At 32.6% G+C, this 72,089-nt stretch overlaps 1 protein-coding gene across 1 annotated transcript; it reads right to left on the bottom strand.

The window, feature by feature from the left end:
* Positions 1-23,447: 23,447 nt before the first annotated feature.
* On the bottom strand, positions 23,448-59,750 carry LOC103570699 (uncharacterized). The gene is made up of 2 exons (XM_053740637.1): positions 59,111-59,750; positions 23,448-23,650 (listed from the first exon to the last, which is right to left on the bottom strand). The coding sequence occupies exons 1-2, from the start codon at positions 59,748-59,750 to the stop codon at positions 23,448-23,450; spliced, it is 843 nt and encodes a 280-aa protein (XP_053596612.1).
* Between the last annotated feature and the right edge of the window lie 12,339 nt (positions 59,751-72,089).

Below are 72,089 nucleotides of genomic sequence, written 5' to 3'. Positions count from 1 at the left end.
ATTCTAAGTCCCTGGGCGACAAAAATCAAAGGAAACAGAAAAACGATGAAATATTATTCATGAGATTGAATTTCTTTTAAGTTTTGTGCTTTCATATCAGTGAAAATTGAAAAATATAATTTAACGAGATATAAAGAATGATTCGGAAAGGAAAAGAATGTGTTTAAGACTTTGAGTAAACATCTAAATACGGAGAAGCTTAGCCGTACGGCTCACACACTCGTGAGCGAACGGAGAGAGAATGAAAGAATACGTGATTAAAATACTAAGTTAAATTAAACTCTCTCACATTATTTTTTCATATTTTGTCTTATTTTGTATTTCTTTCAATCTCTTAAATCTTTTAAGAGATTCATATGGAATCATTTTTCACCCTTTTTTCTTCTCCTTTAATTTTACTGGCTCGGGACTTAGAATAATTTTCACTCGGCGCGCATTCATATTATCATTCTATACACTCGTACCAATGTAATATCATACAAAATCTTAGTAATAATATAACACAGCCATAGTAAATAAATTAACAATAGTTATAGTAATAGTTTAAGTATATTAAAAAGAAACCACAGTAGTAGTTAATAGAAATAATAGTAATTAAGTAATAGTTATAATACCAATATTTATAAGTAGATCACAATGAACATGTAGTAATTAAGTAACGTAGTTATCTAGTCATAGTTAATAAAAAAAAATAGTTTTTAAGTACGAATAGTAAGTAGAATAAACACCATAGTTTAGGTTGAGTCATAAGTAATAATAATAATAATAATAATACTAGTTATAAATCACATAGAAATAAGTCATAGATATAAGAATGAACTGTAGCTTTAATACTAGTCATATTTAAATAATAATAATATTAACTCGTAGGAAATAGTAAAAAATAATGGTTATACGAAAAAAATAGTAATAAGTAAATCACACAAAAAAAACTTGGTCCGAACGAACTGGTCTACCATCACAATCTTGATTAGTTCGTTACTGTTTAATCAAAAACAACGTTTGTTCGAACTCCTTTATATTAACGATCCCTAAATCGCATATTATAATAATAATAATAATAATAATTATAATAATAATAATAATAATAATAAGAATAATAGTAATAGTAATAGTAGTAGTAATAATAATAGTAATAGTAATAGTAATAATAATAATAGTAATAGTAATAGTAATAGTAATAGTAATAGTAATAGTAATAGTAATAGTAATAGTAATAGTAATAGTAATAATAATAATAGTAATTGTAATAGTCTCAGGGGAGAAACCTAACTCCTACTGGGCGCGTCCCCGGGTGGCGGATAGGGGAACGTCCTCACTGGTCGACATACCAGCGGACAGGGGTGAAATGAAATAGCCCCCGCGGACCAAACGTGGTGCGAGGAGAAGGGAAATCTCCATAATCACCTAGGGGTTGTGACCCGAATAAACACTAATATGAAGAGTCTTGTAGGAGTAAGCCTCGGAAAAACGCCGCTTCCTGGGGACCGCCAGACGCGTGCACTTGGAGCTGATGCTGAGTGCCGTGAATTGCAAGCCATCAGCGGTGAGTCGCCGAACAGGCGGGCGCTCACCGGGACACCCGAATCAGTTACAGCCGACACGGTAGGGAACCAGGCCGCTAATGCTACTGGAACGGGCATGGAAGTGCCCTCAAAAGAGAACGCTACCAAGACTACAGCTGATCTTGTTACGCTTCGCGATGCAGAAATTAGCGGTGAAGATGTTAAGTTAAGCGAGATGCAGGAGACTGAAGGAAACCCTCTCTACGATACGCTTGAAAAGGACTGTGCCCACGGAAGTCACGCGGGGGGTCAAAGAGGTGGTGGATCTCCTTCACGGGATTCTTACCCACCGTAAGGCGTGGAAAGATGCACAGCGGAAGCTCTCTTGCGCTGAAACCAAGGAACGCCATTTCTTGGAGACGGAGCTGAAACAACAACAGCTGAAGACTAAAGAGCTCTTAGCTTACCATGAACTGGAGACGCCGACCGTGGGCAGCAGCAAAAAAAGGCCTGCACTCAGCCCTCCCCTGGGGCCTGAAGAGTGTATCGCTACCAAAAAGGACGGATTCGTTAAGGTCTCCGGCAGGAAAAGGAAAAAACCTTCTGCTCTTTCACCGAGAACCCCCCCAGTGATTCCTTCGGCCGATGAGAGTCAGGTTCCCCCACGAACCGATACTCCACTTCACCGTAAGACTGAGAGGAAAAAGCGTGTACTCGCAAGCAGGACTTGTGCCGTGCTTGTTAAACCGGCACAGGGTGAAACCTACGCTGAGCTTCTTAAGAGTATAAAAAATAGCGTGGACCCTCATGAACACAAGGTGGAATTTAAAAGCATTCGGAAGACCCGAGACGGCGGCGTTCTACTAGAGCTGGACCGTAACTCAGGCCACTGCCCTAAATTTACCGCCGCTGTTAAGGCTGCTGTCGGTACCAATGGCGCCGTAAAAGATCTCACACCCACGGTCACGGTTGACATTCGCGACGTGGATGAGACCTCCACGGTGGAAGATGTTCGGACCGCACTAGTTGGCGCCTTAGGAAAAGCTATAAACCTAAGAAGAGTCGGCATGTCAAAACCATCCGATCGCGGGCAAAGCACAGCTTTCGCCGACATGGATGGGACAGATGCAGAGAAGCTCCTGGCTAGTGGGCGCATCAAGATTGGATGGATGAACTGCCGAATCCGACTGAGCAAGCAGGTTACTCGCTGCTACCGGTGCCTTAACTTTGGGCACGTATCAAGATCCTGCAGTGGACCCGACCGAAGTAAGCTCTGCTACAGGTGTGGGACGCCAGGCCACACTGTAGCCTCCTGTAGTGAGCTTCCTCATTGCGTTCTGTGCACTGCTTTAAATGAAGAGGTGTGCAATACCGATCATGTACTCGGCACTGGAGCATGTGCTGTCTTTTGAAGAGCACTAGCAAGTTTAGCGGACAGCACGAAATGACTTGTTTTGTGCAATGTAACCTGAGAAGAGGGTGAACCGCGCAACACCTCTTACACCAGCATGTCGTTGAGCATAAGACCGATATATGTGTTATATCGGAGCAGCACAGCAACATTTCGACGACGAGATGGCTTTCAGACTCCTCGGGTACTGCAGCCATCTGGATCGCTAATCCAAGCCTTCGCGTTCTTGACAGTGGGCAGGGTGATGGCTTCGTCTGGGCGAGAATCATGCAGCTTACTCTTGTGAGTTGCTACCTTACTCCTAATGAGCCCATTTAACGCCAAGTCGGTGGCCTGGGACATGTCCTGGGGTGATACGCGCGGATCTGAGGTCATGGATATGATCGCTCGATTAGACCTCACAGTCCTCAACCGTGGCAGCACATCCACATTCAGAAGGTCAGGGTATCGCGAAACTATCATTGACATCACACTCGCTACTGCTGATGTCGCAGCCACTATTACAGGCTGGAAAGTCCTTGAGGACTTCAACGCGAGTGACCATCAGTATATACAGTTTACGGTTACTGGTGCTAAAAACGTCTCCTGCGAGCAGACCAGGGACCTACCGGAAAAGCGCTGGAATGCTTCAAAACTCGACGAAGCCAAGCTTTTAAGATTCCTTAATGAAAGTTGGCCAACCATTGCCACTACGCTTCCGACTTCTGAAACTAAGGCGAACGCAGAAATACGGGTCGATCAAATCATGAGGCTCATCACTGCTGGATGTGATGTTTCAATGCCCATCACCACGCGTCAAGGTCGCCGCAAGCCAAATTACTGGTGGACCCCAGAAATTGCAGAACTCAGGCGAAAGTGTCTTACACTTAGGCGAAAAGTCGTCAGACTAAACCGCAGGCGGGATCCGGGTATTCTTGCAGACACTCTGAACTCCACATTCTCAACGGCGAAAAAGACTCTAAAAAAGGCCATCAAAAACAGCAAACGCAGATGCTGGAAAGCAATTTGCAATGACCTCGAAAACGACCCGTGGGGCAAAGCCTATCAAATAGTCTGTAAGGGTATAGGGAAACAAGGCCCAACACCACCGATGGAACCGAAGATGATAGAGAAGGTCATTGCTGATCTATTTCTGCGACATATTCCAAGAGAGCCCCGAGAATTCCGACAGCCAAGCTAGATCCCACTCTTTACCATCCAAGAGCTCCAAAGCGCTGCAAAGTCGCTTAAATCGGGAAAAGCTCCAGGTCCGGACGGAATATCCACGTGCGTCATCAAACTAGTAGCTGAAAAACTTCTTGACTTACTACTAGGGATGTATAATGCTTGCCTACGCACAGGGACATTCAGCAGAAGGTGGAAGCATCAAAGGCTGGTATTGCTTGACAAGGGCAAGGGCCCACCAGTAACATCATCATCCTATCGGCCTTTATGTATGTTAGACGTGGCAGGCAAACTCTTCGAGAAACTTCTGAAAGCGCGACTACAGGTTTCTATTGAAAACGCAGGGGGGCTTTCAAGCAACCAACATGGCTTCAGAAAACGCCACTCTACAATAACCGCCGTTGAGCAAGCTCTCAAGATTGTCGAAAAAGCCTGGAAGGGCCCTCACCGTTCCCGCAAACTCTGCGTTTTCGTCACCTATGACGTTCGAAATGTGTTTAACTCGGTTTCTTGGAAAGACATCCTTGTCGCTGTCGAAGAAGAGTTTAACGTAGATGCATATTTATGGAATATGGCAGATGATTACTTCAGGGGCAGGACGCCTGAATATTATACGACTGAGGGACCACGGATCTTGAAGGTAAACGCTAGCGTGCCGCAGGGTGCCGTACTTGGACCGGACTTCTGGTCAATTAGATACAATGAATTGCTGGAAACTGAGTTCCCTGATGGTATCAACCTTGTAGGTTACGCGGATGACGTCGCATGCGTAGTGTATGCTAGTAGCACTGAAGAGGCGCACAGGTGGATCGGCATTAATAGCACTGGCAATGCTGGGCACACTTTCTTCGAGTGTCAGCGATGGTCAGCTGAAAGGCAAGCTGCATAAAAGGCCTTTGGTCAAACGCCCAGTCCAGACAGTGTCGTCGAAATGATGCTAGGGTCGGAAAAAGTGTCGAATGCTATGATGGGCTACACAAAGACCGTCATAATGGCTAAGAAAAGCGAGGAGAATACCTGCAACCGATAGTGAGCCGAGCGCTTAACAGCGCATCAAGGGGCGGGCTGAAGTAATGCTAAAGCGGTTTCCGGTCCGTCCCCCTTTCCCTCCAGGGAAAGGATGAGCGAGGGAGGTTTTTGAGTCAGTAAGAATGTGACACTACCAACAACACCATCTTCAATTTTCATCTTCGTTGGTGTCTTTTGAAGATTTTTCCTCCCTCCCCCCCCCCAAAGAACAAAAAAAGTAATAGTAATAGTAATAGTAATATTAATAGTAAGTAGTAGTAGTAGTAGTAGTAGTAATAATAATAATAATAACAATAATAATAATAATAATAATAATAATAATAATTATAATAATAATAATAATAATAATAATAATAATAATAATAATAATAATAATAATAATAATAATAATAATAATAATAATAATAATAATAATAATAATAATAATAATAATAATAATAACAATAATAATAATAATAATAATAATAATAATAATAATAATAATAATAATAATAATAATAATAATAATAATAATAATAATAATAATAATAATAATAATAATAATAATAATAATAATAATAATAATAATAATAATAATAATAATAATAATAATAATAATAATAATAATAATAATAATAATAATAATAATAATAATAATAATAATAATAATAATAATAATAATAATAATAATAATAATAATAATAATAATAATAATAATAATAATAATAATAATAATAATAATAATAATAATAATAATAATAATAATAATAATAATAATAATAATAATAATAATAATAATAATAATAATAATAATAATAATAATAATAATAATAATAATAATAATAATAATAATAATAATAATAATAATAATAATAATAATAATAATAATAATAATAATAATAATAATAATAATAATAATAATAATAATAATAATAATAATAATAATAATAATAATAATAATAATAATAATAATAATAATAATAATAATAATAATAATAATAATAATAATAATAATAATAATAATAATAATAATAATAATAATAATAATAATAATAATAATAATAATAATAATAATAATAATAATAATAATAATAATAATAATAATAATAATAATAATAATAATAATAATAATAATAATAATAATAATAATAATAATAATAATAATAATAATAATAATAATAATAATAATAATAATAATAATAATAGTAATAGTAATTATTATAAGAATGACATTGACTTTCAAACGAAGCGAGTACTTTCTACAACACCTCTTGAGCATCTTTTGGGCAATAATTCCGAGTCCAATGAGTTTTTCCGCTCACATACTGATGCTATTCATAGAGAGTGCGGATTTATAGATAAACAAAAATGTTATAAATATCATGATCCTAATATCAGAAGCTCCACCGAAAGTCGTCTTTTATCTAAATCAAGCGACTTAGTGTCACATAATGATACGATAGATACTGCAAATAAAAAGCTTGGTGAACGTAATGAATTAGGTTAGGAAGTACCTGTTAACCAAATTTTATTATCTGTCGTAAAGTGTGATAAATCTGTTCCAGCTCCATTAACAAGAATTAGTGAACGAAGTTTGCAAGCATTAGAAATAATAGATCGTACAAATAATATGCATGAAATTAAAAGCTTTATTTCTATTAAATCTGAACAGCATGTTAATATGATAATCGATGACATTCAATTATCTAATAAATGGCTTTCACCAAATAAACTACAAGTCAATAACATGCATGGTAATTCTAGTTGTTTTTATAATGTAGATGACACTAAACATACTAAAGATAAATCTTTGAATGATTTCTATACAATAAATCGAGATTTTTCGGAAGATAATGCAAAAATCTGTGTGGAAAAAGTATTAGTTTATAAAACTCAACAAAAAATAAATCAACGTAGCCAAATTAATTGTAATTCTGTAAGCCATTATCATGATAAACATGTGCATATGTTTAATGAAGTTAATTACGATGTTTATCCTGAACAAGTGTATCCGAATGTTTATGTATCTAATTGTATGGTTGACAACAGTATTACCATACCTATTAAAACATGTAGTAAACTATGTAAAAATGGTGTAAAAAGCTAGCAACCAAATCCACAAATTTGTCAAATGAAAACAGATTCTCGATTAGGTTATTAGAAGTACCGTCTGAAGATTTTGATCATGAGCGTTAAGTTAGGAAATCAGACGACAATTATAATTTTTTGGGTGCAACATTTTTACCGGGAAAAGCGATAAATTTTAGCCTTGATTCAAGTATAAAATCTCAGTGTGTAGAATCAAGAGATGATTTTAGTGATCGTAGTGCCAGGCTTCAATCAGAAGTATCAAAAAATACTTTTGATAAAGCTAGTACTAGACTTCAATTAGAAGAATCAGAAAACATTTCAGATGAACGTAGTGATTGGCTTCAATCAGAAGATTCAGAAAATACTTCCGATGATTTCAATGCTGATGAACCAATTGATTCCAGCGACGAGTTTATGCATAAGCCATATTACGAAAAATCAAATATTCAGGGTCGGCGCATAACTGACGATTCTTGGGTTTTTGAACAGTTACACATAGCATTTGATTCCCATCATGAATCTTGTGAAGGTTGTTTTAAAGATCTTCGAATACGCCAAGTTTTTAATAAGGGTTTAAGAATACTTATGACCTGGGGGTGTAAGAAATGCGAAAAAGTAGCTAGAATTTGGACTGATCCTGAGGAATCTTCAGATAAAATAAATCTTAATGATGCTGCTGTTCTTGGTATACTGATTACTGGCCGTAGATTCTCAGCGATGGAAGAACATTTTGCAGCAATGGATATATCTTGCATGTCTCATGCCACGTATCGAGAATGTAGGGACAGAATTGGTAAAACAATTTATAAAGTATCAATGAAAGAAATGAAAAAAGCTGGTTAGTTAGAATTAGAATTAGCTAGGCAAGCTGGTGATATTATCAAAGGCAGAAACGGCAAGCCTGATAGACCTTTTATCACTGTCATTGTAGATGGTGCTTGGTCGAAACGATCATATAGAGGAGAAAGATACGATGCTTTATCAGGTACCGCGGTAATTATTGGTCAGCGTACTAATCTCATACTTTGGTGTGGAATCAGAAATAAATGCTGTACTGAATGTGAGCGTGGTTCGGACCATAGTAATTGTGTCAAAAATTGGGGACACGACCAGACTTCAACAAATATGGAAACTGATATAATCGTAGAAGGTTTCAGAAATAGAATTAAAATGCATGGATTAATATACAAATCTGTTATTGGTGACGGTGATAGTAGTGTATATAAATCTATTGTGGACAATGATCCATATGCAGAATACAGCGTTCAAGTTGATAAACTCGAATGTAAAAATCATTTATTTCGATACTTCTGTAATCATATGGAAGAAGTATCAAAAATAACCAAATTTGTTTGCAAAGTCAATAGAAGATCAGCTGCAAGCATACGGGAAGAGGTAAAAATTAGTGCTCTCAAAATACGTGTACATATAAAACAAGCGATGGTACATCGTAAAAACGATAACTGTGCTGTTGACGAAAAAAGACATCGTTTGTTAAATGACATAGTCAATTCACCGTACCATATCTTTGGAGAACACAGGAATTGTGAAAAAAGCGAGAACGGTGAATTAAAAGAAGCTTGTAGAAACATCTCTAAAAATAAAGTTGCATTTTTCGACGAATTGGCATGTTTACAGAAATCGAGAGACAAGTTTCTCGGTTAGCCATCAATATAAGCAGTTTGTTAGAGAATGAAACTAGTAATTCCGCCAAATTATAAAATTCGTTAGCTAACAAAGTCCGCGGTAGTCGACGTTTCAACAACAGTATGAGCAATTCTTTTGAGTTGAGAGCACTGTGTGCAGCGATACAGTTTAACAATGCTGCTATATTATCGCTAATTATCACTAAATTAAATAAACCAGTTTCTGGAATTATTATAAAAATGGAACAAAGCAGACGCAAACAAAATGAACGTACTAAAAAGTACCGTGAAAATGGTGGACGAAAACGTCGGCGGCACTATGGTACGGACAAAGATTATGGGCCTTTCGCTAATACAGCGGATGTTTCATTATTTATTTACAATACACGAAAAGACGACCATCTAAAAAAGTTAAAAGAACGTCAACTCAGACGTAAAGCTATTCAAATAGAAACTATTGGTCAAAGTACATGTGGTGACTGGTCTACGTATCGAGCTGATATCATTACTGCATCACATTTTGGTGAAATTTGTAACGAAAGAAAAACAACCTCTTGCGCTGATATTGTTAAAAAAATTCGATTTTCACCACAGTTACATACTGAGAGTATTTTGTTTGGAAAAGAAAATGAAAAAAATGCAATTGAAAAATTAAAAAGAATAATAAATAAAAAAATAGAGCCATGTGGTCTTTCTATTGATAGAGACTTAGAATATTTAGGAGCATCACCAGACAGTCTTATTGATGACAATGGTATAGCTGAAATAAAATGCTTAGCATCCCCTAAAAATCTTACTCCAAGTGAGGCAGTCGATAGTCGACTAGCTAGGAAAATGCAAGTTAGATACCCTGAATATGTCTTCCAAGCTCGAGAAGCAGCAGAAAAAAAAAAAAGTTGTTAGAAAAAAGAAAGCAGAAAAAAAATACAATTGATGGCCGATCCCCTCCAAAACGCAGAAGACGTAAGACTACAAAGGATACAAGTACAAGAGTTTTAACTGAAATTAGTAGTGATTATAATCAATCATTTAATAACTGGGTTCCTACAATAGATGATGCTTTTATTTTATTAGAGAATAAACAGATAGAGTCTTTAGATATTATAAGGGCTAATATATCGACTGAAGAAGTCAAACGTAACATTGAAACTCCGAATATGATGCTGAATGATGAATCAATTGGATATTTTCTACAAATATTAGCTAGCAACTCTTATTATAACACATTTCCTGTCTTATATTCTGTTATACCCAGTCTCATAATACCATCAGAGATAGACCAAGATTTACAAATAATTGGTGGAATTAAATCAGGTCACTGGACTTGCTTGTATCATAATGAGGATAACATATACATATACGATAGTTTGTCGGGAAATAAAAAAACAGGATTATCGCTCGATGAACGTATATATATACACAATCGATACCCTTGGATACCTACTAACGAAGTTATTTTTAAAAATGTTATTCTCCAAGGAAATGACTTAACAATTTGTGGAGTATATGCAACCGCATTCACTACGTCATTAGCATTAGAAGATCCTTCAACAGTCAATTATTCATTAAATGGTGAAGATATGCGTAATCATTTGATTAGAATCATTGAAAACAAAAAATCAATTCTGTTTCGCAAGAAATAATTAAAAAATCTAAAGTTTTGAATTTAACGGACGACATATTGTAAAGTAATCATGAAAAAAAAGAAATCATAAATTTCATACGCTTCACAAGCTTACTTAAATTTCCAGTAGTATTCGGATGACGTTATAGTGACGTTATTTTTCGTATGGAGGTCAAATCAAAGTGAAAGTCACAAACACCAAATGATTTTACTGTATTTACGAGCATGGTAATTCAAGACTTAGAATTTAGCGTACAGGTATTAACGATTTTGATACAGATTTTTGATTTAAATTATAGTTTAAGAATTAAATATGGAGTAACGTTTAACTACAGTTATGGGTTTTGTTAAGAAAAATTATAGTAAAGATTTAGAATCAGAATTATGGAAATTGAATATGGAATATGGTTTGAGATTTAAAGTTTGAGATAATGATAAAGTTTGAGTTTTAGTTTACAGTTTTGGAATTTTGAGTATGTGGAGAAGTCAGTGTTACCGTAGAGCGGGACTTGAATTAGTCACCCGGTATCATCTGATGATAGAACCTAGTTCTACCCCTATGAGACTTCTTGGTAGATTGCAGAGGTCTAGCTGAAATGCAAGCACTCCACTATATAAGGAATCTGATGGATGCAGATTGGGATCAATTTTTGAATTTTGGATTGGCAGGCCTCAACAGTAATATTGTGACCGTTGCTGTTGTGGAAGCCGTTTGGTCATTTTTAATTGTTTTTGTCTGACAGTCCTTAGAGGACAAGCCATGAACACTTGTACCGCTGAGGAAGTCATAGGTCACTTAGTTTAAGTTTTACGATCCCAGCTGAAGTCTGCTCCAGAAGCGCAACTACCAAGGATATCCATACTCAAAGTCAGGTTTAGTGAGTACGTTTGGTGAGGTATAAGCCTCCAGTAACCAACATAGTAGAGTTTGGAAATTGATTTATGGATTTAGAATATAGAGGTCAGTTATTGATATTGATAAGATTTAGTTTGAGGTTTTGGATTGTGGTAATTGAGAAAAGAGAAGTCGAAGGGAGACCTTCGAAAAGGACGGACGTGAGCATTCAGCTCTGGTCGCTCGAAGTGAGCAGACGTGTCCAGAAATGGCGTTACAGTTCATGGCATTGCGGAAAGCTACAGATTAAGATTATTGTTACAGAAGTATTAATTAAAACAGTGTGAGACGTTACTTGATACTTTATTCAGCAGTAATCAGGTATGAAATAATTATTATAAATATCAATAATTAACTAAATTCGAGTCAGAGTCTTGAGATATTATGCTGCTTTGATTAAAGAAAATATTTAAGAACTGAGAGAATTATGAGAATATTGTTACAGTTAGAGTCGCGTTCCCGATTAATTGTTAATATTATTTTATAAAATAATTATATGAAATATGTTTAATTATTAAACCAATTGTCGTCTGAGTGACGTCAATATTAGACCCATATACGTTAGTTTTACTAGTTTTGTTAAAGAGATTGTTCTAAAATATCGGTTTTTTATAATTTATTGTTCTAGGTTACTAAATATTAGTTGATTATTAATTAGTTCTAGTAATTTATTTATTTATTTTTAATGTATCGATACATATCCTTTAGATGTCAATTTACCTTTTTGTTAAGATTAACTTCATTATTATTAGATTCAGTATTTTGTTATAAAGAAGAATTGTTTGTACGATGCTATAGTATTTTGTTAATTGTAAAATAAAGATTTGAGGTTATTTGTTGTTTAATAAAAATTGCAAATTCACTGATAATCTACATGAATTTGGAATGATGTAACCCGGACCACTCCCTCTCTCCATAAACCTACACACTGAGTGACACCATGGTATACCGTAACTCTGTTTTCAGTTTTCCAATCTCTGTTTTTGTTTTTGCTTATAAGTTCTGAGCACTTTGTTAAGTTTTAGTTATAGTTTTTTTTTATTTATGCGTAGTTTTGGTGATCATTCCACAGATCAAAAATTATCCAGTTTTATTTATGCGTGGTTTCAAGATAGTTCCACACATCAAAAATTTATCTAATTATTAAGATTTATTGGTTTGGTGATTCGAGTGATAAAAATTACCTGTCGCCCTATTCGTATTGAAACTGGAGGCTAAGGACAGAGAACGAAGTTGTACCGCAAAATTTAGCGTATTAACGTATGCTTGGATTTTGTGTTATAATATATATATATATATATATATATATATATATATATATATATATATATATATATATGTGTTTATATAATTAACATACATCACAAATAGTATGGCAAATTTACCTAAAAGCAACAGATATCAGGTTTATTATTGTTCGAAGATTAATAGGGGACAGGTGGAGGGTCCTTCAAGTGCATTCTTAAATGATTTATGAATATTTATTTGCATGATTCAATTGGTTGTTATTACATCAGATCGTTATTATTTAATTTTTCGTTGAAAGTACGTAGCTAGCATCAGTTCAAGTTAACCCAAGAATGGTAACTTTATGTAGACAGTAAAAAAGGATTCGTCAAAATCAACACTCATCATGTGTCAAACGTATAAATAAAATTTTTGTGTGTTAAAAAATCAAACGATTGCGAAAGTTCAAACAAGATAAATATTGTGTGTTAAATTGACACACAAAAGTGATGAAACTTCAACACTCAGGTCTTTAACACACGCTTTTTTTCTACTTTAACGATTCGTTTTTAATTGTATATCTAATCAATACCCTAATAACACGTGTATGAGTAAGATTCTGGAGAAATCTTCTGAATTTTCTTCACTTTCATGTGGAAATATTTCTTATGGTGGTATAGTAACTTTCATATCATCTTCATAAGCGTTTATTACGTATACATAGCAAGTTCTGTTATAATTAGTAACTAGATTTTCACCTATGTATATGTGTTCATTATCAGTTTGAATACGCGGTAAGTATCCTGTAATTAGATCTGTTTTCTTTTATTTCAGGGGTACGACGGCTTGAGTGCAAGCTTGTATAGTAAATGTAGCTGGCTCGTCGTCCCATTGTGGAATATCTCCAGGTATAAAGTTTTCTCATTTTCGAGGCTTGGACAATGCAGGCTTCTCGAAAGGTATAGGTGTTATGGGTTTAGACATGGTGACAATTTTATTATAATGAAATGAAATTTGTCCTCTTTCGTCTCCAAAAAAGTCTACTCCCAGGATTCCGTTAGTTGGAATGGGTAATGGATCTCGAAGTATTTGGAATTTTTGTGATTTTCCAAAGAAGGTAAGCTCAGTAGAGCCCACAGTGTCTACTTTATCAAAAGTTATACCAGTTACAGTTAATGATTCATGAGCAGCTATGATGCTGCGTGGTTTCAAGACCGATAATTTTACAACATTAATATCGGCGCCCGTATCGACCAAAAAGCGTGCTTGGCCGTTTTTAATTCTGGTGCGCGTATTCTTAAAGTACATATCAGAGTGGTAATGACTCTGCTATGGCATAGGTTGAGGATAATATCCCGGCATATATGGGGGATATTGATAAGGTGGTGCATATGGCATTGGTGGTGGAAGATATTGTGGATAATATCTCCCTGGAGATCGGTTTCTGTCGTAATTGTTTCTATCGTAGTTAGATCTTTCATAGTTATTTTTATCATGATTATTCCTGTCATAATTGTTTCTGTTGTCGTAATTATTTCTGTTAAGTGAATTTTGTCTTTCACGAGGTCTAGAGAATTCTCGATTAGGATTGAATTTATTTTTATCATTGTTAATGGGATGCGATGCGTCGTCTCTTTTTATTTTAAACGGTATAGTACCTCTTCTTTCTTCGTCTTGAAAGCTAACAATACGAGGTGTACGAGGGATTATGTTTGTCTCATTTCCTTCGGCTCAAGCGAGCCTCAGGTAGTTAGAATTTCGGGCAATGCTGCCTTTTGAATCTTTTTCTATGCGTAACGCGATCTTATACGCATCTTCTAAATTTTGAGGGTTTTGGACGGAAACCCCATAGATTAGATCGTCCGGTAACCCGCGTTTAAATGCTCCTAGAGCTAACCCGTTTAATAATTTTTCCATACCAGTAACTTCAGCATCAATGTTAAAATTATCTTTTAAAATTGCTAAAGCGTTAGGGAAAAAGGGAATAACTTTTCTTACTAGAAAAATATTTTTTCAAAGCAGCTTTTAATTGATCAAAGTTTTCAAACTCTTTCCCGGCAACGGCATCTCAAGCTAAATCTTTAAGCTTTGAAATTATTCCTTTAATAAAGGGAGCTAAAAGGTCCGCAGGTATAACGTCCGCACCGTTTTGGACATCTTCTAAAAATGTTTTTAACGGCATATTTTTACCGTCAAACTGGGAAATTTGTAACAATGCTTGCTGTAGCATCATTGTCTCTCCCATGGTAGTTAATATAGCATCAGTTATATTCTGGTGTGTGGTGAGGTTACGGAGAGCTTCCTCCGCCATATTTAAGAATTTATTGAAGTATTTATCACAGGAGCAATGAACTGAATTAAATTAATTATATATATATATATATATATATATATATATATATATATATATATATATATATATATATATATATATATATATATATATATATATATATATATATATATATATATATATATATATATATATATATATGTATGTATCCCTTTTTTTTCAATAGTGTTTTTATCTTTATCAAAATAAGACAAGTCGAATTTTTATAAAATTTCGAAGTTATAATTGTATAAATCTTTTACAAAAGATAATTATCTTGTATGAAAGTTAAAAGTTCCCTTTTTTTTATTTTTATTCTTTTCAAATATAAGACAATTTTGAATTTAACAATAAAATGATCAGCGGTATCCCACTTCTGACACCAAAGTTGTCACGATTGCAGATCGTGATGGGCGTAGGTACGATATTCGTATAAAATGTAGTGAATAAAAGGGTACTTACATTGATCAAGTACCGATCCTATGACCTGGGCTCACGTGACCAAATGCTCAGTTTATTCTATTTTATATTTAATTCGCGCCCACCATATTGTTGAAGACAAAATTGATAAAACCCAAAACGATTTCCAATTTATTATGTGACCGGTCTAATTTCACAATCAAAAGTCGAGCGGTAAACGTAAAATTGTGTACCCCCTACTGTGAACTATCGGTCTGAGCGGCTAGACAGGTAGAAAAATAAGGGATAAAGGAAGGTAGGTTGCCGAAAAGCCTCGTGAAGCTAGTATCTCATTGTTAAAGTAAAATTGTCTGATAAATAATGTTTTTCAAATGTTTTATGTTAACGAGTATTTATTTATTAAGGACTCAATATTCTCAAAATACAAAAGGGTTACAAATGGCAAAATATAAAGGTAAATGTTTCATGCATATGGTTTACAAATATTTCAGAGTATATTAAAATAAAAATAGCAAACAATGGTTACAATGCTAAAAACTTACTCTAAACAGGTTTTGGTGAGGTGTTAGGACTCTCAGCAGTTACACAGGACACTTATTCACAACGCGTTCTCGCGGTCAATTAATGTGATTCTAATTTGTCGAATTATTTATTTTTTTAGTATACTTTGTTGTATCAATTTCAATGTTTATGCGTTTTAAATCTCTGTAGGTTAAATAAAAATGAAGGTCTTCGCGCTTTTCGCGGTAAAATAATTTCAATGTATTCAAATTCTTCGCATCTTCGCGGTAATATAGAATATAAATTTATAAAATCTTAGCGTATTTTCGCGGTAGAAGTATTTCAAAATATTATTCAAATTCTTCGCTTTTTCACGGCAAAATATTATTCAAAATCTTCTCATTTATCGCGATAAAATAATCTTTGATTTTTCACGTTTCTCATGGTATATTTCAATATAAAAATAATAAAAATGAATGAAATTAAATGGATTAAAATAAGATTAAGATGATCAATGCTGTACCGGATCAAGGACCAATCGTACGATCTGGGCTCACGTGATCGGATGCTATACGCTAATATCGCGTTGATTATGCTTCTCAAGCTAGTAGAAAATAATATACCGATTATACGAGTGCTTACGACGATCAAGGACCGATCCAATGATCTGGGCTCACGTGACCGAATGCTTAATCGGGATACCAATCCTCTAGCCACGAACACCGTTAAGTGTCCGGAGTTCAGTAAGGTTCAGAGTTTGATTCCCAAAAGAACTGATGAGCTAAAGTCCATGGTCTTTTTATATGATCCTCGCATATGAAAAGTGGTGGTAACCAGTTTCCCATACGAGAGTACTCGGACTCGCCCGAAAGTTCTAGCCCCATGCACACGTGTGATCTCTGGGAAACAGATTTTGACTATTAAGTAGGCTGATGACCTGGCGCCACTCTGTCAACGAGCATGCCCGTGTAGGAAACCATAAATTTGGAGGTTTCCATTAGCTTTCTCGAATTTCCAAGAATCACATGCAGGTGCGCAGGAGTTGGGTGGTCTATAGTTTTAAGATAAAAAATCAAAGAAGACTACCGCTTCTATGTTTAGATTAGTTAAATGGGAACGGATACATAAATTCTGGCCTCAGTAAGTCGGCTTCATAAAAAAAAGGGTCTAAGTGCATGAGGTTTTGGGTTCTCACGTATTGGGTGGACCGTTATGCGATCTACACTACTGATGGTCACTCTGTTAATTATTATATATAAAAAAAAAACTGAAGGTCTATTCGGAACGCATCGTTTTGTGTTGCCGCCTGTGTCTTACTGTTTCTGACTATGTCGTCATAGTTCTTGAGAAAAATAGTTTTCTGATGTACTTTTTCCTCCCAAAAGAAAAAATAATATATAAAAAAAAATTCTTTTATATTTTTACGACTAGTAAGGATACGAGTTGAACGTATCAGCCGTGACACCCAAAATAATGTGAAGACTAGGGTGTCCGTTATTTATCAAATTAGACTTTTTTACTTGGCCATGATATAAATCATTTATTTGTAATCCAAAAATAATAAAAAAAAAAATAAAAATGAGAAAAATGTTATTACTCACTAACAAATGAGTGCACAGTAATGACTAATACATATTTATGTAGGAAATTTCCCACTGTTGGAAAAAGGTCTTTGTTTTTCTTTTTCGAACTACAAATTAATGGAGTGAGGGTATTTGTAAATAAATTGATTTTTAATTTTACTTAATAATTACTATTATATTTTTACTTGATAAAAAACACACTTATTTGAATTATATAATTATAAATTGTTGCATTGCACTTATTGACACACGTTAATAGACTTAACTAATTGATATACTCGTTATTGATATATAGATAGAGATTCTATATTTTAAATATTATTTAAAATTAAGAAAGTTCGAAGTGGAAATATCTAAATTGTTTTATTGGGGATTAAAAAACAGATGCATTTTAAGTGAGAAAAATCCCAAGGGTTTTTCTAATCTTAGTCAAAAATGCCAAAAATAGAAATATAAGCACGGTAAAAGGTCGTTTTATGACCATAAATCACCATAGAAAGGTTGGAAGTACATGAAAAAATATTTATAAATAAAGTTTAAAATAATATTAAACGCTACACTCTTATATGTTCTTTTCGTGAATCCAACTGTTTGAGAGATATTGAAGGTCAAAGTTTGGTTTGTTTAAAAAAATTAGCGTTTTTGTTTGAAATTTGATAACTCCCTATCACCTAGAAATAAAATTAGAATTTTGAGACCCGGTCAGCGAATCTTCATTTATCACCACGCAGGTGAAAAGGTCCTTAAACGATTCCCATTCGTCATAAGAACCCTGGAAGGTGGGCAGTTTAATTTGAGGCAGGTTAGCTTTATGCGCGCCTCCAAAGTTATCGGTTTGATCATGATTAGCGGGCTGGGCTTCATGAACAGGTTCTGGAACGGGTCTAGCAGCGCTGAGTCTCACTCTGAGCTCAGTGTATACAAGGTTAGCGGTACCATATAAATTACCTGTGTGGTATTCATTTTCGATGATCTCAGGCACATCATTAAATAATCTCTCATGAGTTGTGTTGAAGCGATTCCACAAATCATTAAGGATAGCGAGTTCTGCGTCAATAGCGGCGGCACCTTGGTTAGCGAGTACTTCATTAGTTAAGCGAGCGGACATATTACGCATCGTGTCGATGCGGTTCATTTGAAGAGCGACTTGGGCTTGGGTGGCCATCTTGATGGTACGTGGCATAAAATGGACGCAAGACGTGAAACCGACGCTAAGTTTTAGATCAGTTTTTGCTAAACAGTCTTTTTACACCGGTGTGTAAAATAAGTCACCCCGGGCAGCACTCTAGCAGTGCTCAGCAATGCCCACGGCACTTAGGGATTTTCACGCCACAAGCACTAACACCACACTTTTTCTCACAATTTTTTTGTTTTTAAAATAATTTTTAATTGTTTAAAACACGCCAGATCCGGCTCGAAGGACAAAAATGTAAAGTGAGCGAATAAACTAAAATGAATCTGGTGTAGGCGTGAGGAATTAAACAATTAGAAATTACACAGTTTTTATCAATAAATAAATGAGCGATTTATTTACACTTATTTACACCTTAAATTGTAAGAAATTATGATTAAAAGCGAATGCGACAAAACAGACACGCGATAGCGAATGCAACTTTAGTGATAAGATTCACGTATATAATTGACACGTGGGTCAGAGTGATTATCTAAGTGACAATTATTTATAATTTAATTATAAATCACAATCAATTAATTTACTCTTAGTAAATAGCAGCCTTAGTATACCAACTAAATAAAGAGAAAAATTAGCGTAGCGGATTGATATAATATCACAAAAGAATTAATAATCGAAGTGGTTTCAAGAGCCCGAGGTAACAAGTAGCAAAGCACGTTGTAGAATAATAAAATATGGTAGCGTCGTTGAGTCGTCGAGAAGCTTGGTGTCGACGTGACAGCCTTGCTGCATATAACAAATTTTCCCATTGGCTTAAAAGCGCGCCAACAGGTAGCAGTTGATAGTGAACTCTCTCATTGGCTGACCAATATAAAACGAATTATGTGATTAGCCAGTTTGTAGCGGGTTCTCAAGGCATCTTGACACGGTCCTGTATCAGAAATTGTATGTACCGGGCCCAAATAGCGAGTGACCCGGCACTCTTCTGACCTTCAGTCAGTAGCGAGTTCGGCAACTCCCGGACTTGGCGGAAATGCACAAAGCTTGATTCAAATTAGTCAAGCTCGTGACTGAACTTTCTCCCCAGCGCTGGCGACGGTGTCAACTGGATTGTCTTCTGGAGAATGAACTGGTAGTTCACACAGCTTAGCAATTGGTCGGACTAGTTCCGTGTTAGCGGTCTTCAGCGTAACTACTCGAGTCAGGCCATCTCTGCCTGGATGTAATGCGAATACTCGAGCAAGCGGCCATTTAGATGGTGGAAATCTTTCATCCGTCAACAAGACGAATGAACCAACTTTGATGTTGGTTTGAGGATTATGCCACTTGGATATCGATTGATGCCATTATAGATATTCCGATGACCACCGATGACAACGTAGCTGAATTGTTTTCCAGTAGCGAGGGCCAAGGTACAGCGATTAGCGGTTCACCGATGAGAAAATGTCCAGGAGTTAGAGCGGTTAAATCTGCAGGATCTTTAGATAGCGGAGCGATGGGTCTTGAATTTAACACAGCCTCAATCTGTGTTAAGACTGTAGCGAGTTGGTCGTAAGTAAATAGTGATTCACCAATAGTTCGTATGAGATGGAACTTGATTGACTTTACGGCTGCTTCCCACTAGTGACAAAAGTGGGGAGCGGTTGGCGGGTTGAACTTCCAGTCTGTGCCATATTCAATTCAGTGAAGCAGCTGTACCATTACGTGGAATTGGTAATGTGTCAGCTGGGCATTCACTTGGATCATGCAAGATGACGCTGCATTTGCTACACAACAACGCATCTATTACTATCCAAGCCCATGGGCTTGCTCTCTTGATGGTAAACTTACCGTCATTTACGCTAACTAAGAACTGGGCTACAACTCGTTGATCCAGACTTCTTGACATCACGACCTGTTGACATTATTCTGGGTGCAGCACCAGCTGCACATATAATCAACGCTAAAATACGAAAAGGAAGTGACAATGATCCAATCGCTCAGTCATCGTCGCTTGGCTGGATCATATATGGATCTGTGGACTCCACTACATCGAAATTGACCGCTTATGGTCATCATGTCACTGTTGATGATCAACTACAAGGCTTGTTAAACAAGTTTTGGTATCAAGAAGAGCCACAGACAGAATTCGCTACACGCTCTACCGAAGAAGAAGAAGAGTGTGAACAACACTTTGTCAATACACACTACAGACAGTCTGATGGCCGATATGTCGTTCGCTTGCCGCTTAAATCTTCGCCAAGTCAACTGGCTGATTCGCTCAGAGCTGCACAATACGCTTTGCTACGTCTCCGCAAACGATTGGAAGCTGATCCAGTCTACAAGAAGTTGTACTTCGACTTCCTAAAGGAATATGAAAACTTGGGACACATGAAACGCATTAAACTAAAGGATTTACCACCTAACAGCTACCTGTTGCCGCATCATGGGGTTTCAAAAGAGCAGAGCACTACCACCAACCTCAGGGTGATATTCAGTGGGTCCTGAAAAACAACATCTGGCGTATCTGTCAACGAGATACTTCATGTGGGCCACAAGATTCAAGTTGAAATCAGTGACGTACTTATTCACATCCGCTGCCATCGCTATTTATTCGCTACTGACGTAACTAAAATGTTTCGTCAGATTGCAGTTGACAAGGAAGATCATGATCTACAGTGCATACTCTGGTTTGACGAAGATGACATCCCAATAGTATTTGCACTCGCTACTGTTACATATGGAACAACTTCAGCACCATATCTCGCTGGGAGAGCACTTTTACAACTCGCTGAAGACGAAGGAAATAAATTTCCGAAGACTGTCGAACCGCTAACTAATACACGTTACGTTAATGACATCTATGGAGGTGCAGATGAACTCGCTGAGACAATCCAAGTTGCTCTCGACATAAAAAATATGTGTGCCGCAGGATGTTTTCCGCTTGCCAAGTGGGCAAGTAATTCGACTAAATTACTCTCTCAAGTCGCTTCAGTTGAAACCCAAGAAGATACACCAAGAGAGCTTGGGGATACTACAGTAAAAGTGCTCGGATTAACTTAAAATTCAACACAGGATAAATTCCAGTTCGGCTATTCGCTTCCAGAAGCATCGCCAACTACTAAACGCACAATTTTATCTGAAATTGCTCGCTTGTTTGACCCACTGGGGTTTTTGGCACCGATCATCGTGAGAGCCAAGGTGTTCATGCAGAAGCTCTGGCTGCAGAACTTCGACTGGGATGCTACGCTATCACCGTCGCTTCTTCAAGAATGGAATTTGTTTCGAGATGAACTACATCAGATCTCAAAGATTCTGATACCTCGCTGGAATCATGTAAAAAATGGTGTATCGATCGAATTACATGAATTCTCTGACACTTCATGACTCGCTATGGCTGCTGTAGTGTATCTAAAAGTAACTGAGGCTACTGGAATCTCCAATATTTTGCTAGTGTGTGCCAAAACACAAGTTGGACCACTGAAGCCCATAACTATACCAAGAATGGAGCTCCATGCCGCTATCTTAATCGCTCAACTGGTACTCTACGTCAAGAAAGTCTTGAAACTGGAAAACATACCAGTTTTCTTGTGGACAGACTCCGCTGCATCCTTAACGTGGATACGGAACAACCCAGCAAGATGAAAAGTCTACATTCGCAACAGAGTTACCAAGATTCAAGAATCGCTACCAAGTCTCAACTGGGATTTTGTTCCTGGGAAACTTAACCCAGCTGACTGCGCTTCAAGGTTTAACAGCAGCCAAACTAGAATAGCATTCGCTATGGTGGACGGTACCAAAGTGACTCAGTCAATCAAAAGATAACTGGCCATCCTTTGATATTCCTACGCAGACGGTATCACATCTTGAAGAACGTCCAGGTCTGGTTTTTACCATCTTCGAAGCAGATTCACACCCGCTATACACGCTACTGCATAATTTCTTTATGTTGTCACCGTTACTTCGCACTCTTGCAATCTGTCTTCATACGATCGCTAAATTTAAAAAGGTGCCACAGTCCACGCTGGCCACACCACTTCCTACAGTTGACCTGGAACTCGCTAAGACTTTGTTGATAAAGTATGCTCAAAGTCAGTACTATTCGCAAGAGCTTAAGATATTAAAGGATGGTGATTTTCTACGTATAAATCATCGTCTCGCTAAATTGATTTCCTACGTCGACTACAACGGAGTACTCAGAGTCGGCAGTCGCTTGAAGAATTCGCTGCTGGATGAGGAACAGAAAAATCCAGCTGTTTTACCAAAGTCATCACGCTTAAGTACGCTATTAATAGATCATTCGCATCAGAGAACATTCCATGGGGGAACTCAATTGACTTTCGCTGATCTACGGAGATTTGTCTGGATAGAAGGTGGTCAAGTTCCAGTCAGATCACACATTCTTCGCTGCGTCGTGTGCACGAGACATAGAGGTGTTCGCGCACAACAGTTAATGGGACAATTGCCATCCGCTTGTGTAAGACCATCTAAAGCATTCTTACACACTGGAATAGATTACGCTGGGCCAGGAACGCTGAAGACTTTCCAAGGTCGAGGTTCCAAAACCTATAGAGGATGGGTCGCTGTCTTTGCATGTCTCGCTACGTCCGTTATACATATTAAAATTATCACCGATTACTCTACTGACACTTTCATTGCAGTATTTCGAAGATTCACTAGTCGACGAGGCGCCTGCAGTATGCTATACTCGGACTGTGGTACAAATTTTGTAGGAGCAGATGCCACGCAAAAGAACGAATTCGCAGCAGGATCGAGACAGCTAAAGGAACTTTAGTATTTACTCGCTACGGATGGCACAGACTGGAAGTTCAACCCGCCAACCGCTCCCCACTTTTGTCACTAGTGGGAAGCAGCCGTAAAGTCAATCAAGTTCCATCTCATACGAACTATTGGTGAATCACTATTTACTTACGACCAACTCGCTACAGTCTTAACACAGATTGAGGCTGTGTTAAATTCAAGACCCATCGCTCCGCTATCTAAAGATCCTGCAGATTTAACCGCTCTAACTCCTGGACATTTTCTCATCGGTGAACCGCTAATCGCTGTACCTTGGCCCTCGCTACTGGAAAACAATTCAGCTACGTTGTCATCGGTGGTCATCGGAATATCTATAATGGCATCAATCGATATCCAAGTGGCATAATCCTCAAACCAACATCAAAGTTGGTTCATTCGTCTTGTTGACGGATGAAAGATTTCCACCATCTAAATGGCCGCTTGCTCGAGTATTCGCATTACATCCAGGCAGAGATGGCCTGACTCGAGTAGTTACGCTGAAGACCGCTAACACGGAACTAGTCCGACCAATTGCTAAGCTGTGTGAACTACCAGTTCATTCTCCAGAAGACAATCCAGTTGACACCGTCGCCAGCGCTGGGGAGAAAGTTCAGTCACGAGCTTGACTAATTTGAATCAAGCTTTGTGCATTTCCGCCAAGTCCGGGAGTTGCCGAACTCGCTACTGACTGAAGGTCAGAAGAGTGCCGGGTCACTCGCTATTTGGGCCCGGTACATACAATTTCTGATACAGGACCGTGTCAAGATGCCTTGAGAACCCGCTACAAACTGGCTAATCACATAATTCGTTTTATATTGGTCAGCCAATGAGAGAGTTCACTATCAACTGCTACCTGTTGGCGCGCTTTTAAGCCAATGGGAAAATTTGTTATATGCAGCAAGGCTGTCACGTCGACACCAAGCTTCTCGACGACTCAACGACGCTACCATATTTTATTATTCTACAACGTGCTTTGCTACTTGTTACCTCGGGCTCTTGAAACCACTTCGATTATTAATTCTTTTGTGATATTATATCAATCCGCTACGCTAATTTTTCTCTTTATTTAGTTGGTATACTAAGGCTGCTATTTACTAAGAGTAAATTAATTGATTGTGATTTATAATTAAATTATAAATAATTGTCACTTAGATAATCACTCTGACCCACGTGTCAATTATATACGTGAATCTTATCACTAAAGTTGCATTCGCTATCGCGTGTCTGTTTTGTCGCATTCGCTTTTAATCATAATTTCTTACAATTTAAGGTGTAAATAAGTGTAAATAAATCGCTCATTTATTTATTGATAAAAACTGTGTAATTTCTAATTGTTTAATTCCTCACGCCTAAACCAGATTCATTTTAGTTGATTCGCTCACTTTACACCGACAAAGAACTGTCTAGAACCTTAGTAAATATCCATTTGCTAAAGAGTTATAGAATTTTAATCGGAAAACATTATTTTTTAAATCTATTAACTTTGAGCTTCGATATCACTCAAATGGATGAATATAAAGAAAATATGTAAGAAACCTTTTTTGAAGAGCGATAAATATCCTAAAGGAAATTTCATAGTGCTCAATTTTATGTCGAGGTGTTAGAGAGTTCTTAAATTTCAAACAAAAACGCCAATTTTTTTAAGCAAACAAAACTTTGACCTTTAATATTTCTTAAACAGTTAGATTCATGAAAAAAATATAAGAGACCTTTTTTTAAGAGCAAGAAATTCCCTACAAAAATATGTATTATTCATTGCTATGCACTTATTTTTAAGTAAATAATAATTTTTTTCTCATCGTACTAAAATAAAAATGTATCATTACTTAGGCAGGGTTTAACGTCATTATAATAAACTTTTTTATTTTTTTTATCATTTTTGGATCACAAATAAATGATTTATATCATGGCCAAGTGAAAAAATCTAATTTGGTAAATAACGGACACTCTACTGGAGACAGATTGAAATTCATACGAGGAATTTTAATACACACGTTTTCTACTCCAAAGCGAGGAAAATATTTATTTCGAGTCATGCCAAATGATTGACCTTTCAGAATCATACCTATCGTACCTTTCACGTATAATTGTCAACTTGTAACGTAAATTAGACGCTACAGGCCTTATTCAGGTCAAGCCTCTGGCATGATCCGAAATGATCGTTTTCCATCCTTCGGGGAGAAAAACGTGTATATTTCAGGTCCCTATCTTTGGCTTGATCTTTCAGAGAGGTATTTGGAATCTGCAGGTACCTTATAGCGTACTGTGACCAAGAAAACCTAAAAAAATCTATGCTATGAAGGAAAAGGGCCCTAGAAATTTGTATTTTTTTTTTCATTTATACGCGAAGGAAAACAATCTAACTTAAACTAGATGAATAGTATCAATTATTAATTGAAATTTAAACATCATAGCGGCTTAAATAAATGAAATAGAGTATTTTTCTCGATTGAGTTTTCCAGCCAATCTTCTTCCCGATGTTAACAATAACAATATCGCAACGTGTTTGGACACTTGAAAAATACTATATGCATTAGGATCATTTTGTTTAATTCAGTTGATGAGAATTTCGATACTCCATATTTTTTTACATGGAATTTTCGCTTCATCCTTCTTAGTCCTGATAGTTTTCAACATCGATTTCACTAGTGGATGACAGTTTAAACTTCTTTGCTCTTCGAGATTTATAAAAATGCTACTTACTGATTTTCTGATTGAAATCGTCTTACAAGCTAACTTCTTCACTCTAAACAAGAACCGTTTGACTTCTCCTATCTCTTTCAGAGAGGGGGACGATGAGAAATCGATTTTAAAATTTTTAAAGTGGCAATTTAGATTTTTAAATAAAATCGCAGGAAAAAATTCAAAGATTGAGCAATCGTTATTTCTAAACTTCGAATTTATTAAAAGATCCGTTGGCTCTAGTGATTCTCTTAGTTATGGTTGGTTTGTAAGTCCAAAATTTTCAAATGTCGAAATTCTATACACCATTTAGGGAAGAGAAAATTGCAAAAAGAAAATTTAAAATCATTCTTCGGCCTTGGTTCGATTATTTGCTTAAAATAACTCTGAATCTTAAAATTCACCTTGTTCTTTTGTAAAGCTCCTGATTTATCATCGCAATTAAAAATTACTCTAATAGAAATCTTTACTTTCAAAACTCTCTTTTCTTTTCTGTTCAAAATTGTCAAAACAAAAAATTTTGCTGCTAAACAAATTTTTATCGATTTGAAGATGCTTATGATAAATGAGGCCTAGAAATTTTACTAATCCTAAGATACTAACAATTAGAATCTTGAACACTCTTGACCGGTATTCTTTTTACCTACTAACCACTATCCCTTCAGTAATTCGCTTTGAGATTTGGTTATAGAATCCAGGAAAAATATTATCAGATGTATGTTCATATTTTGGGGCTTTTGAACTTCATACTATCAACGACTGAGTGCAGAAGCAAAATATTCTACGAACTAATCAACCAATCAAAAAGAAGGATCCGATAAGGACACCATAATTTCACTACAAAAAAAAATATATCATTAAGGCCTCACTCAAGAATCATCTCAGGCAGATAGGCAGATGCCTAGCGAATCAACTCAACATGTTCCATCTTTTCAAAAGATTTCATCAATAAGAGAAGATCAGAAGAATAATCTGTTGCGGAATCATCTCGAAAATAAATTGTACGCAGCAGGAGAATAACTTTCGTGAGTTAGAATAATTTGAATATTAGATTAATACTATATACTTTAAATTTTATGAAAATTTTAGAAAAATTCCATACAACCTATAGACTTTATTATATCTATAATACAATGAGGAAACATTTCATATATATATATATATATATATATATATATATATATATATATATATATATATATATATATAAAACAAAATTTTTATCCAAATGATACAATAATCTAAATTTTAAAAAGACAAAAGATTACAATCTTAACTTAGTGAGTTCATTTGAAAATAGCACATAAGACTTTATCCTACAACCCTAGCTGCGTCCATTCCACCAAATCCATCTGGAGGTGGCCGAGTGAGCTGCAAAGTTCTGGAGGGATGAAAGCCTGCCGTGTTAGAAGAAAGAACCAGCTTAAGGTAAGTGAGAGACAATATTAATATCTTTGCTCTCTGTTGATCGAGTAATAAATGCAACGTAACCAAGCTCGAAGGCGTTTGGGTTCACACTCTTCGAAAAACCCACATTAAATAATAAATATAGGAAGTCAAAATCTTCCTCGTATTCTTTATTGTTGTCCGCAACCTCCATATCGCTCGTTAAATTTTTCTATCGCTATCAAAGGGAGAAATCCCGGATAATTAATTTAAATCAAAGCGGCGGACATAACAACTACTACAAGATAGAAAAAATCAGATACTATAGAGTAAATTATACAAGTTGTGTTAATAAAAATTACAATGCAACTATCGTAAAATGAATGAGTCAGTAATGTAGAATTTCTTTAAATGTAAAGGTATAATTAAAAGTCAACGGAGTGAAATTTATTTTATTAAAAAAGTAGAACTTACAATGAAAAAAAAAGAAAATTTATCATTTTGTATTTTTTTTTTTAATAATTAAATTGAGAAGGTAAATACAATGTCGAAATAAAAATAAAACATGTTGAAGTAATAATAATAAAACATTCATTTAATATTTTTTGGTATATAAAATTTATTAATTATTCATTAATTTAACTCATAAGTTATAATATCACATCAGGTTCAAAAAGTATTATACTTGTTTCTTTTTGAATAAAAATAACTCATTTCTTTATATCCAAAATATGCACATGTAGGAAATTAAAAAAAACATAGGTGCAATTTTTTCGAAAATTTTTTTTTCATAATTTATCATTTTTAAACAAATTCAAAAATTATTAGGCGTTGGCAAACTTCAGAAAGAAACATTAAATGTCCATTATTCGAGGTTATTGAAATGTTTACCTTATCGCCAAGTCGGATAAAATTATTCATTGTCGACAAATAAATAATATTCTGTAACAAAATCAGGAGAATTGAATATATTAAAAAAAAAAATTATTCTTTTAGAATCATTCATTCTATGACAATGATACCACTAGTTTATAAAAATAAACTTCATGTCCAGATAACTAATTTTAAAACGAACGAAATACCCACAGAATATTTAGTTTAACAAGAAATGAATAGTAATAAATATACTTACACCACCAAATTATTATATTTCTTAATATATGTAGGTTTGTTATAAAGAAAGCACAGTGTTTTTTTAAATTTTGTATTTATCATTGTCCGAAGCAGTGCTGCCAGAACGTGCGATATTTTTAACCCCTCTTGAGGTGAAATAGCATTGACTGTAATGGCAGGAGGGGGTAAAAATATCGCACGTTCTGGCAGCACTGGTCCGGCGAATGTCATGAAAAATAACCTCTATTTCTGCACTAAAGTAGAGGTAAAGATGCACTGATTTATAAATATTTATGGTTGAACCACACATAATACGAACGAAATAGATGTTATCATTTGTATATACATATATACTCTCACACAAGCATCACATCATAGTATTGTGGCAACATTTGTCTTTCATACGTAAACGCTTCAGATGGCATATACTATACCATTTCAGAAAATTTACAATCCAACTATCGCAATTTTTGTGGCTTGTATTGTAAAAACATAGAGGCAGCACTGTAAATTAAGAGGAGGAATAAAGGAATAAATATTATAATTAAATCTTATTTTTTATTCTTTTACTATTTACGATAGTAAGATTGTAATATTTCTTATTGAATTTTATACAACAAACTCTTAATGAAATTACGATAGTGAATAGTAAAAAATTTTTTAAAAACTGTAAATTTTCGTATCATATATTTGAAAGTTACAGATAATAAAAGTATAGTCTAGGATTACGATAGAAATATTGGAATTTTTCGTCGAATTTTTTTTCCGTGTAGTACAAGTAAACTGAAGCAGGTGATCAGAAATTTCTTTAAATTGATTCTCCTGAGAATCCATCCTTGATATCTTTATAGGCCCCAGAATGTTTAGAGGCTCCTAATTTTGAACCTCCTATTAGCTTTTGCCGTTGCCTTAATAAGCCATGAGTCATAATCCCAACCACCTCATCCATATATTTCATTAGCGTCTGACTAAATGATTTGTAAAACAAGCACTGTAATTGGGTATTTTCCTTTAGTGGATCAAAAACTGAAGATGCATGAAGCTTTTTCTGGACCTCGTATCAAATCTTGCAACTTACTAAGCCCAGTTTTTGGTAAGATATTCCTTGAACTTTGATATCCGGTAATGGCCGAGGTATTGACGGATCTTCCTCTTTTACAGGGGGAGCAAATAACAAGACCTCGAAACTGATCATCTTCAAGTAAATATTCTACGTCAATTTCTGATTCTTTCCTCACTTGAATCATCAACTTCCCTTTTTCCGTTTCTTAGCTTCTTTTGATTCAATTTTTCCCGATATGATTTCAAGCTTGTGGTTCATGTGATTTTTCCAGCGTAGCCACTTTTGATCTCTTAACTGCTGGACCCTTATTACCCGAGCGATCGTCAGGATTTTTGTTATTACAAATTTGAACACCCAAAAAATTTTTGAAAATATTAATCTTCGATCACAATTTAAAATGAAGCTTTACATGAACGTCACAAAGCGTTTATTGATGCATACACACTAATCAGTAAACGACAGTGTACTGGGGACCAGATCGGCAAACCGACCGTACTAGTCGGCACAACGTCTAGAAGGGGCGAGAGAGAAAAAGTAAAATACTCTCTTCAAACCCCTCTAGTGTCTAATTTATGTCAAAAGTGGATAATAACACATGAAAGGTACGGTAGGCAATCTCTGAAACGTCTAGCTACAGGCATAGACCTGAAAAAAGTTAGTTTTTGCGAAATTAAATAACAAAAATACTTCTTTTGTTGTATTTCGATGATGATGTAGCAAAATACTTCAAAAGTAAATAAATATATACTACTGAAAAAAATAAGATACAATTTTATATTATGTGCACAAATTTTTAGATTTTTTATTCGAACAGATCATTTCACGGAATGGTCTATGCAATCGGCAGAGTTTATCAGATTTACAATTACAGATTTTTGAAGTGGAATTTTTTTTTTTTTGAAGCAAAAGGAATTTTTTCTCTAACTGTGTTTGAAATACATCACACAAATAAAAATGGAGTGCGCGTATATATTGTAACCATAAGTAATTGGTGCTTTATACTTAGAAAATGTGCCTTTTGGTTTTTGATACTTTAATAACTCAAAAACTATTATGTTTTATGGTTGCTGACTCGAAGTTGCATCTGTTATGTCCAAGTAATTTTTTTTTTATAATAATAATTATTTAAAATAATTATTACAGAGCTCTTCTTTTCAAAAGCGCGCGAAAACGCAGCGTCAGCTTTGTCCACCTTTTTATGCGACAAAGAATAGTGGGAGGATAACTGCAATAAGTTTAACGAACAATTAATAAACTGTCGTTACCTTCCACCAATGACAATAATTAAAAATTCCCCATCAATCACCACATCAAAGTTTATAAAAAGCCTGAGCACCAATAGCTCTGGGCTAGTCGGTTCTTCTAACTTACAGTCCGCGAATATTCGAACGTCGAACTTTCGTGCACTCCTATTGCAGGATTCCGCCCCAGGCGTCGAAAAGTCAATAAGAGGATCTATAATATTTTTCTATTTAAACCTTATTGCAGGAATCCGCTTCGGCGTTGAATAATCAATAAGGCATTCTAAAATTGACATCTTTTTGCAGTCAATTATTGCAGGATTCCGCTTAGGCGTTGAAAAAGCAATAATCGACTTCTTTATCTATTAAAAATCCTCACAGATTAATAGAAACTTCCGGTCCGATTGAAAGAGTGACGTAAATCACGTGTATTTGCGATCCCATCTCGGTCTGAGTTATTTTGCGCATAAAATCACTTTTAGGGTGTGTAAAAAGGACGCATTAAATATAAAATAAAAGTCTTATATAAATATCCGCGAATAATTAATATTCTAAAAATATCAATTATTTGAAAATTGTGTAAAGGATTCAGTGTACAAGTGAATTGTAGCTAAATCAGAAATAAAAAGCAGAAAAACCATAAGTCCAGCCTTCCGAGTTTCATTCGAGAGTAGCACATAAGTTTACATCCTACAACCCCAGCCGCGCCCATCCAACCAAAGCCTACAGGAGGAAGCTGAGTGAGCTGCAACGTTCTGGAGGGATCTAACCTGCCGTGACTTGTTACGTCCTCGTCACCCTTCAACACTTTACCATAACGCACCTATCCAAAAATATCATTATTATTCTGGGAAATGCCCAGCATGAACAACTCATATGGACCGTTCCCGTATGATACCTTCATAAAATTTATACTTTAAAGGAAAATGTAAATTTAGCTTGATTACTATGTATATGTATATGATTCGAAGAGTGTACACATATATATATATATATATATATATATATATATATATATATATATATATATATATATATATATAATTATATAATTTATATATAACTTTTATTATCAAGAAAATGCAGTAAGAATAAGGCAAATATTTGTAGCTGCACATATACAAATGATTCATGTGCGCATACATACATATTACAATGTTGTGTATATGCGCATATGGAAGTATATGTGTAGGTATAAATGTGATTTAAATATTAGATTCCAAAAATAATTATTTACAATAAATTAATTTAAACACAGATACTAAATTTAAGAAATAATATGTGCATGTATAACATACACTAAACTTTGCATGTATGAAAACATACAAACATTCTTCTCTATATACAATTAAATATATAAAAATATTTTATTTTATATATATATATATTTAATACATAAATATTGCATGTATGACATACATACATAAAATATTTAGATGCAGCATGCATAAACATAATTTAATTAATTTGTAATACACCATCTTTGTACGAAAGAGAGCATACGAGTAGGTGAAGCAAAACATGAGTGGGTGTTAGGAATACCATGCGGTAACCTGAGTACCGGGCGGAGTAAAACAATAAGAGCAAGGCCCAAGAATAAAGAAAAGAAACGCCCGCAGCCAGAGTAAGCGACCAACTTACTCTTGCTGCTATCCTGATACTAAAAATCGAGAAAAGACAGTCCAGAAGGGCTGTAAAACCCTCAAATTTAAAAGCAAAATTACCAAAATAGTAAATTTGATTATTATCTAGTATCTATCATATTTTGGCTTTGTAATATTTAAAAAGTATCTATAATTTTTAATAATTTATTCGTTAATAAATTTATCAGATGACGACAGCATCTCAGATTTGTTTAAATAAATATGATTGCTTATAAAGCATATCGTATTTATTTAAATAAATAAAGATTCCCGGTATTTTATCTCCGATAACGCCGGAAGAGCTGGATCATCGATAAATTTTTGATGATTAAAAAAATAACTATGGGAGAGTGTTTCTGCGTCTTTTCTCATAGCCCCTACCATAGGGGTCCATCTAATGTTACAATGTAAATAAAAGTCACTGCAGCCGCTAATTAATCAGTTCGTTTTTACGCTTCGTTACTGCCGGGTGTGACCCCGTTTTGAGTTTTTACAAGTACAGTTTAGTGTGATTTCATTTTTATACGAGAATTTTCATTCTCATTTACGAATTCCAATCTTTATACGAGAATTTTTCATTCTCATTTACGAATTCCATTGTTATACGAGAATTTTCATTCTCAGTCATAGATTTCAATTTTATACGAGGAATTTTCCAGGATTTCAATTTTATTTCGATGATTTTCATCTCATCTACGGATTCCAAGGATTTCATTTACCTTCACGGATTCTTAACACATTAAAATTTTACTCACGGATCATCTCAAGGATACATCTAAAATTCAGTTAAATAAAATTCATTGTTTCCCCTTCGTTAAAACATTAAAAGATAGTGCAGTGATTTTTCTTTACTTGTGTTATATGGGCAATTAAAACAAATAAATTAAAATATTAGTCGTGGAAGATTTATAAAATTTGGTGAAATTAAAACAAGTGTGTGAAATTTAAAATTTAGAATTTCTTTTCAGTTTTCTTTTTTCCTCACAATAACAGGTAACGATTTTATTTGGTTTACGAAAGTATGCTCTCTTTCCCTTTATCTAATACAGAATTTGTGAACAATTTGTGAACAATTGTTTTCCTAATAACACTAAATAATTTTACAAATAAATTTGGTAAACAGACATTGCATGTCAACTTTTTTTTTAACAAACCTTTCACACAAACAATAACTACTAATACAAACAAATGGAACTAGCATTAATTTTAAATAAGAGAATCTAATAAAATTTGAGGTTTCGCTAATTAACTCAACTTAGTTGAGTTATCCGACGGACAGAATCAAAGGTTATTAGATGGAGAGAGAAATCATGATACACATTTAACTTAGAATCATCAAAACAGAAATTAACGAATATTCTTTACATTAAAAGAATTTATTTGTCATACATAATCAACCTTCCATATATAGCTTTGCTTTATATGAAGGAGTGTTATTATTTTCGATCATCTAAATATTTCAATGAATTAATATTTTGTTTTCTTTATAATTCAATTCATTTTACAAGAAAAATTCACGATAGAAAATTTTGTTTTACTACAATTCTAAAAATTGTTTTCTTAATTCTATTAAATTTTATTTTTTTTCAACCTACTAATAAATAAAATCTTTTTATTATTTATTCGAATCAATCCAAGATACATTAAACAAAATTTGCTTTTTTTTTCTTTTGAATTTTCTTCAAAGGTTTCGATTTAAATAAAGACAGGAATATATTTATAATTTAATTCTTATCCATTATATAAATTTTTAAACTCATTTTGATGTTTCAATCGTAGTCCGTTTGCAAGGTCGAACAATGACTTTTTCCATGACCATTGACATGTTTTATAAGATTTCATAAAAAGTGGATTTTACCCCTTTTTGGTAGACTTGTCATTCAGTCTATGGTAGGAAAATTATTGTTTCCAAATCCTGCTGGAAATCAGCTATTCACTGCCTGACTCAGTAAATTAGAATCTTGATAGAACTAAGATTTTCTACTAAGCCTTTTTGTATAATTTAAATTCAATTTACTTCCACGAAAATTTGTTTTATTATTTTAAGTAAATCCACTCAACTCAATGAACCCGTACCTAACATCCAAACCTTTTTGCCATCCATACTCTCCTACTATCAAGGAAAATAGCTATCTCAAACTTTCCAAAAAAAAAAATACACAATGATGAGTGATAGCAACTGAGAGATCGACCTGGGTTGGTCAATGATCCCTTCATTGATTCACTGAGTGTATTAAAAATTTTCCTATCAATTCATTATTTCCGTTCTACCAATTTAATGCTGGTAAAACAATAAATAAATAAGAAGAATCCCAATCACTCAAGTCAAGTAAAACATCTAATTGTGAGTCAGTAAGTGAATTCTGCATTGCTAAGTCAGGAGCAAATTGATTACTTTATCTTTCTCTTCTAATTACTATTATTATTTCTGAGAGCGTCTTTCGGGACAAATATCGTTATAAAAATGTTTTCGAACAGAGTCAATGGCGCCGAAGGTACGCCGGCCTAGGGGCTCTGATCCAAAACCTAAATATTGTGATTGTGAATCCTGTACAAATTGTGTTCTGGTGAACGTTATCACCAACCACTAATCAGACCTAATTTGCCCTTCGTAAGGAAAGTCACTGTCCTTCCAAATAACTTTAGGGTTAAGAAACTCAAGTACAAACTGATCCCGATCACTGAGGTCGAGAGGCCCATACCTCTCATTTACATCGGCGACGCGGATCCAAGGTTCCATTTTTATGCCGATAAATTCCTGTCCAGACCTTCTCTGCTGGAGCCGTACACGGGGGTTCCTGACGACCACATAGAACTAATAGCCTTGGAGTAATTTTCAAAAGGAAAAGGTACCCTTTTTAAAATCGGTCCCCTTTTCCCACCAACGTAAGTAGAAATAAAATTTTTAACTTATTTTTCTTTTGAGATCAGGGATCATTCCTAGGAATCAGTAGATTTCTAAAATATAAAATCTCTTTTCCCCATTATCCCAATTAACATCGGGACGTAACAGACTAGAAAGAAAGAAACATCGAAAGGTAGGTGAAAGATTTTAAATTCTATTCCTTCATAAGATAACTGGTTCAACACAAGATCACCAGTCTCTTCGGAGACGTTTGGGTTCTTACTTCGAAGTAAAAGATCCACCATAAATAATAAATTATAGGAAGATACCTCTTCCTCGTATTATTTAACGTTGTCCGCAACCTCCAAATCGCTCGTCTAAATTTTTCTATCGCTACCAAAGGGAAAAATCCCGGATAATTAAATTAAATTTAAGCGGCGGACATAACACATCACTCTGAGTGATTTGTGGCTAAATATTATCATTAAGACGTAGCCAATACAACGATTGTCACCACAAGTGTTTCAGATTTGCCAAAGAAGAGCCATATAACTATCCTAGTCACTTGAACCCTATATTTAATTCCAAAATATATATAACTATACATCACGTTTCTAATTCCACAATAGCTTATATTTTTATACGCCCTTTTGGTTTTAGTCACTAAGTTCAAAATCAAAAAGGCGTACCTTTTTTTTTTTAATTCCTACACAGTGAACACATGACCATATTTTGACGTCATACGTAGGTCATAGAAATGTCACGGCATCTTATGTAAATTTGATGTCAATCTGACGTTCTACATGATTTTAATATGATGTAAAAAGTTAACATCATATTGATGTAAGCATGACTCTTGTATGACGTCACAGTTATAACTTACGTTTTACGTACGCTTGACATCATATTGATGTAAGCATGACTCTTGTACGACGTCACAGTTATGACTTATATGTGACGTACGCTTGACATAAAATCTACATCACATTGTTACGTAGTAATAAATTCATTATCGTATGTCATAATGACGTAATTTAAAAATCATACATTTATGTCAGTAGCAAAGTTACGGTTATTCATAATATGGATGTCACTCTTAAATCATATCTTTACATCAGTGACAAGTTACTATTTAACGCAATGCTGATGTGATTTCCGAGTCATAGTTTTTTTATCATCAATTTATTAAAATAAAACAATCATAAAATAAATTCTTAAAAATGTGTAAAAATAACAACTAAGTGTTGACCATTTTTGGGGCCAAAGTAATCAATAAACTCAATAATAGATTTCAGACATTTTAGATTAAAAGATTAGCGTAAGCATAAAAGAATTAATTTTATTTTTTAAATAATATACCGAAAATATTATTGCGGATGACAAAGAAAATGTAACGACAGTTTGAACTCTTTTGATATTAAGATTGTAAAGTTTAGCATTGCAATTTTTCAATCGATTAAATTTCATACAATTTTGTGGAATTATTTGATGTTTCGTAAAATTTTATATAAGATTTTTTAAATTTCACATCACAACAGAAAATTAAAAAATTTAAAGAAACTTAATAAAATTTTATATAATTTTAAAAAATTATCATTTATAAGTTCATGGAGTTATTTTAAATTTTATAAAAATCCATCACGAAAACTAATGAACGCTGTCTTTACCGGCATTTCACTCTAAATACATCAATTAAGCATAAGACTTGAACTTTCCTGATGTGACCAGTGAGTAACGTTCAGGGCTGCCAGCCAAGAGGAGCCGTGTTCGAACCCAGCAGACGCCCAGGATTTTTTTGTAATTTACTGCTACCTCAAACCTTGTTTCTCAATTTGTAATGCGTTTGCGCGGAAATAATCAAATCAAAAATTTAGTATTTAATTTTTTTTTTTTTTTTTTTTTTTTTTCTTTCAAAAAATTTTTTTCCTTACATAAAAAAGTGGTAAATAATGAGTCACACCTGACTTATTCATGACATATTTCTTGCGTAAATAATGACATACCGTAACGTCACTCTAACGTCAAATTTACGTAAATGAGTTTACTGGGTAACCATATTGTAGACTTATTCTAAAGCTGAAAATTAAAAAAATAACTTTTGAAAGCCGAACGCGCGTATAATTTAAGCTATATGCCCTTTTGATTTTGAAATTTTTATTTTGAATTTTAACTATGAAATAAGTCTGTATAACGATTGGTAATGGAAAAAAAATTATGAGTTTTTTTGGCTTGGAAAGTTTTCTAAAGCCAAAAGGATGTATAAAAATATAAGTCTTTTTGGAATTAGTGACGCGATATATTTGTCGTAAATCTCTCGAACCACTCCACGGAGTTTATTTTTTAAATTATCCCGGTAGTAGTGGATGCTAATATGTGTAAGAGACATTTTCACTAATGTTGAAGCCTCCCTGATTAAAAATACTGATTGAAAAGAATTGAGAAGCGGTCACTCCATACAAATTGTATATCTATGTACACAAACAAAAGAATCGAAAAGAATTAAAATTATTGAAAAGAATCCGAACTTCATCATTTTTAACTCTTTTCAATTGATATTTTTAAACAGGGCAGTAAAAATGTTAATCTATGAAGAGTTGACGACCAAATGTTGAATAGTAAAAAAATGTAACTGGAATAATAAATTTTTAGATGAAAAGGTACGATTTTTATTGATATAAATTACTTAACCAAGCTTTCGAAATGAATTTGCATTTTAGTTCGGGTAGTAAGTTTACGTCGAATTGTATAGCAAGTTGTATACAAATTGTCCTTGAAAACAGAATTGTCTGAAGTTGATGGACATTTGATGAAATTTCCCAGGAAACTTTTGCTAAACAAACTGTGGTATTAGGGTGTCTATTTAAAATATTTAAACTTCTTGATATTGCAGTTATTTTCGCTAGGACGTACCAAAATCAGCTCTACTTACTTAGCTGTACAATAATAATTATTCGTACAATAATTTTAATCGAGTAATATTATAAAAAATCAATGCTAATTGTAAGGATATTCCCTAATTGTATAGTTTACTTAGCAAAATTTAAGTTGCGAAAGTTTCTTCGAAATTTTCGTCAAATGTCCGTCAACTTCGGGCTCTTCCGTTATTGACGAGAATTTGCATAAAACTTGTGTTATAATTTGACGTGAACTTACTACCCAAATTCGAATCCAAATTTATTTTAAAAGTCGCATACAAAATACCGTCAAAAACGGAAAAGCCCGAAGTTATCAGACATTTGGCGAAAATTTCATGGGAACTTTTGTTAGTGTTTTTTTCTAGTAATCAAAAAGTGACCTCTAAATTAAGAAAAAATCAACCGCTAATTTTTTTTCCAAGTTTTGATATCAAATTGTCGGCCAATTCGGACAGTAAACTTCGATAATTTTAATTATCAAATTACTATCAATTTCAAGCTAAGGTGGCTTTTAGGGTTACTTCGTACATCTAACATTGTGGCGCTACCTGTCAATACCTTATTAGCAAAATTTGAAAATCGGGTTTTTAACGAATGGAAACATATAATTATTTTTAATCGGAAGATTTATTATCGTTATACAAAAAAAAATATTATTTTTATTGAAGACTACTAATGGCAAATCTAGTTTCTTAATTATATTTTTATTATAAATAAATTACTGTTTTCTTTGCTTTAACCGGCAATTATCGACAAACGATTTCCTATTGATTTAAATGGAAAAATGAATAAAATATCGAAGTAGAAGGGTCAAATGGTAAAAATTAAAGGCTAATTTTTATTTACTTTTTCATAATTAAGTAATTAACTCACAAACAACTTTGATAGACAGACATTGATCGACAAACGACCAAAAAACGATTGCAATCAAAATAAATCAGATCGGTTTACATTGAGTTGGTTTATAATGAGAAGTTAGGTAAGTGGAGCTGAGATATACAACTTCAGCCATAAGCGATTTCTGATAATCAAGTTGGAAGCGGGCTAGTGACAACCAACTGCAGCAACTTGTTATCAAGTTGGCCGCAAAGATTGTTGGCATTTCCATAAGTTGACGGCAATTAGTCGCCTATTTTTTGAGAAAATGTGTGCCAACAGCTGGCATTCCCTTAGTTGACAGGGTTGACAGAAAGTTGGCGTCAGGTTGCGGCAGTCGATTAGCGTCAACTTTCTAGGAATGTTGATAACAATTTGTAGTCAATAATAACGTCAAAATTTTGAATTTCGTTCTGTTGTATATAAAGTTATATCTGCTAAACAGTACCAAAATCGGGCAATTTAGTGCTATATATATATATATATATATATGTATGTAAAGATATAAATGTAGATCAGTTGAAGTATGTTAACGTAGTAATTGCGTCAAAAATACGCATAATTATCTCTAATTAAGTAATTATTATTGACTAACAATTAATTATGCATCAGGTAATTTAAAAAATTTTCAAAATATAATCCGTGATTAACTTTCTTATGTTCTATCTAGCTACCCACAATGTCTATATTTAAAAATTACCCCTCTCGTAAGGGATCTACGGTATATATATATATATAATATATATATATATATATATATATATATATATATATATATATATATATATATATATATATATAATTTAGTGCTATCTACAGATCAATTAAATTATCATTTTTATTTAGTAATTGCGTTGAAAATATGTATAGATCTCTAATTAATGCTATATTATTGACAAACAATGAATTATGCGTCAAATAATACTAAAAACTGAAAAATATAATAACACTACAAAAAAAATCCTACCAAAAACAGATTCTCTGTATAAAGTCGCGCCAAGTACACGTTTAAAATTTTTTAAAAGTAAAAAAAAAATTATTTTTTACAAAAAAAAAAAGTCAAATCGAAAAAATACCAAGTACCTAGTATGATACAAAATCATAACAAACATTTTCATAAAATTAAAAAAAAATTGTATAACAAAATTTCAATGTACTTGATGTGCGTTACTACATGCACTCAAGCAAAATTAATTTCTAATAAAATCAAATATGTTTTTTTTTTACTCTTTTGTAAGCACACCAAGTACGAAATTTTGTTATACAATTTTTTAACTTCCCGCTAAGAAAATCGACGATTTTCAAAAATTTCAGGAAGTTATTGTTTTCACCCCGAGTTTCGAAAATCGAGTTTTCATCAGATGTCGACGTTTTGAGGTCCTAGGAAGCTATTCTGACTGTTTTCAGAATGATGTCCGAGTGTGTGTGTGTATGTATGTAAACTCTTTGTAACTTTTGAACTAATGAATCGATTTGGATGGTTGAGGTGGCAATCGAAAGAGCTTGCTGGACATCAACTTTCCTGAAAATTTCAGATCATTTGATCAAATCAACTCGAAGATATTTGAGGATTGCGAAAAAAAACTTTTTTTCTTTATTTTTAATTTCTCAAAAATGATTCGAACGATTGACTTCAAAATCTAATCAGCTCTAGTACTCAATAAAACGCGTCGATTGCCACCTTAAACATCAGAATCGGATAATTCGTTTGAGAGTTATCGCGGGAAAAAGAAATGGTGAAAAACGGTTTTTTCTAAATATTTTCGAAACGACTGACGCAATCGATTTCAAATTTTAATCAGCTCTAGAATTCAATAAAACGCGCCGATTGCCACGTCAACTATCAAAATCGATTGATTAGTTCAAAAGATATCGGCGTTGAAACGTTAAAAAAATAACATTTTATGTTATTTTCTCCGGATAAATCAGAATATAACGTACTAAAATGTGCCTGATATCATACCAACTCATTTTTTTTATGGTTTCTTTTGATCATATAATGTCATCGAACTTGGTTTTTAGTTTAAATCATATTACCAACAAAAAAATCGATAAAACATAGTTTTTAATATTTTTATCGGATATTTCATATTTTATTGTTTCTTACATGAGTCAAAATTTATTTAAATCTTGATTTTGATCCCCGACATAGATTTCTGCCTCAATACACTTATTTTACTTAACAAAATCAGGAACTAAATTTTAAAAACCGCTTCATTGATGATTTTCGATTCTTAAATTTTCAAACTTCAGCATAACAGGTAACTTGTTAGAGCTTGAAAAGATCATAAAAAAACAATTGCATGTGATAGCATTTTCGAGCTCGAAAATATATCTACACTAATGTTTTCGAGCTCTTTGAGGTCGAAAACAGCGGGAAGTTTTGGGGCTGGCCCGCAGGGTCAACCGACAGACCGATTTTTTTTTTAATTTTATGAAAATGTTCGTTATGATTTTGCATTATACTAGGTACTTGGTATTTTTTCGATTTGATTTTTTTTTTGTAAAAAATAATTTTTTTTTACTTTTACAAAATTTTAAACGTGTACTTGGCGCGACTTTATACAGAGAATCTTTTTTTGGTATGATCATATATACTCATATCACGTGCGAAATGCCAAAAGAGCATACCATAGCAGTTAGATAGGGTTTTGTGACAAAAGGGCGTGTTAAAAATTTTTTTTTTTCATTCAACTCAAAATCATTGTAAACGTCAAGATCGATTAAAAAAATTTTTGGAATTATTAACGCCAAAAAGGCCTATAAACTAAGACATGCTCTTTTTTGGCTTTGGATTTTTTTTTTCTTATTTTAAGCTTAGAAAATGTTTAGAAAGCTAGTGTAAAAAAATAAAATAAATTATACGCACTTTTGGCATTTCGCACGCAATATTTATTATGATGAAAATCCAGGTTTTTCGCAATTATTAAGCACTCTCCATGGTATATTATTTTAATTTATTAACACGATATGACATTTCATTCATTCAAAATTTATTTTCCATATAAATTATGTAAAAATACTTTGCAAAATTCGTAAATTTAAAAATATTTAATAATCAAGTCCTCCACCCAACGACTAAGTCACTGTCATCTTTTAGCGCCACTTTTTAAAACCTAGTCTATTTTCGCGCCGATACTTACCCGCTCTGATGACTGTACATGCACTTTTTATTTAATTGTGTTAATTTTTTTTTTTTTTTTCATTGAGATCTATGTTCGAGAATCATTTCGTGATGGAAAAATTTGGAAATAAAAAAATTTTGCATTGAAATGTACAGCTATAGAAAAGTTTTTTGATATAATGAATCAAACATACATTTTTATTATCCTATAGTAAATTTACATATACTTATTTTACATAGAGATGTCGCATTTAGAAATATTTTATAAATGAAATATTTTTGTAACTATTTGTACAAGTTAGAATTATTTTACTTGGATATAATTTATTAGGGAAAACTCTTACAACATAAATGTATTTTGTGTAATTATAAGTGCATAGAAATATATTAATTAGAGAAATTCATAAACAGAGTTTGCTACATAGAAAAGTTCGTTGGTACGCTTGTAACCCGGTACGGTATAAATACATGGCGCTGATTGTATATCACTGCGGGTTTTGAAAAAATAAAAATAGTCGATTTTTTTAAACCGGTCTAATATATATATATATATATTTATTAAACTTTTATTTATATATTTTCATTTTCATTTTAAGAAGTTATGCCTACCTGTATTTAACTATTTCGTAATATTAGTGACTAAAAATAATTAATTATTAAAATAGTAAATTAAAATTCATTTATATAATAATGGGATTTTTTCATCAATTTCAAGAACTATCTTGATAATATTTATTATTAATAAAATAATCATAACTCTCAATCGATAGTCATAAAACTTCCCGCTAAAAGAATCGGAGATTTTTGAGAAATTCAGGAAGTTATTATTACCACCCCGATTTTCGAAAATGGAGTTTTCATTAGATGTTGACGTTTTAAGGTCCGAGGAAGCAATTTTGATCATTTTCGGAATTATGTCCGAGTGTCTGTATGTATGTGACCGTGAGTGAGTGTAAACCTTAGATAATTTTTGAACTAATCAGTCGATTTGAATCGTTCTTACAGCAATCGCAAGAGTATAGTCGCCGTCAACTTTCCTGAAAATTTCAGATCATTTGATCAAATCAACTCGAAGATATTTGAGGATTGCGAAAAACAACTTTTTTTCTCTATTTTTAATTTCTCAAAAATGATTCGAACGATTGACTTCAAAATCTAATCAGCTCTAGAACTCGATAAGACGCGCTGATTGCCACCTTGCACATCAAAATCGGTTTATTGGTTTGAAACATATCGATGACAAGAGTAGAAAATAACATTTAATGGCATTTTTTCTAGATAAATCATAATATAATGTTACTAAAATGTGTTCAAAATCAAACTAATTCTTCATTTTTATGATCTCACTTGACCACCACATAACGTAATCGAACAAAAAAATTGAAAAGACGCTTAAGAAAAGCTTGAAAAGCTCATAAGCAAATAATTGCATTCAAGAGTACTTTCGAGCTCGAAAATGCGCTCGCAATAATGTTTTCGAGCTCCTTGAGCTCAAAAACAGTAAGAAGTTTTGAAGCTGGCTCACAGGGTCAATCGATGCCTATATTTTTTTTTATATTTTAATTTATTGATTGAATGCTAGCTGCAATCATTTTCTACATACAATATTGCACTTAACTTCTTTTTTAATGTGAATAAAGTAACGATATCCCCCATAAAAAAATTTATAAAAAAAATATATTTTTCATATAAAAAAAATATATAAATATGTATAAAAAATATATTTTAAATAGCCGGCTTTTGACCGATTTCTGCAAACACATTTTACATATTTTTAATCTATAAAAAATATACTTTTAATTCAACAAACAATGTAGGTAAAAAAATATAAAAAATATATTTTTAGGTTTACATCAGAAATATATTTTTAATATAATTTTTTTATATTTTTTCCATAGATTTTTCAATAACTCAAAAGTATATTTTTCATCTTTGCATTATAATATTTTTCATAGATTTAAAATATATTACTCATTTATTTTTTTTTATATTGTCATACCTTTATTTTTTTTATATTTTTTGTATATTTGTATACATGTACTTTTATATATTCTAGGATATATTGTTAATATATTTAAAATATATAAAATGTGTACGGAAATCGGTCAAAAGCCAGCTATTCGAAATATATTTTTCATACATATTTGTATATTATTTATGTATTTTTAATATATAATACTGGAAAAAATTAAAGGATCAAAAAAAAATTCCAAATTTTCGGGTGATTTTCAACAGGCCGTAACCTCGAGAGAAATAATCGTACAAGGAAGAAAAAAAATGGAAATTGTAGCTCCAAGTGTCTTCTTTTTGGGTAGAACTTTAAAAATTTTTAGTGTCAGCGGTTTCTGAGTAATCTTAGAAAAACCAGCGACAAAAAAATTTCCAAATTTTTTTTACATTATTTTTTTTTTGGTCTAAGGGCGTGGGAAATTTTTTTTTGCTTAACGACTATAAGGATCGGATACCTTCATTATTTAGCGTTAATTTCATATTTTATAGACCTTGATACGTCCACTTGTCACCGAGATATCGGTCTTCAAATGGAAAAGGATCCTTTTGTCTTTGATTATCGATATCTCAGCAACCAATGATTGCACAGGAAGTTAATGATGGGTTTCAAAAATTTAAATAAATTCCGTTGAATGATTAGGCATTTTTTTTTTTCGAAAACAAATTTTTTCCTTTCGTCACCTGAATTCGAAATTGCAACAAAAAAAGGGCTTTTGGTGGTTTTTTGGAAAATCAAGCGCTGGATCGAAAATATTGTTGAAATCAATAATGTTGAGTGTGCATTTTACAGTTCAATATGCCCACAAAAATCCTACAAAGAGCCAGATTAATCCAACCAGCCGTTTTTTTGTTTCACTCGATCGAATTTTTGAAAAAATTAAAGAATCCCGTTTTTTGCTCTGAAAAGCTCATACTCTAACAAAATAAAAAAAAATTTCCGAGCTTCGCCCAGATTTTCATTCCAAACAGTGCTCAAATTTTCAAAAATAAAAAAATTAAAAAAAAAAAAATTAAACGAAAAAAAATTTTTTCTTTTAAACAAGTTTAAGAAATTTAAGAGACCACGGAATGCAGTGAAGAAATCGTGTTAAAAATGGTTGAGCGTTGGTCTTTTTAATTTCTTAACGTTGTTTAAAAAAAAAAAAATTTTTTTTTTTTTTTTTTTTTGAAATTTCTTTATTTTTTTTATTTTATTATTTAATTTAATATAGTGGAAACCTAAAACATGCAAACCTTCTCAATAAGACAATTTATAGATAAATTGAGAAAAATATAGATAGCCCGAACTGGGAATCGAACCCAGACCATGTCGGTATCGCGCCGAGTGCTCTACCAGTTGAGCTATCCGGCACTATACTATATTCCGTTCAATTTGATCTATAACTTATTGAGCCACACCGTCCATCGTACGGTATTAACACCAATTTAATATAGTGGAAACAGTCAATTCATCGCGATGTTACCAATTTATTTGAACTCAAGTTCCGCCATTATATTTTATCCGCTTTTATCACATGTTCCTTTTCAGGTACTTGTTCATTGCAATAATTATTCTTATTTTTAATTCCTGAGTTCCGTAATTATTTCTTTTTCTTAGTTGATTAATTTTCCATTTCTTTAATTTTTACTTATTTAAATTTTGTCAGTAACTATGACCGCGGACCTTTTATTAATTGTTCCGAGACAATTTCTTATTAATTTTCTTTATTTTTATTTATTTTATTATTAAATTCACTTATAATTAATTTATTTTCAAACTCAGCTTCAGCTCAAACTTGGTAGGAATTTAGGTTTCAGTGTAAAAAACAATATTTTGCTTGATGAGCAAAAAAAAATACTCTCGCCGGAAACGAAGCACCCTAATATATATATATATATATATATATATATATATATTGTAGTGACTGGTATCTTAAATTAATATCACTTATACACTACAATAATAAAACACTTATATTAGAAATAATAACACCACAATTAACAGCAGTAAAAGAAAGCAAAGAGAGATATAGTTTATTGATACACAGATGTTTGCTGTTAAGCTGTCAATATAAGACTACCTGGCTCTAGTCACGCATCTATTAAACAAGAGAAGAAGACATTTGTTTTCTAGCTATTCAAATATTTTAAAACATCAGTTTCACATTCGTTATACTACCCCCTTATCAATAAATTATCGTCCCGATAAAAATTGTGTTGGGCGAATCAAACTTGATTGAAATTAAAATCATTTGCAATTTCGGTTCGATTCCGCCATGGTCCCAGCACACCCTATCTATCGCCCTACAAGAAAAAAAACACCATTGCAGAAAAAACAACCCTGTAGGCTAACGCAAAGATAATAAAGAAAATAAAAAAATAGTCTATAATTTAATTGAGCTAAGAATTGATAAAAAAATAAAATATTCTGCTAAGAAGTTAATCGATACGCGTGACTCTATTTTCCTAATCAACGAATTAAAATAATAAAATTAAAAATGTAACCCTCCTCTTGAATAATGGATCTTCAATGGGAATGGGAACAGGTACGGGATGGGAATAGAAACTCCTTCCTCTCCTCCTTGACGGACTAGGAATGGATTCCCTTTCTCCTTCCCCAATGAAATCGGAAATATTATCTGCACATAATTAAGAAAACAAAACGAGTGTCTCTAAAATTTTATTAAATTTTATACTCAAACATATTTCATCGTTACATCTAATTATTTATTAGTTGTTAATTTATAAACGTTTAGTGTGATCAATTTAAAAATTTTCGATCTTATATGCTCATGTTCTGCCGTTCGATTCATTCAGATCACTCTCCGATATGTCATCTCGAGCTAACATACCAATAATTCTGAATAACACACGTTGCAACGAATTTTATTTTTCTCCCTAAAAGCTTCTCGAAAACTTTTCAGGGCATCTAACTATCTTCCAGAAATCGTGCACTACTTAAGGAAGATGTCAACTATGTCAACTCCGGATGGATCCCAAAACTCCAGTCAGGTTGCTCTTAGTCATTGATAAGTTCTCAGAGTCAAACTTTTGATCCTTGTTGAGCTCTCTTAGATCAAAAGCAATATCCAGTCTCCGATCAATGACTGAGGAATCTCGGGAACCCCTTTCATCGATTAATTGTTCAGGGCCCACGGCCAGACTTCCCTTCAGTTAATATACTCAAACCCAGAACATTTCCATTCCTTATAGAATCCCGGGAATCCCCCGAACAATGTTACCACTGCGATCGTTCAGAGCCCTCTGCCAGACTTCTTTCAGAATCTCGGGAACTCATCAGCAACGTCTGCAATGTGGCTATTCAGGGTCCATTGCCAGACCTCTCCTAAGGACCATATCAGTCTTTAGTAAGTCGCCCAGACAGATCTTTCAATTTTATTAGTTTGAAAGAGATATCCTAGTCTTACCAATTGACTATAGAATCCCGGGAACCCTTTGCAACGTCTATACTGAAATCGTTCAGGGCCCCAGTCAGACTTCTTTTTCATTTCTTTTTATTGATCACAATATGGTGCAAGACGATTTACACATACGATTTTCCATTGGCAATTTTTCTAATTCTATAAACTACATTATTCAGCCTATTTTCAATTTTATAAGGACCCTCCTAATCGCATTGAAGTTTCGGAGATTTTCCTTTGACTCTTCCCAAGCGGGATTAGTGCTGCCATTTTTATGACTTAAAACACTAATGGTTATCCCAAAAAGCTCGAAGATAAGTGAACACTATGTCACGTATGATGGCGTATGTATATATTGGCTTGTCTTAAATCCTTAGTGACTTTAAGTGGAGGTAACCCATATGGGTTGAGAAGAAACTTGTGTCCCACCACTTATCCTACGCAACCAGTTGACCAGAGCTGAAGTCTGGTACCATGGGGGACCCATTCCAAGCCCCACTTCGACCAGAGTCTCTTTATTTCCTGAGATGGGAGGAGTGTTTGGGTCCATGTGAGGTCGGACTCGTGGTAGCTGTGCGTGAGGCACCCACATGCACTGCATGCCTAATGGGCAAGCTAATGTGAGCATATGCTCATATTTCGCTTTTATAATATATGGTGGTGTCATAATATACAAATAGGGTTACGCAGCGCGAGTATGCCCAGAAGGGCGTGGTATCGGCCTCCCGTCAAACGGAGGTGGACCTAACGATCCCGTTACATTAATTTTTTTTTCCTTTGACTCTATGGGAAAAATAGAGCCAAACTAATTCTTTTTCTTTAAAAATGAACATATTCATTTTTAAATCGAAATTTGATTTAGCTTTATTTGATTTGATTTCAAATTTATTTCTTGTGATATCATGAATAGAATTCATTTTCTCTCTCAATTGACTCACGAAGTCAGACAGTGTTTCAGATTCCCTTGAATTTTCCAAGTCTATCCGAGAACCTCGAATAAGATCCAAAGGGATCCTGAGTTCACGTCCCATCATGAGCATTGCAGGAGAAAATTCTGTAGTTTCATGTTTAGATGAGCGATAAGCTAACAGGAAAAGTGATAACCATTTATCCCAGTCTATTTGATTTTTTTAAATAAATTTTGAGAAGTATTGAAGAATCGTCCTATTCATTCTTTTAACCAAGCTGTTTGATTGAGGGTGCAAAGGAGTAGTTCGAGTTTTCTTTGTTTCTGAATATTCCATCAATTCTTTAAAAATTAAAGATTCAAATTCTCTACCTTGATCTGAATGAATTTCCAAAGGAAGACCATGACGACAAATAACATGACAAACTAATCTTTCAAAGATTGTGGATGTTTGATGATTTGGAAGAGGAATTGCTTCTGGCCACCTAGTAAAATAATCTGTGACAACTAAAATAAAACGATTTCCTGAAGAGGATTTGGTAATTGGACCGAGGATGTCAATTACAATTATTTCAAATGGTGACCCTACATTATAAATCTGATATTCTGCTTTAGTTTTCCGATGAGGACCTTTTTTCGAGAAAGAAACTTAACAATTTTTACACCATAACTCAACATCCTGTTTACAAGTTGTCCAATAGAATCTTCGACGAATTTTGTCATGGGTTTTATTGATTCCAAAATGTCCACCAAATGAAGAGTTATGTGCTTCATGAAGAACGTTGTTAACTTTATTTGTTGGAACAATAATTTGCTAAACGATTTTCGAGAGATTTGGAGATCCCCACTTTTTATAAAGTATATCGTTTTTCAATTCTAAAGAATCCCAATAGAGTAGATAAACTTTAAAGATGAAGTTAAGATGAGAAATAAACTTCCAATCCGGTACAAGATTTTTTTCTTAAAATCAATGATAACTTTCAGCAATTCATCTTCAATTTGGGGATTACCCCAATCAATAGGATCTGCGAGTCCTAAATTTATTTGTTTGATATAAAGATAATCTTCTGAAATTTTTGAATTTAATTTTTGACATTTTTTACAATCACAAGGACGGTGAGATAATGCATCAGCATTTTGATAATTGTTACCGGGGCGATGAACAATCTCAAAATCATATCAAAATAAAACCTCTAACCAACGAACCATCTGACCTTCAGGATTTTTAAAAGATAACAACCATTTTAATGCAGCATGATCTGTTCTAACGATCGCATTCGATTTTATCTCCGGAAATCACGTGACCTAAAAATGGAACTTTGTGTTGGAAGAATACACTGGGACATTATATAGCTCGAATGGAAGAACTAACGATTCCCAAAGTTGACCACCTATGCAAAATGCAGTCTTTTCCGTGTCCTTCTCATTAGCGATAGTAATATCAGCTGCAGTATCAATATTCAATTCGCAAGGAATATTATTAATAGTCCCATGTAATTTTAAATTAATATTAGAATCTAAATTATTTAATTTAATTTTTTTTAATAGAATAGGTTGATCCGTCCTCCGTCGGATTAACCCTATTTAGTTTCCCTGACGCTGTATAATCGTATTGTTTTGGTTAAATCTAGGTCTCTTATTTTGTTGAAAATTTTGTTGATTATTAATTTGTGGACTTCTACAATCTTTCATAAAGTGACCTTGTTTATTACAATTCCAACATTTGCGATTATTATTATCAAATTCTAGTTTTCTTTCTAAATTAGATTTATAATTATTTAATTGCTTGAAGTCATTATTTGGCTGAATTGTATTTTTCTTTTTTCCATACATTAATTTTGATATTGATTCTAATTCTAAAGCTTTTTCTAAAGCTTTATTAAAAGTAAAAATTTTTTCGGATCGTAAAGAAAATTGTAATCTCATATCTAATAACCCACTAATAAAATGTCAAGAGGATTGACGGTCAACTACACTATCTGTCAAATCGGGAGTTGCGAGGCAAGCGAGTTTATCTATTGTTTCAGCAAAGCTGTCAAGAGATTCGTCAGATTTTTGTTTCTTGTTTTGTAATTCATTTGAATAAACATAAGAACATTTTCTTTCTCCAAATCGCGATGTTAACATTTCATCAATTTTATCATAATTTTTTAATTCGTCTGTTAATAATTTTTCTAATATTTTTTTAGCTTTTCCTCTTAATGAAGCTCCTAAATATGACGGTTCAATTTGATCTGTTCATTTATTATGATTTGAAATGATTTCAAAATGTTTCAAATATCTATCGGCTGACACAGAAGCATCAAATGTGTCTGGCTTAATTGACTTTGTCTATTGAATTGGTCGAAAAACAAATAACGGGTAGGATGTCGCGATTATTCTCGGTTTATTTTTATTGATTTTCTCATTTGATTTATTTCCCGAATTTTTGTTTCTTTCCGCGTCTACACGAATTTCCGCGTCAACATTGATGTTCCGAGAAGAAACCGCATCAAATGTCATGTCATGACTTTTATTATTATTATTATTATTATTATTATTATTATTATTATTATTATTATTATTATTATTATTATTATTATTATTATTATTATTATTATTATTATTATTATTATTATTATTATTATTATTATTATTATTATTATTATTATTATTATTATTATTATTATTATTATTATTATTATTATTATTATTATTATTATTATTATTATTATTATTATTATTATTATTATTATTATTATTATTATTATTATTATTATTATTATTATTATTATTATTATTATTATTATTATTATTATTATTATTATTATTATTATTATTATTATTATTATTATTATTATTATTATTATTATTATTATTATTATTATTATTATTATTATTATTATTATTATTATTATTATTATTATTATTATTATTATTATTATTATTATTATTATTATTATTATTATTATTATTATTATTATTATTATTATTATTATTATTATTATTATTATTATTATTATTATTATTATTATTATTATTATTATTATTATTATTATTATTATTATTATTATTATTATTATTATTATTATTATTATTATTATTATTATTATTATTATTATTATTATTATTATTATTATTATTATTATTATTATTATTATTATTATTATTATTATTATTATTATTATTATTATTATTATTATTATTATTATTATTATTATTATTATTATTATTATTATTATTATTATTATTATTATTATTATTATTATTATTATTATTATTATTATTATTATTATTATTATTATTATTATTATTATTATTATTATTATTATTATTATTATTATTATTATTATTATTATTATTATTATTATTATTATTATTATTATTATTATTATTATTATTATTATTATTATTATTATTATTATTATTATTATTATTATTATTATTATTATTATTATTATTATTATTATTATTATTATTATTATTATTATTATTATTATTATTATTATTATTATTATTATTATTATTATTATTATTATTATTATTATTATTATTATTATTATTATTATTATTATTATTATTATTATTATTATTATTATTATTATTATTATTATTATTATTATTATTATTATTATTATTATTATTATTATTATTATTATTATTATTATTATTATTATTATTATTATTATTATTATTATTATTATTATTATTATTATTATTATTATTATTATTATTATTATTATTATTATTATTATTATTATTATTATTATTATTATTATTATTATTATTATTATTATTATTATTATTATTATTATTATTATTATTATTATTATTATTATTATTATTATTATTATTATTATTATTATTATTATTATTATTATTATTGTTATTATTATTGTTATTGTTATTGTTATTATTATTATTATTATTATTATTATTGTTATTATTATTGTTATTGTTATTATTATTATTATTGTTATTGTTATTGTTATTGTTATTGTTATTGTTATTGTTATTATTATTATTATTGTTATTGTTATTGTTATTGTTATTGTTATTGTTATTGTTATTATTATTATTATTGTTATTGTTATTGTTATTGTTATTATTATTATTATTATTATTGTTATTGTTATTGTTATTGTTATTATTATTATTATTATTATTATTATTATTATTATTATTATTAATGAGGGGTACATCACCGGATTTAGTTCCTCTTGGTGCGTCTAATTTATCTGCGATTCTTTCGAGGAATCCTTCCATTCTGAAGAATTTGGATTCCAAGCTGTCAAACCACTTTCTGTCCTCCTCCCTCTTCTTCTGTGGATAGCACGCAATGTGCTCGCGGAACTCCTCCAGTTTTTCATTAAACTTGTTCCTTATTCTATCGTCCCGAGCGTCTTCGATGATGTCCGAAGTATCCTCGGCAACCGTTTGCCTTGGCCGTCGCAGCATTTTTTTTTTTAAATATTCACTTATCGCTTTTTCACACAATTTTGACACAAAATTGTAGTGACTGGTATCTTGAATCAATATTACTTATACACTACAGCGATAACACACTTATATTAGGAACAATAACACCACAATTGACAGCAGTGGAAGAAAGCAAGTGATATATAGTTTATTGATATATAGATGTTTGCTATTGAGTTGATGTAGATATAAGACTGACTGACTCTAGTCGCGCATCTATTAAACAAGAGAAGAAGATATTGGTATTCTAGTTATTCAAATATTTTAAAACATCCGTTTCAAATAAGTTACAATATATATATGTTATAGCACTAAAATCTAAGTTATATTAATACGCTAAACTCTGCGCTTCAACTTCGTTCTCTGCCTTCATCCTCCGGTCTCAATATTAACAGGGCGCCAGGTAATTTTCATTACTGGAATCACCAAACCAGAAAATGTTAAGAATTAGATACATTTTTTATCTGTGGAACTATCTCAAAACCACGCATAAATAAAACCGGATGATTTTTGATCTGTAGAATTATCATTAAAACCACACATAAATAAAAACTAAAGCTAAAACTTAACAAAATGCTCTAAACTTATAAGCAAAAAAACAAAACAGAGACTGGAAAACTAAAAACAGAGTTGCGGTATGCCATGGTGTCGCTCAGTGTGTAGGTTTACGGAGAAAGGGAGTGGTCCGGGTTACATCATACCAAATCCATGTAGATTATTAGTAAATTTGCAATTTTCACTAAACAACAAAAAATCTCAAATCTCTATTTAACAATTAGCAAAATACTGTAGCATCGTACAAATAATTCTTCTCTACAACAAAATACTGAATCTACTGATAATGAAATTAATCTTAACAAAAATGAAATTGACATCTAAATGATAAGTATCGATACATTATAAATAAATTCATTAATTACTAGAGCTAAATAACAATTAACTAATATTCAGTAAACCAGAAACATAAAATATGAAACCGATATTCTAGAACATTTTCGTTAACAAAACTGGTAAAACTAACGTACATGGGTCTCACATTGACGTCAATCAGTCAACAATTCGTTCAATAACGAAACATATTTCTTATAATTACTTTATAAAATAATATTAACAATAAATCGTGAACATGACTCTAACTGTAACATTATTCTCATAATTCTCTCAGATCTAGAATCTTTTCTTTAATTAAAACAGTGGCATAATATCTCAAGACTCTGACTCGAACTCAATTTATTATTAATAATTATAATTATTATTTCATACCTGATTACTGATGAATAAAATATCAAGTAACGTCTTACACTGTTTTAAATAATATTTCTGTAACAATTATCTGAATCAGTAGCTTTCCGCAATGCCATGATACTGTTACGCCATTACTGGACACGTCCGCTCGCTTCGAGTGACCAGAGCTAAATGCTGACCTCCGTACTGTTGGAAGGTCTCCCTTCGACTTCTCTTTTCTCCATTATCCCAAACCCAAAACTTAATTTTATCATTATCAATAACTGACCTCTATATTCGAAATCTATAAATCAATTCCCAAACTCTACTATATCGGTAACTGGAGGCTTATACCTCACCAAACATACTCTTTAAACCTGATTCAGAGTATGGATATCCTTGGTAGTTGCTCTCCTGGAACAGACCAGCTGGGATCGTAAAACTTAAACTAAGTGACCTATGACTTCCTCAGCGGTACAAGTGTTCATGGCTTGTCCTCTGAGGCCTGTCAGACAAAATAATTAAAAATGACCAAACGGCTTCCACAACAGCAACAGTCACAAAATTACTGTTTAGGCCTACTATACCAAAACTCAAAAACTGATCCCAATCTGCATCCATCAGATTCCTTATTTATTGAAGCGCTAGCATTTTAGGTAGACTTCTACAATCTACCGAGAAGTCTCATAGGGATAGAACTAGGTTCTATCATCAGATGAAACCGGGTGACTAATTCAAGTCCCGCTCCGCGGTAACACTGACTTCTCCACATACTCAAAATTCCAAAACTGTAATCAAAAACTCAAACTTTGTCATTATCTCGAACTTTAATCTCAACCCTTATTCCATATTAAATTCCCATAATTCTGATTTTAATTCTTTACTTTAATTTTTTTTTTAACAAAACCCATAACTGTAGCTAAACTTTACTCCATATTTAATTCTTAAACTATAACTTAAATCAAAAATTTTTATCTAAATCGTTAATACCTGTACGCTCAATTCTAGGTCTTGAGTTACCATGCTCGTAACTACAATAAAATCAGTTGGTGCTTGTGACCTTTACTTTGATTTGACTCCCTTACGAAAAATAACGTCACAATATAAATAAATATATATATATACATACATACATATATATAAGACTGATTCAAAAAAATCGACTATTTTTTTTTTTTTAAATCATATTGAAAATGTTGTTCCAGATGACGAAAAAAAAGTACTGTCAAAGTTTAACCTTTAATATTAATATTAACAACTGCCTTATCGCAATTTTCTATTTTTCATTTAAATAATATGGGCAAAATTTTTTTTAAACTTTGGATTTTTATAACTCATCAACTGATCAATTTATCGAAAAGACCAATATATAATTTTATAGGAAATTCAGTGCTCTACAAAAAAGAGCTCTTATAATTTTTTGATAAATCTATTTTTTCAAAAATTATTTGAGGTCAAAATTCAATTTATAGTAAATGTCAATATTTTTCGACTTTTTCAGCGAAACTATTAGACTTATCATAAAATGTCATGGAAACATTTTTGTAGATCTTTTTATTCTCTATAAATTATCTTTTTTCAAGTTTTCGAAATTCCTGAAGACTTTTGAATTATTTATGTTTCAATGTTAAATATTTTTAAAAAATCGTGTTTCGGTCATTTTAATTGTCCGTTAATTCAAAAATATTGATTTCTTTTAACTGAAATATATTAATTTATGATCATGATATTAAAAAGAAAAATGCTTACTTCAGTCATAAATATCTATTAGTATTATCAATTTTTTTGTCATTAAAGATTTTTTATTGTTCGAATGAGTAATTATAATTATCAAAAATCAATGATAATAATTCATTTGAAGTTTAAAATTATACTCTATGAAAGAGTAACATTTTAAGTATTGTTATTTTCAAGTATTTTATTATATGCAATTTTTGATAAATAAGAGTATATTGTGTGACGAGGGATGAAACAAGACGATTTCAGACTACTATCGGGTCATATAGCTTTGACCCGAAATTTAAAACATGAATAACTTGTGTTAAAAAAAATCGTATCAGAACATGAAATACATAGATCATTATGTTAAAGCCTCTTCTACTCCGATCCAAAATTTCATGAACCTAAAAAATTTTATACCCGGGATATAAACAATTGAAGGTTTAAAAACGTGGTTTTTGAGGGATATGAATTCAAGCACCAACTTTGATTGCGTATAACTTGGTAAATAATTATTCTGTAGCTACGCTGATTCGTTTTTGTGTATAGTGGGTCTTTCCCAAATAGAATTCACGAAAAAAAAAAAATTTATTTTTTATATATTATTGCTGTACGCATAAAGCGATAGTGAATATTTTACGTGAGCGATGACTGATGCCGGTCGCGATTCTTCTGAACTATAAGCTTTTTTAGTTTTCACGCAGGTGTTTATGACCGCAGTTAACCCTTAGAGCTTACCATAACGATCTATTGTCATCATTTTTGTTAAAATCGTCCAAGCCATACAAGTTGGGTTTCTATACCTGCGAGACTTAAAATTTTTACATTTTTACATTTGTTTACCATAGGTGCCGATAGCGAAAATACAAATTCCTTAAACTATTTTCTAAGTTTTCTGACCATAGTTTTTACACTGGACAATACAACAAAATAGTTTCCCAGGTATATTTCAGTGACCACGCCGATGGGCTACGTATAGGGATGGGCGATGTTAGCAAAAAAAAATCGACATCAGACTATCGATTTTTAGAAATTTTCACCATCGAACAATCGATTTTTTTTTTAACACATCGAAGCATCGATTGTTAACATCGATGGTGGAAACGCGTGGAAATTAAAAAAATCTTCGTTAGAATTGTAAAAACGAAAGTGAGCGAACAAATATAAAAGTTTTAATTACCATCGTCGGTGAAAAAGGCCAAATATAGAAATTAACTATAAATTAAATTAATTATATAGTTTAATTAACAACAAATTGTTTTTAAAAAATTATGTAAATTATGTTAAAATAATTACTTTTAATTCTTTTCATAAATATTATTATAGTACGATGTAAAAAAACAACTTTTAAATTTAAAAATACAATAAAAACAGAAGAATATAATAAATTTTATTAAAATCCCCAGTCCTCAGGACTTAAGCTACTTAAACAAAGTAATTTATCTAAATTACTATCAGTTAATAGATTGCGATCTGCAGTTTTTGTTTCCAGCTTCAGAGAACAAGCGTTCACATGGAACAGAGGTACCTACTACGCAAAAATACTTGATCGCACCTTTGTAAAGATTTGGATAATTGGGTTTCAATAAGTGCCAATGTTTAAGAGGGTCGTCATTTCTCGGAATAACAGGTTGAGTTATATATTGCTTTAGCTCGACGTCAAGCCATCCATCGAATGAACTGTCGCCCGTGTTTGAGCAACAAGTTGATCGTGATATCGCCGAATATTTTCTTCGCTTAATACTTGAGGTTCTACATTTTCAACAGCTGAAATAGATTGCAATATAGAGTCTTTAGAAGCATAAGGTTTCCTTTGTTTATTTATAGAATCAATCGCAATTGAAGCAGACACTGCCTTTTTCAAAATGCAGTTTTTTTAAAAGCAGATCCAATATATTAGGTGTACAAAAAAGTTCTACCCGTTTTTCAAAGATGGAGTTATTTAACAGCTATTTATAGGTTAGCTATGAATACGTATATGTACATGCACAGCTGTTTGTACTCTTTAAATTCATCAAACTTTTAATATATTAATCTTCGATACATATATTTTTTTATTAAGTTAAAAATGGAAGTAAGTAATGAGCATATCCGCCATTGTCTTTTATATGAATTTCATCAAGGAAAAAGTGCTGCTGAAGCTCAAAGAATAATCTGTGCAACTTATGGTGACAGTGTTATTGATGACAGTACTTGTCGAAGATGGTTTCGGAACTTCACAAACGGAGATTTTAATTTAAATGATAAACCACGCTCTGGAAGACCTTCAACAGTCAGTGACGAGAAATTGGAAGAATTACTGAATCAAGATTCTGCACAAACACAACAAGAACTTGCGAAAAAGTTAAACGTTACTCAATAAGCTATTTCTGAAAGATTACATACTTTAGGTAAGATTCAAAAAGAAGGAAAATAGGTACCTCATGAATTAACTCCAGAACAACGAGAGAGACGAGTTGACACCTGCCTGTCGTTGCTTTCACGACATAAAAAAAAAAGTTTTTTGTGGAAACTTGTAACAGGGGACGAAAAGTGGGTTTACTATGAGAATCCTAAACGTCGAAAACATTGGGTAGACCCAGGACAACCAACGACATCAACACCAAAACGTAATGTTTTTGGGAAAAAAATATTGCTTTGTATTTGGTGGGATGAGTGGGGCGTGCTATATTATGAGTTATTCAAACCAGGAGGAACCGTTACTGGAGAACGCTACAGTTGTCAATTAAAAAAATTAGCAGATGAAATCAACAGTAAAAGACGATTTGCGGGACAAAAACCTCGACCAGTGATACTGCAGCATGATAACGCCAGGCCTCATAGAAGTTCAATCGTCCACCACACTATAAATGATTTACAGTGGGAAGTTTTACCGTACCCGGCGTATTCACCAGACCTTGCACCGTGTGATTTTCACCTATTCCGTTCATTGCAAAATTACTTGGCTGACAAACACTTATAAAATGAAAACGAAATGCAAAAAACAATAGATGATTTCATTTCGACAAAAGATCAAGCCTTTTATCGCCGTGGGATCCATCAGTTGCCTGAGCGTTGGCAAAGGGTAGTAGATGCTGATGGTGGTTATTTTGATTAAAATTTGTATTTTATTTAAAATTTTTAAATATAATTTTTTTTGACAAAAAACGGGTAGAACTTTTTTGTACACCTAATAGTTGAGATACATAGTGTTTTAAATGACTCAATGTCATGAAATTGTTTTTCAAGTTCAGAAAATAAATAAGCTTTAAATGTTACTCCAATTTGAGTTTTCGGTTTAGATATATTTACTTCTTTTTCCATGATGGCAATGGCTGAAATAATAATACTACTAGTTAAATAAGAATCACCACTTATTTGAGTAATAATAATCATTATCGGTTTCATTAAGTGAACAAGATCTCGTAGAACTGAAGTTTCTTCGTGACTGAGCATAGGAGGAGAATTTGCACACTTTGAAGTCGCAGGATAGACATAATTGTCTGAAAGTAAAAACTTTTCTAACATGTCGAAAGTAGAATTCCATCCGGTGTCGACACTTTGAATAAATTTCAGTGAGGTCCCTTCAGACTTTTCATCGCGCATTTGAAGCCTCAATAATTCGTCAGAAGCAGAAAAACTTTTTCTTGTCATTGTAACGATACGTTTGACTTTATCAATAATTTCTTTTACAACTGGCAATTTTGATACAGCTTTCGGGACCACATGAGATAGACGATGTGCCAAACATGGAAGTCGTTTGTCTTTGTTTTGTGCAAAAATATCATTAATTGATGTTATTATATTAGGTGCACTATCGCTTACCATTGCAGTTACTTTATCCATTTGTAATTCATATATATAAACATATATAATCATATTAAACTAGACAAAAACTTTTTTCATCGGGTACATAAAAGTTAATTGAAATGCAAATTATTTTTTTAAGTAAGGATTTCAACAAAATTAAACTAAATTAATCAATATAACCTCTGAGAATAAATCAATAAATTATTAGTCAAGCAAATTTCAACAAAGGAATGAATAATTATAGTATAGAAAATTATTTTTTATAAGCGCGTTATGTTCGATATATCTATTTTTATGTATAGAGTGGTGAATATGTACCTACAGATAAGTTACTGACAGATGCTAGCATAAAAATTTATTTTACTTGACTTTCGATTTCAATGGTTGAAAAAATTTACATCGAACATCGATGTATCGACTATTGCAAAAATCGGTCATAAACATCGATGTTCCCAAAAAAAAACATCGATGGCGCTAACATCGATGTTTATCGCCCATCCCTAGCTACGCATCACTTACGAAAGGTTTTTAAGCCGATGACCGTCATAAACACCTGCGTAAAAGTTAAAAAAGTTTATAATTCAGAAGAATCGCGATCAGTATCAGTTATCGTTCACGTAAAATACTCAATATCACTTTCTGCGTTAGTACAGATTTGAATTTAATTCGTATCTTAATTAGATCCCAAGATAATCCGTGACGATGAATTTTAAATAATAGCAATAATCCATGAAAATCAAAATTCTTTATTCATGAATTTTATTCGGAAAGGATCCACTATACACAAAAAAAATCAGTGTAGCAACAGAACAATTATTTACCAAATTATAAACAATCAATGTTGGTGCGTGAATTAATACCTCTCAAGAACCACGTTTTCCAACCTTCGATTGTTTATATCTCGGGTATAAAATTTTTTAGGTTCATGAAATTTTGGATAGGAGTAGAAGAAACTTTAATCTAACGATCTGTGTGTTTCATGTTCTAATACGATTTTTTCAAACACAAGTTATTCATGTTTCAAATTTAGGGTCAATACTTTATGACCCGATAATAGGACGAGATTGGCTGTTCGAGCCACAGACGAGGGCTGACATCACCCGAAATCTGAAATCGTATTTTATCCTAAGTCAAATTATATTTTTCATGATTACCTGCATTGGAATTTCAAGATTCAGTATCAGCAGCCAGTAAGAAACAAGTTAATTTCAAGCAGATGTTGCGGAGAACTGTTAGAATATGAGAAATATTTGATTTACAGTCACTTATTAAATAGTAAACAAGACAAAAATATCATTTTCACTGTCTTTTTTAGTAATTTTATTTGGTTTATTAAAAATGTTATTAGGAAATGAACTGAGTAAACTGAAATATCAAGTAAACAAATGATAGTAATAAGGCTGCAAATGAACATTAAATGTAACTGACACTAGGCAGAAACAATTGTGTTTCTTTCCAAAAGAAGAAACACAATTGTTTCTGCCCACTGTATGGAGGTATTTTTGAATTACGAACTCGCTAGCAGTTGTTTGCAGCATCAGTTTGAAATTAGCTTGTTTCGATGAGCTATAGAGATACTGAAACTCCAAGTTTCGATGCTGGTATCATAAAATAGTATATTATACCCTAAAAACAGTGTTACGACCAGGGTAGAGACCATAAAAAAAAGGGATAAAAGAAAACTTACTATTTATAAAATAGTTTAGAAGATAAGAGTAATTAATGAATACACAAAAAAAACCCCTAGAACAACGTACGCATGCATGTAAGTATGCATATAACTATATACATACGCACTTAGGGAACATAAAAACGTTTTATGACTATCCAAAATATAACAACATAAGTACATAACAATAACAGCTACAACAGCATACATGCGTGTGTAAAGTAATAACATGCTTAACTCAGCGCATATACTGGATACACTTACTAAAAACATATCAGTATCAATCTTCCAAATTCTTATTCTTTATTTATATTTGAGACCGCAACCGCGTGATTTATGAGTTTAAACACGCTGGTGCTAAGCCGTGCCCATCAAGATGTCACCCTTCCATCCGCCGACCCAGAGGCCAAGTTACGATGATGAGTGCCGTTGCATCGGCGGGAACCAGGCTATTATTCGCTAACCAAATGCCCTCCTTTTCATCACTACACGATACTCTTCTTTTATTAGCTCTCGATCACACCAGTGGTCATCCCACTACTTAAGACTCTTTCCTAACCCAATACTCCTCGACTTATTGTGCTCCTGTTAGGGCCCAACAACTCTGTCACTATTTTAGTACCAAGTGGTACCCCTTTTGGGGGATCCCCTTAGGGGGACCCCTCCCATTTGTCAACTGTAAGCTTAAACCAAGATGACGAGTGCCCTCGGGGCAATTCTATATTTAACCAACCAAGGTGACCGTTTCTGGAACCTTCTTACACAAAATTACATGATTTCTTATCCTCTCAAGGGGATACTAACCCTTTCAGACAACCTATATCCGAATAAAAAAAAAATATAAAAAAGAAAATAGCTTGACGTAGAATTTTTTAGAAGATATAATTCAAATATCAGTTTATTTTTTTTTTTCTTGGCCTCGGTTACTGCATATGCAGAAATAATTCATCGAGGAGCAGTGTTTAGACTTCATCAGAGACCCAAAGTAAAAATAGATTACTTGCAAGAATAGGGGCCCCGACCACTGACCCGACCAAGACATTTTCCCCTCAACTTTGGATTATATAAACCCACGGTTCTTCAGTCTAAAGTCTTCAGTCTGTTAGAATCTCAGTCTAACCTCAGTCTAACCTCCGACACGACACTTTTTTACTCTTTTATATTACGCGTCGGTTTTAAGAAATCACTCTGCGAGTTTATCAGCTCTCCAATATTATTAATTCGCAAAACTCAACCAAGGGGTACAAAGCAGATAGAAATTGAAGGTGGAATCTCTACCTGGTTATAATTTGTGTCAGACGTAACAACAGTAAAGTAAGAAATGTCTTAGATCGGAATGTAATTGTTAGCCGAAGCGAAGCAGAGATCAACAAACATGTAATAAAAAAATTAATGTAACGGGATGGTTATGTTCACCTCCCTTTGGCGGGCGGCGGATACCACACCCTTCTGGGCACACTCGCGCTGCGTAACCCTTTTTGTATATACCGGCTCCACCATATATTATAAAAGCGAAATGTACACATAAGCTCACAATAGCTTACCCTATAATCATGCAGTGCATGTGGGTGCCTTACCAATACTCACAACGAGACCGACCTCACTTGGACCTAAACACTCCTCCCACCTCAGGAAATAGAGAGACTCTGGTCAAAATGGGGCTTGGAATGGGTCCCCCATGGTACCAATTCCATGTATCGGTGGACATGCTGCAGATTAGTCGTGAGTTGCAGCCTCTACTCATTACCCCAAGAAGGGTTTCTTCCACATTATGTTGTCCTCCGTCATTACCGACTGATTATCACTATATGCTAGTGATAGTATTGTGTACAGGCTATTACCCTTAGATTTTTAAGACGTTCAAAAGGGGTCGGCTTAAAGAAATCAACATTTTTGAATTAATGGCCAATTAAAATGACCGAAACACGATTTTCTAAAAATATTTAACATTGAAACATAAATAATTCAAAAGTCTTCAGGAATTTCGAAAACTTGAAAAGAGATAATTTATAGAGAATAAAAAGATCTACAAAAATGTTTCTATGACATTTTATGATAAGTCTAATAGTTTCGCTGAAAAAGTCGAAAAATATTGACATTTACTATAAATTGAATTTTGACCTCAAATAATTTTAAAAAAAATATATAACAGGGCTGTGCTGTTACTCTGGTCGTCCTTAAATTTCCTTTTTAAGGGCGCCACTGGAAGTGATAACGGCCTCCCAGAACCGGATCTTAAATCTTTAGGGTCGGTGTAATTTTATTTAATTGTAAGAGAAGGATGAGGAAGGATAACTTATAAATAATTTACTTTTTCAATTCACAAATTAAACCTTTCATTTTCCAATGACCTATTTGACCTTTATAATTTAACTTCACTTATGACCTTTTATAAACCTGATATTTTATACCTTTTATAACCCTTATAACTTCTTATATAAACCTTATAACATTAAACCTTTTAAACCTTGAACCTTATGACCTAAATTGACCTTATAACCTTTATAACATTAATTGACCTCATAACATTAAACCTTATAACCTTTATAACTTCATTAAACCTTATAACCTTTTATTTATTTACCCGCAATAATTTTATTTAATAAAATCAGCCAACTACCTTTGGCGTTACCACACACTCACACTTACAATAGTTAAAAATCGCTTAACCTTCGCGATACTTAATTACTAAATTTTCCACTAAAATCCTTATCTATTTCCCTCACACACTCACTCTGTCCCCTGGACTTATTTTACACACACTTAATTTTACTTTATTTTCCCGCAATTAATAATTTAATTAATTTAGAGAATTATATAATTATTAATTAATTTATTAATTGATTTTTCTTTTATCTCTTTATTGATTACTATTTCCTTGTCATTAATTGCTTAACACTTATTTTAATATCACAACCTTCACTCAGTAATTTAATGACGCGTTACTTCAGGTACTTTTATCACCGCGATAATTATTCTTAATTAATTATACCTTTTACTTAATTAGTTATAATTTCTTTAATTACTTAAATTTTCCTATTTAATTTACCAACGACTTTGACCACGGACCTCTCTTAGCTTTCCGAGACAAGCTTAATTGATTTTATTTATTTTATTATTTTTATTAAATTTTACTTATAATTAATTAATAATTGACTAGCGGCTATAACTAGATTCGACAGTTCCTGTGCGCGAGTCACTCGACCTACCTGGAAACTTCTAGAACAATTCCGGCTACCTGCCTGGAAATATTTTATTAACGCAATGGCTCCGGCTACCTGCCTGGAAATATTTTATTAACGCAATGGCTCCGGCTACCTGCCTGGAGTTAATTAATTACTTAAATTTTATAATTATATCCGATGTCACGATTGGAGATCGTGATGGGCGTAGGTACGATATTCGTATAAAGTATAGTGAATAAAAAGGTACTTACATTGATCAAGGACCGATCCTATGACCTGGGCTCACGTGACCAAATGCTCAGTTTATTCTATTTTATATTTAATTCGCGCCCACACAATATTGTTGAAGACAATATTGATAAAACCCAAAACGATTTCCAATTTATTATGTGACTGATCTAATTTCACAATCAAACGTCGAGCGGTAAACGTAAGATTGTGTACTCCCTACTGTGAACTATCGGTCTGAGCGGCTAGACAGGTAGTAGAATAAGGGATAAAGGAAGGTGGGTTGCCGAAAAGCCTCGTGAAGCTATTATCTCGTTGTTAAAGTAAAATTGTCTGATAAATAATGTTTTTCATATGTTTTATGTTAACGAGTATTTATTTATTAAATGACTCAATATTCTCAAAATACAAAAGGGGTTACAAATGGCAATATTAAGAATAGTAAATATAAAAGCAAATGTTTCATGCATATGGGTTACAATTATTTCAGAGTATATAAAAAAATACCAAACAATGGTTACAATATTCAAAAACTTACCCTAAACAGGTTTTGGTGAGGTGTCAAGACTGTCAACAGTTACACAGGACACTTATTTACGACGCGTTCTCGCGGTCAATTAATGTGATTCTAAATTTATCGAATTATTTATTTATTTAGTCTACCTTGTTGTATAAGCTTCAATGGTTATGCGTTTTTAAATCTCTGTAGGTTAAATTAAAATGAAGGTCTTCGCGCTTTTCGCGGTAAAATAATTTCAATGTATTCAAATTCTTCGCGTCTTCGCGGTAATATAAATTTATAAAATCTTCGCGTATTTTTCGCGGAAAAAATATTTCTAAATATTATTCAAATTCTTCGCCTTTTCGCGGTAAAATATTCTTTGATTCTCCACGTTTCTCGTGGTATATTTCAATATAAAAATAATAAAATGAATGAAATTAAATGGATTATAATAAGATGAAGATAATCAATGCTGTACCGGTGCTAAACGGTTGATATTAGTTCACGACTTACAACGATCAAGGACCAATCGTACGATCTGGGCTCACGTGATCGGATGCTATACGCTAATATCGCGTTGATTATGCTTCTGAAGCTAGTAGAAAATAATATACCGATTATACGAGTGCTTACGACGATCAAGGACCGATCCAATGATCTGGGCTCACGTGACCGAATGCTCAATCGGGATATCAATCCTCTAGCCACGAACACCGTCAAGTGTCCGGAGTTCGGTAAGGTTCAGAGTTTGATTCCCAAAAGAACTAATGAGCTAAAGTCCATGGTCTTTTTATATGATCCTCGCATATGAAAAGTGGTGGTAACCAGTTTCCCATACGAGAGGACTCGGACTCGCCCGAAAGTTCTAGGCCCATGCACACGTGTGATCCCTGGGAAACAGATTTTGACTATTAAAGTAGGCTGATGACCTGGCGCCACTCTGTCGCTGAGCATGCTCGTGTAGGAAACCATAAATTTGGAGGTTTCCATTAGCTTTCTCTAATTTCCAAGAATCACATGCAGGTGCGCATGAGTTGGGTGGTCTATAGGTTTAAGATGAAAAATCAAAGAAGACTACCGCTTCTATGCTTAGATTAGTTAAATGGGAACGGATACATAAATTTTAAAAGTACGTTAAGTAAAAATGATGAAATTTCCAGAAAGAGAAATATATAATACGCTCGGTCCATTAGTACAATACGACTTAATTGTAAAGCGTTGACAACGCTCAGGTAGGTATATTTGTCCGGTACGACTTCTGGCGTCAGTAAGTTGGCGTTATACATAAAAAGGTTTACGTACAGGAGGTTTTAGTGTGTACTTATCTTGGAAGAGAGAGAAAAAAAAAATTAAAAATTTTTGAATGTAGCAGCCGTGACACCGAGTTCAATTTATTAATTTTCTTTACGAAATTATTTAATTCGCGAGAATTTTGTTTAGACGCGACGATATCAAACGTATACTAAGTATTTGATAAAATTTTCCGGCTTCCCGCCTGAAATAAATTTTATAAATACCTCTCCAGTTAAAAACTCTCCAGATCTTTTTTCGTCGTGTTTCTGTCCGGGTTCCATCTGGTTATTTTTGTCCTTGTAAAAGTTTTGGTCTTAGTTGTGGTTTCGTCTCTCTCTCTGTCTTTACTCTCCTCTCTCTCTCTCTCCTTACTCTCCTTCAACCTATTACAATCAGACGTAATCAGTAATGTTTATAGAAAATACCGGCTAACTGCCTGGTATTTGTTATAATTAATTGAAATTTCCATCGCTTGGTTCCACAATAAACTCAAGCTATTAATTAATTAATTACCTGTTATAATTAAATTCGGCGTCTATTTTTCGTCGGTTGTCTCGTCACTTTGTTCTCTCCACCTCTCTATTCGGACGTCCTGATGGTTAATGCCCGATTCTCGTTCCGGTCCCCGTTTATAATTGCTCGCTCACTCTTGACTATAGTTGTCCTTTTTTCTCTCCTACTTAACTCTAGGTGGGGTCGACGGTCGAGCAAGTGAAATTTCCATTTCTGGACGACTAGTCGCTGCCTACCCGGAATACCCGGAGTGGTAATGTCACATGACCGACAGTGCGCATAATAGATTTTATTTGAATTTACTTGAACGCGGTAAATACGAATTTACCCCGTTACAAATAGATTTATCAAAAAATTAAAAGAGATCTTTTTTGTAGAGCACTGAATTTCCTATAAAATTATATATAGGTCTTTTCAATAAATTGATCAGTTGATGAGTTATAAAAATCCAAAGTTTAAAAAAAATTTTGCCCATATTATTTAAATGAAAAATAGAAAATTGCGATAAGGCAGTTGTTAATATTAATATTAAAGGTTAAACTTTGACAGTACTGTTTTTTCGTCATTTGGAACAACATTTTCGATATGATTTTTGAAAAAAAAAATAGTCGATTTTTTTGAATAAGTCTAATATATATATTAGGGTGGCTCATTTGAAACGACGATTTTTTATTCGCTCCATTAAGGAAATATTATTTAAGACATAAAAAAAATTTCCCACCTTATTTGAGCCCTTAATTTTAATTTTAAGTACTCGCTAAATGAATTTGAAAATTTCCCATTCAATTAACACGTAAATATTAATTTTTTTTTTTCACTTATCTATAATTTCGCAGCATTTCGTGATATGTAGACGCTATTATGCAGAAATTACAAAGGAATCTTTTTTTTTTTAAAGTAGTTGTAGCTTATTTACGATTTGTATTGCTAAAGCCATTTTTTTCTCGAATTTCATGTTTTTTTTTATTTTACTCGCAAACCACTAACTTTACAATAAAATTGTACAGAAATTTTTTTGTAAGGAATTTCATTTCCTACAAGAAAAAGTTATTGACGCCAATATTGTAGATCCAGTAGTTTTCGAGATAAATCATATTAAATATCGCAAAACTAAAAGATCACAGTTTTATCTGAGATTTTAGTACTTTTTTTTATAAAATTATGGCCGAAGAAATATATAATATATAATGTTAAATATATCACCAAAAAAATGTCATGTCATGCAAAACTGTCTACATTACAGTTATTCATTAATCTACTCAAATTTGGTGGAAATTTTTTTTTTTTATGTCTAGAATAATATTTCGTCACTGGAGCGAAAAAAAAAATATTCGTTTCAAATGAGCCACCCTACAATATATATATATATATATATATATATATATATATATATATATATATATATATATATATATTGTGACGTTATTTTTCGTATGGGGGTCAAATCAAAGTGAACGTCACAAACACCAACTGATTTTACTGTATTTACGAGCATGGTAATCCAAGACTTAGAATTTAGCGTACGGGTATTAACGATTTTGATACAGATTTTTGATCTAAGTTATAGTTAAGAATTAAATATGGAGTAACGTTTAGCTACAGTTATGGGTTTTGTTATGAAAAATTATCGTAAAGATTTAGAATCAGAATTATGGGAATTTAATATGGGATATTGTTTGAGATTAATGTTTGAGATAAAGTTTGAGTTTAGTTTACAGTTTTGGAATTCTGAGTGTGCGGAGAAGTCCGTGTTATTGTGGAGCGGGACTTGAATTAGTCACCCGGTATCATCTGATGATAGAATCTAGTTTTATCCCTATGAGACTTCTTGGTAGATTGCAGAGGTCTAGCTGAAATGCTGGCGCACCGGTATATATGGAATCTGATGGATGCAGATTGGGACCAGTTTTGGAGTTTTAGTTTGGCAGGCCTCAACAGTAATATTGTGACCGTTGCTGTTGTGGAAGCCGTTTGGTCATTTTTAATTGTTTTGTCTGACAGGTCTCAGAGGACAAGCCATTACCACTTGTACCGCTGAGGAAGTCATAGGTCACTTAGTTTAAGTTTTACGATCCCAGCTGGTCTGTTCCAGGAGAACAACTACCAAGGATATCCATAGTCAAAGTCAGATTTAGTGAGTACGTTCGGTGAGGTATATGCCTCCCGTTACCGATATAGTAGAGTTTGGGAATTGATTTATGGATTTCGAATATAGAGGTCAGTTATTGATAATGGTAAAATTAAGTTTTGCGTTTTGGATAATGGAGAAAAGAGAAGTCGAAGGGAGACCTTCGAAGAGTATGGACGTGAGCATTCAGCTCTGGTCTCTCGAAGCGAGCAGATGCGTCCAGTAATGGCGCTACAGTATCATAGCATTGCGGAAAGCTACAGATTAAGATTATTGTTACAGAAGTATTGTTTAAAACCGTGTAAAAATGTTACTCGATATTTCATTTATCAGCAATCAGGTATGAAATAATTATTATAATTATTAACAATTAATCAGGTTCGAGTCAGAATCTTGAGATATCATACTACTGTTTTAATTAAAGAAAAGATTTCAGATCTGAGAGAATTATGAGAATAATGTTACAGTTAGAGTCATGTTCACGATTTATTGTTAATATTATTTTATAAAGTAATTATAAGAAATATGTTTCGTTATTGAACGAATTGTTGACTGATTGACGTCAATGTGAGACCCATGTACGTTAGTTTTACTAGTTTTGTTAACGAAAATGTTCTAGAATATCGGTTTCATATTTTATGTTTCTGGTTTACTGAATATTAGTTAATTGTTATTTAGCTCTAGTAATTAATGAATTTATTTATAATGTATCGATACTTATCATTTAGATGTCAATTTCATTTTTGTTAAGATTAATTTCATTATCAGTAGATTCAGTATTTTTTTGTAGAGAAGAATTATTTGTACGATGCTACAGTATTTTGCTAATTGTTAAATAGAGATTTGACATTTTTTGTTGTTTAGTGAAAAATGCAAATTTACTAATAATCTACATGGATTTGGTATGATGTAACCCGGACCACTCCCTTTCTCCATAAACCTACACACTGAGCGACACCATGGCATACCGTAACTCTGTTTTTAGTTTTCCAGTCTCTGTTTTGTTTTTTTGCTTATAAGTTTAGAGCATTTTGTTAAGTTTTAGCTTTAGTTTTTATTTATGCGTGGTTTCAATGATAATTCTACAGATCAAAAATTATCCGGTTTTATTTATGCGTGGTTTTGAGATAGTTCCAAAGATCAAAAATTTATCTAATATTTAGAATTTACTGGTTTGGTGATTCCAGTGATAAAAATTACCTGGCGCCCTATTCGTATTCAGACTGGAGGCTAAGGGCAGAGAACGAAGTTGTAACCCAAAAATTAGCGTATTAACGTATGCATAGACTTTGCGTTATAATATTGTAGCGAATGTGAAACTGATGTTTCAAAATATTTAAATTACTAGAAAACAAATGCCTTCTTCTTTTATTTTTATAGATGCGCGACTATGTCAGTCAGTCTTATACTGACAGATTAACAGCAAACATCTGTATCTCAATAAACTATATCTTTCTTTGCTTTCTTTTACTGCTGTTAATTGTGGTGACATTATTACTAATATAAGTGTGTTATCATTGTAGTGCATAAGTAATATTAATTATGAGTTGAAACACTACAATTTGGTGTCAAAAGTGGGATAAGTGCACGTAACCTTCGTGTGTCGTGTGAATTTACAATTATAAAATTAACATAAAAATATCTTCCAAAATATCATGACGTGGCGGGAAAGGCAAAGGTTAAGAAAAAAACGATCGTGATTCGTTTAACGTTACTAAAGATGCAAATAATAATAAATTAAAAAGTAAATTCAGTGATCAATTAAACGAGTTGGGTGAGAAAATTTTTATTAATTTGTGCTTAAGTGCGTGTGTTAATTCAAATAAATTTTGTGATGAAATCAATAAGTTTTATGAATATTAAAGTGCGCGTAGTAATATAAATAAATTCGATCATGAATTACATAAGTTCTGTGGATATGTGCGATAGTGTTGAAGTTCGTGTAGTAATATAAATAAATTCAGTGATGTATTAAATAAGTTTTGTGGATATGTTATATAAAATAGATTTCATGTGCATGTAATTATTTAAATGAATTCAATGTTTAATTAAACAGGTTTTGTGAAAATATTTTTTTTATTCGGTGTCAAAGTGCATATTTGAATTTACTTGTGTGATATACTACATATAAAAAAAAATCGGTCTGTCGGTTGACCTTGCGGGCCAGCCCCAAAACTTCCCGCCTATTTCGAGCTCCTTGAGCTCAGAAAATTGTTGTAGACACATTTACTCTTCGAGCTTGAAAATACTTTTGTATGCCTTTGTTTTCGAAAGAAAACGTTTTTTACGATTTTTTTTCAAACGATATCTCTCGAACGAATAAACCGATTAAGACGTTCAAGGCGACAATCGACATGTTTTATTGAGTTCTATAACTGATCAGATTTTTGAATTGATTCATAAAGTCGTTTTTGAAATACTTTCAAAATACTAAAAAAAAAAATTTGGAATTAATCGGGTCAGTCATTTCGAAAATATTTGGAAAAAACCATTATCCACCATTTGTTTCTCCCGCGATATCTCTCGAACAAACTAACCGATTGAGATGTCTAAGGCGGCAATCGGCGCGTTTTATTGAGTACTAGAGCTGATTAGATTTTGAAGTCGATCGTATGAGTCGTTTCTGAGAAATCAATAAAAAACTAAAAAAAAAATTTTTTTTTTTTCGTAATTCGCAAATATTTTCGATTCTATTCGATCAAATGATCTGAAATTTTCAGGAAAGTTGACGGCCAACAAGATCTTTCGATTGCCACCTCAACCATCCAAATCGATCCATTAGTTAAAAAGTTACAAAGAGTTTACATACATACACACACACACACACACACATACATACACACACTCGGACATCATT

The sequence above is a fragment of the Microplitis demolitor genome, chromosome 1 (genome assembly GCF_026212275.2).
Source record: "Microplitis demolitor isolate Queensland-Clemson2020A chromosome 1, iyMicDemo2.1a, whole genome shotgun sequence".
NCBI classification, from domain to species: Eukaryota; Metazoa; Arthropoda; class Insecta; order Hymenoptera; family Braconidae; genus Microplitis; species Microplitis demolitor.
The sequence above is the reverse complement of the archived record's forward strand: the minus strand, read 5'-3'. Positions and strand labels throughout refer to the sequence as shown.

What these genes read in the sequence shown, in the direction of transcription:
- LOC103570699 (XM_053740637.1), bottom strand. Translation starts at nt 59,750, where the DNA reads ATGGATAAAGTAACTGCAATGGTAAGCGATAGTGCACCTAATATAATA. An exon ending in TGAGTCATTTAAAACACTAT is followed by an intron (nt 23,651 to 59,110) that starts GTATCTCAACTA and finishes ATGCCATTATAG; the next exon opens with ATATTCCGATGACCACCGAT.